General features: G+C 39.8%; 1 protein-coding gene across 1 annotated transcript; it reads left to right on the forward strand.

The window, feature by feature from the left end:
- The first annotated feature begins 32020 nt into the window (after positions 1-32020).
- Positions 32021-55316, forward strand: LOC118841150 (plasma serine protease inhibitor-like). Its single transcript, XM_036748546.1, has 5 exons — positions 32021-32273; positions 39280-39976; positions 41174-41444; positions 49324-49489; positions 54966-55316. Exons 2-5 carry the CDS (start codon positions 39328-39330, stop codon positions 55185-55187), a joined length of 1308 nt encoding a protein of 435 aa, XP_036604441.1. The 5' UTR covers positions 32021-32273; positions 39280-39327; the 3' UTR covers positions 55188-55316.
- Positions 55317-60948: the final 5632 nt, after the last annotated feature.

Consider the following 60948-nt stretch of genomic DNA (forward strand, 5'->3'; position numbering starts at 1 on the left):
AATTTCTGTTGCTTTTGGCATACTCAGAAGAATGATTGTCCCTTTAACTCTTCATCCCCACCAGGTTTCTCAGGACACATGTATTTTTAGTGGGCAGGAAGCCACATGGTAGAAGAGAAAAGGGTACAAAATGTATGTATTGCATGTTCTAGGAGGGGAAGGAAATAGACATTTATATAGTATCTACTATGTACAGACAATATGCTAAGGGCTTTTACAAATATTGTCTCATTTATTCTTTACAACAACCCTGCAAGCTAGGTGCTATCATGACCCCCATTTTACAGTTGAGGAAATTGAGGTATGGAAAGGTTAAGTGACTTGCTTAGGGTCATATAGGTAGTATGTTGGTTTGAAGCTGGATTTGAACTCAGATCTTCCTGACTCCAGTCCATTACACCACCAGCTGCATCTGGTAGGCTGCTTTTCCCTTCCTTTCACTGCTCTTGAAAGTCATAAGAATCATCTCATCTCTACAAGAGCTATCAGAATGAGCAGCCACTACCATTGGCTTGGAATCACTGGGCCTTCATGGGGTAGATTGGAGTGGCTGAGAAGAACGTCTATGGATACCACTAATGCAGCTGCCAGGGCTTGACTGGATGGGGATCAGGACTACCAGAGACAGTGACGCAGATCCTGGAGCCGATGGAGAGACTGGAGCTACGATCAGGGAAGGTCGCAAGGGCTGAGACATTTAGATATTACGAATTTCATGGGGCCGGTAGCTGGAGGAGAGGACTGTTTCTACTCATTCAGAGCCTATGATTGCAAGGCACAGTCCCAAACGTCCCTTTGTTTATTATTTTCTGTGACCTATCGGTACCTATGGTATGAGAATCCCCTCCAACCGTACCTAAAGTTCTGGAAGGGCAATTAGAAGGAGGATTAGGAGATGGCTGGAGACCGATAGCTCCATATAGGCATACTTGACCTATTTCTTTTCGTTTTTCATTGTCTTCAGAAAATTAAGTTTTTATTCGGCCCTCACTGTGCGGTAGGTACTGTGCTATGTGTTGGAGGTATTACAGTAGGGGCTACATGACTACATTATGAAATGGTTTGTATCTTTAAATGTTGAGCCTCATGAGAAAATCGAGACCTATAAGAGTGGAATAAACTTGTCCAGGGTCACGCAGATAATAAATATCAGAGCCAAGACTGAATACCAGGAGTTACTATGAGGCAAACAAATAACTCTAAGAGCGAGGACTGTGTCTTATCTGTTTCTTCCGCAGGCAGTAGGCCTTGAAAATAGTAGGCAGTTTTTCTTCTTAAAAAGTTTTACTGTTACCTTTCATTTTTGCACAATAGTCATTTCTTTCTCCTCTCCACTCCTCCCTGAGAGTCCTTTTGGTTACAAACAAACAAACCCAGGTCTCTGATATAGTACAGTAAGTGTTGTATTTCACAAGGATATCTCTCTATGAAATGACAGTAAATGGTGAAAAATATTACATTCAATTTGACAGATGTTAACTAATGCTTCCTATTATATGCAACATCCTGTGCTCAGGTACTAGCGATACAGGATTGAAAGATGGCACAGTCTTTCCTTTAAAGAGATTACAATCTAATTTCAAGGGTGAGACGTATATACAATAAGTGAATGGACCACGCTGTGGACCTCTGTATCACGATGCATTGGAAAAACCAAGTCAGGAGATCCAGGGTTTTAGAAGCAATTGAATACGGTAGTACGCTGTTCAAGAAACCTAGGGACACTATTGGCATAAGGACCTCTTACTTGGTGAAAAGCAATCTCATAGAAAATAGATTTAAACCAAGACTTTCTGCCGGATATCTCAATAAATTAAAAATACATATAGTCACAATATTTAAAAAGTAGGAGAACAAAGGAAGGAGGTAATTTGCAGATATGGTCAGAGGGAACATTCTTAACTTCAACCAGGGAAAGAGATAGATGATCAAAAAAGTTGAATAATTTTGATTCCATAAAATTGAAAAGCTTTTGTACAGGCAATATCAATGCAGTATGAATATAAAGGAAAACAATTTAGGGGGAAATGTCCTCACAGAAAATTTCCCTGATATAGGCTTACTATCCAAGATATAGAAAGAACTGATGCAGATTTATATGAATGAGAACCATTTTCCAATAGATAAGGGGTCAAAGAATATGACCAAGTGGTTCTCAGATGAAGAAATCAAGCTATCAACAACCTTATGGGGAAAATGCTCCAATTCCTGATAATAGAAATTAAAATCAAAATAATTTTGAGATTCTGTCTCTTGCTGGTCAGCCTGGCAAAGATAAGGAAAATGATAATTGTTGGAGGATTTGTGGGAGGGTATGTTAACTTGTGTGCTATTGGTGGAGCCCTGACAGCTAGAATGATCGGGAATTAGCCTCCTTTAGGAAGAGGAGACACACATGCACTGAAACTCAGAAGAGGTGAGCCATTCTTAGAAATGGAGTTGAGGAGGGAAGCATTCTGGGTGGGGGGAGTAACCCTGTGCAAAGGATTTATTAAGCATTCTTAAGCACCCACCAAGTCTCTATTCTGGTGGTATCACGTATCCAGGCTCTCTCCCTATCCCCATGTGCCAGGTACTAAAGAAGGTACTGGGGAAGACAAAGACAGATGAATGGGTTCCAGCAAAAGGAGTCTGTATTCCATAATGGGGCAGACCAGAGGCAGGCATTTAAGTGTACCTAAGAAACATAGAAGCAGACACAAGGTAATTTTAGAAGAGGAGGCATTAGCAACCGAAGAGATGAGGAAAGGCTTCTTGTAGAAGATGGCGTTTAAATAGTCTTGAAAGAAGGGAGAGACTTCCAAGAGGAAGAAGTGAGGAGGGAGAGAATTAGCCGCTTCTGCCAAGGTCTATGGCTGAGACATCAGAGGGTCAGCTTCTGGAAACCACAAGTGATTCTCACTTGGCCAGAATGTATAGTGCGTGAAGGGGAATAATATTCAGTTATCCTGGAGAAATGGGCTGGAACCACACTGTGAAGTACTGCTCAGGGGCAGACCACATGATGGGATTTGAGGGAGAGGTAACTGTCCTGGAAATCACAACTGTCCTTTCCAATAGGCCCTCTGGGAGTGGCAAGAGGAAGGCCCATCACCATGCTGGTGATAATACCTTCTCATGTAAGAGGCTTTGGTCATGGAGTTAACACATGGGCTCAATAAGGAGACAACTTATCATCTTTCTTTGTAAGTACTTATAAAACTATGTCAGCACATCCAGTATTGGGGAAATCTCAAAAGCCCTGGTAGCCAGGTTACTATCATACCAGGGGACCACCAATAAGTGCCCTGGAACCCACTCCAATTTCCACGGAGACTTCTAGGGAAGAGACTACGAAGGTAAGGGGCATCCTAAATGGCATCCACCAGAATTAGTAATTGATAACTACAGCCTTTAAAATCTTTTGCTGTAGTACATTTATTTTTATTGCATTTTATAGTTCACAAGCATTTCAGTGCATTCCAATATGTGACTTGACTTACTGAACTGACTTAAGCTAGGCCTGGCCAAGAACAGTCATGTAATATAAACTAACAAAGAAACACAAGTTTCTGAGGGGTGAGGTATTTACTGAACCACAAAAGAAACTTCTCTTTCAGTAGGCTTGCTACCTCACCCTCCAAGCGTATGCTCCCAAGATTCCTTTAAATCACATAATTCCCGAAGGCCTGTAAAATTTTTTTTTATTTTTTTTATTTTTTTATTTTTTTTATAAATTTCTTTATTTATTTTTAGTTTACCACACACGGTTCTACATAGTTTTGAGTTCCAGTTTTTCTCCCCTCCCTCCCCGCTCCCTCCCCAAGACGGCATGAAGTCTCATATAACTGTCATGTATAACTTCGCATTGAATTAATTTATGCACTAGTCAAGTCGTGGAGAAGAATTTTGACCAATGGAATGAATCAAGAGAAAGAAGAAACAGAACCAAAAAAAACCAAAAAACCCCAAAAACAAAAACAAAAGAGAAGCAGAAAAGGCGAGCATGTAGTGTGCCTCAGTCTGTATTCAAACTTCGCAGTTCTTTCTCTGAATGAAGATAGCATTCTCCATCGTGACTCCCCTGGAGTTGTCCTTGCCCTTTAGGTTGCTGAGAAAAGCGCAGTATGTCAGGGTTGGTCCTCACGGAATCCATATATCTGTGGCTGTGCACAACGTTCTCCTGGCTCTGCTCCGCTCACTCAGCATTATGTCGTGTAGGTTTTTCCAGGTTGTTATGAAGTCTGCATCATCCCCATTTCTTATGGCACAATAGTATTCCATCACCTTCATATACCACAGCTTGTTCAGCCATTCCCCAATTGATGGGCATCCCTTTGCTTTCCAATTCTTGGCTACCACAAAGAGAGCTGCTATAAATATTCTTGTACATATGGGTCCTTTTCCCGCTTGCGTGATTTCTTTGGGATACAACCCTAGAAGTGGTATTACTGGGTCAAAGGGTATGAACATTTCTATAGCCCTTTGGGCGTAGTTCCACACCGCCCTCCAAAATGGCTGGATCAGCTCACAACTCCACCAGCAATGCAACAATGTTCCAATTTCCCCACATCCTTTCCAGCATTTATCATTCTCCTGATTTGTTATTTTAGCCAATCTGACAGGAGAGATGTGGTATCTAAGAGTTGTTTTGATTTGCATTTCTCTAATCAGCAGCGATCCAGAGCATTTTTCCAAATGCCTGTAGATAGCTTTAATTTCTTCCTCTGAAAACTGCCTGTTCATATCCTTTGACCATTTCTCAATTGGGGAATGGCTTGTATTCCTATATATTTGGCTTAGCTCCCTGTATATTTTAGAAATGAGGCCTTTATCAGAGATACTAGTTGCAAAGATTTTCTCCCAATTTTCTGCTTCCCTCCTAATTCTTGTTGCATTGGCTTTTTTTGTACAAAAACATTTCAATTTGACATAATCAAAATTATCCATTTTGCATTTTGTAATGCTCTCTATCTCTTGTTGGGTCATGAATTCTTTACTTTTCCACAAATCTGATAAGTAAACTATTCCTTGCTTTCCCAAACTACTTAGAGTATCAACTTTTACTCCTAAATCATGAACCCATTTTGACTTTATTTTGGTATATGGTGTGAGATATTGGTCTATGCCCAGTTTTTGCCCTACCATTTTCCAATTTTCCCAACAGTTTTTGTGAAATAGTGAATTATTAGCCCAGAAACTGGCTTCTTTGGGTTTATCAAAGAGTAGATTGCTAAACTTGTTGATTTCACCTACTTGTGTACCTATCCTATTCCACTGATCCACACCCCTGTTTCTTAACCAGTACCAGGCAGTTTTGATGACTGCTGCTGTGTAGTACAGTTTAATATCTGGTGTGGCTAAACCACCATCTCTAGCATGTCTTTTCATTAATATCCTAGATACTCTAGACCTCTTGTTTTTCCAAATGAATTTTGTTATTATTTTGTCCAGCTCAGTAAAAAAATTTTTTTGGTAGTTCGATTGGTATGGCACTGAATAGATAGATTAATTTAGGTAAAATTGTCATTTTTATTATATTAGCACAGCCTTACCATGAGCAACTGATATTTTTCCATTTATTTAGATCTGATTTTATTCGCGTGAAAAGCGTTTCATAGTTATGTTCATATAGTCCCTGGGTTTGTCTTGGCAAATAGACTCCCAAATATTTTATAGTGCCTTCAGTAACTTTGAATGGAATTTCTCTTTCTAGCTCTTGCTGTTGGGCTTTGTCAGTAATGTATAGGAATGCTGAGGATTTATGTGGGTTTATTTTATATCCTGCAACTTTGCTAAAGTTGTTTATTATTTCAAGTAGTTTTTTACTTGATTCTCTAGGATTCTCTAGATAAATCATCATATCATCTGCAAAAAGTGATAATTTAGTTTCTTCTTTTCCTATTCTAATTCCTTCAATTTCTTTTTCTTCTCTTATTGCTACAGCTAATGTTTCTAGTACCAAATTGAATAATAGGGGTGATAATGGACATCCTTGTTTCACCCCTGATCTTATTGGGAATGCATCTAGTTTATCCCCATTACAAATAATGCTTGTTGATGGTTTTAGGTAGATGCTATTTATAATTTTGAGGAAGGTTCCACTGATTCCTATGCTTTCTAGTGTTTTTAATAGGAATGGGTGTTGTACTTTGTCAAAGGCTTTTTCTGCGTCTATTGAGATGATCATATGGTTTCTGCTAGTTTTGTTGTTGATATGGTCAATTATGCTAATAGTTTTCCTAATATTGAACCAGCCTTGCATTCCTGGAATAAATCCTACCTGGTCATAGTGTATTATTCTCGTAATGAGTTGCTGCAATCTTTTTGCTAATATTTTATTTAAAATTTTTGCATCAATATTCATTAGAGAAATTGGTCTATAATTTTCTTTCTCTGTTTTAACTCTACCTGGTTTGGGTATTAGTACCATATTTGTGTCATAAAAAGAATTTGGTAGGACTCCTTCTTCACCTATTTTCCCAAATAGTCTACAAAGTATTGGAATTAGTTGTTCTTTAAATGTTTGATAAAATTCACATGTAAAACCATCTGGCCCTGGACATTTTTTCCTAGGGAGTTCGTTGATGGCCTGCTCAATTTCTTTTTCTGATATGGGGTCATTAAGAAATTTCACTTCCTTCTCTGTTAGTCTGGGCAGTTTATGTTTTTGTAGATATTCATCCATAGCTCTAAGGTTGTCAAATTTATGGGCATACAGTTGGGCAAAATAATTCCTAATTATTGTTTTGATTTCCTCTTCATTAGAGGTGACCTCACCCTTTTCATTTTTTATACTGGTAATTTGATTTTCTTCTTTCTTTTTTTTAATCAAATTGGCCAAAGGTTTGTCAATTTTATTGGTTTTTTCATAAAACCAGCTCTTTGTTTTATTTATTAATTCAATAGTTTTCTTGGTTTCAATTTTATTAATCTCTCCTTTGATTTTCAGTATTTCTAATTTGGTATTTAATTGGGGGTTTTCAATTTGCTCTTTTTCTAGCTTTTTCAGGTGTATGCCCAGATCATTGATCTCCTCTTTCCCTATTTTTTTCATGTAGGCATTTAGAGATATAAAACTTCCCCTAAGAACTGCTTTTGCTGTATCCCATAAGTTTTGGTATGTTGTTTCATTATTGTCATTCTCTTGAATGAAATTATTAATTGTTTCTCTGATTTGTTCTTTGGCCCACTCACTCTTTAGAATTAAATTATTTAGTTTCCAATTAGTTTTTAGCTTATTTTTCCATGGTACTTTATTAAAAATGATTCTTATTGCATCATGATCTGAAAAGGATGCATTGACTACTTCTGCTTTTCTGCACTGGATTGTGAGGTTTTTATGCCCTAGTACATGGTCAATTTTTGAGTATGTGCCATGTACTTTTGAGAAGAAAGTATATTCCTTTTTATCCCCATTCAGTTTTCTCCAGAGGTCTATCATATGTGCCTTTTCTAAAATTCTGTTTACCTCCTTAACTTTTTTCTTATTTATTTTGAGGTTAGATTTATCAAGTTCAGAAAGGGGGAGGTTGAGGTCTCCCAATATTATAGTTTTGCTGTCTATTTCTTCCTGTAACTCCCTTAACCTCTCCTCTAAGAATTTGTATGCCTTACCACTTGGTGCATATATGTTAAGCAATGATATTGCTTCATTGTTTATGGTGCCTTTTAGCAGGATATAATGTCCTTCCTTATCTCTTTTAATTAGATCTATCTTTACTTTTGCTTTGTCTGAGATTAGGATTGCTACACCTGCTTTTTTTACTTTAGCTGAGGCACAATATATTTTACTCCAGCCTTTTACCTTAACCCTATGTGTATCCCCCTGTTTCAGATGCGTTTCTTGTAAACAGCATATTGTAGGATTATGGTTTTTAATCCATTCTGCTATCTGCTTCTGTTTTGCGAGAATGTTCATCCCCTGCACGTTCAGGGTTATGATTTCTATCTGTGTCTTTTTCTCCATCCTAATTCCCCCTGTTTATGCTTTTATTTCTCCCTTTCCCCTTCTCCTCCCCAATAAAGTTTTGCTTTTGACCGCCGCTTTCCTCAGTTAACCCTCCCTCTTTATTCCCCTCCCTTATCTTACCGTTACCCACTTGCTACTTCCCCTCTTCCTTCTGCCCTCCCCCCTCCCTTTTACCCCCCTTTCCCTCCCTCTTCCCGTAGGACAAGTTAGATTTCTAAACTTATCAGAGTATGTTATTCCCTTCTTGAACTAGATCAGATGACAGTAAAGCTCAAATACTGCTCTTCTCCCTCCCTTCTTTCCCTCTACTATAATATGTTTTTTTGCCACTTCCTTTGGTGTAATTTACCCTTTTCTACAACCTCCTTACCACTTCCCTCATAGCCCTCCCTTTATATCTCTTATTTATATTTTATATCTTTACATCAGTTAATTTATACAGGCATTCACAACCTATGTATATCCCTTTCATTTGTCATAATAGTTGTACCATTCACAAGAATGACTTATATATGTATATGTGTATATATATATATATATATATATATATATATATATATATATATATATACATAAAAAACATACATAAGATGATATCCCACATAAAGATGTAAACAACCTAAGCTTATTGGTTAATGAGGTTTGTGGGGTTTTTCCCCCTGGTTACCTTTTTATGTCTCTCTTGAGGTTTGTATTTGGAGATCAAATTTTCCATTGAGTTCTGGCCTTTTCATCAGGAAGGTCTGGAATTCCCTTATTTCATTGAATGTCTATCGCCTTGCCTGGAAAATTATGCTTAGTTTTGCTGGATAGTTGATCCTTGGTTGTAGTCCCAGCTCCTTTGCCCTTCGGAATATCATATTCCAATTTCTCCTGTCTTTTAATGTGGAAGCTGAGAGATCCTGCGTGATCCTGACTGTAGTTCCACGATATTTGAATTGCTTCTTTTTGGCTGCTTGCAGTATTTTCTCCTTGAGTTTATAGCTCTGAAATTTGGCTATAATATTTCTTGGTGTTTTCAGTTTGGGATCTCTTTCAGGGGGTGATCGGTGAATTCTTTCAATGACTATTTTGCCCTCTGGTTCTAGGACCTCTGGGCAGTTGTCTTTGATAATTTCTTTGAAGATACTGTCAAGGCTCCTTTTTTCATCGTGGATTTCCGGTAGACCAATAACTCTCAAATTGTCTCTCCTGGATCTATTTTCCAGGTCAGTTGTTTTGCCAATCAGATATTTCACATTTTTTTCTATTTTTTCATTCTTTACGTTTTGTTTTATTACTTCTTGATGCCTCATAGATTCATTAGCTTCCACTTGCTCAAGTCTAATTTTAAATGAGTTAGTGTTTACATTTTACTTTTGAGCCTCCATTTTCAATTGGTTGATTTCACCTCTCAGGGTGTCCTTTTCTCTCTCTAGATTCTGAATCTCCGTAGCCATTTCGCCAATCTTATTCTTTAGGGACTTGATTTCATCAGTGGATTTTTTCTCCCTTTTTTCCATTTTTTCCATATTTTCTTTTAGCTCCCTAATTTGGTTTTTAAAATCCTCCTTTAGCTCTTCTAGCAGTGCTTTTTGGGCTGGAGACCAGTTCATATTAGCTTTTGAGGTATCTGATGTATCTACCGTGTCATTGCTATCCTCTTCTATGTCGATATTTTGATCCTGCCTGTCTCCATAAAAAGAATCTATTGTCCTCGGTTTTTTTGTATTCTTCTTCATGTTTGTTGTTTTCCCTTTTCCTGGCGTTTCAACGAATTTCTATCTGTGGGTCTCAGGGCTTTCTGTCCCAGCTTTCTTATTCTGGGGGTTGTGAGTCTAGAATTATAACCTTCAGTTTCCTGAGGTGTGGGGGAGGGGTCTGGCTCCCTGGCGTCTCACTCCCTGTGCGTGCTCTCCAGCACTTGCTTTTCAGCAATGGTCTCAGCTGTTTGTTGTTTGAGCTGATGACTGGCGCTTCCCCTGGGGGAGCAAGATTACGTCTGGGCTCCTGGCGTGGCCCCCTGCCGACTCTTCCCCTCTGGGACTAATGAGCTTCTAGTATTTGTCCTGTGAGGCCCCGCTACTCTCTCCTCTGTTTCAGTTCTCTTTTTTTTTTTTTCCCGAGGAATTCTCTGGGTGAGGGGGGGAGGGATTAGAGCCTTTTACCTGGCCATTGAGTCTTCCGGAAGTTCAAGAAGCCGAGTTCCTGGGTTTTGCAAGCGTCAGGAGTGGGTGTTTTCACGGCTGGTGGGGTTGCGCTGCCTCTCGTCGCTCCCACAGACTGCCGTCCTGTGTTGGGAGTCCTGGGGATCTCTGCCGGTTTCGGGCGCCCAGCTTTCTCCCAGCCCGTCTCCCACGTGGATTTCTCGGCCAGCCGCTTCCGCCTTGGTCTGGAGCCGCTCCGCACGGAGCACTCTCCGAGCCTGCAGGTTCGTTCCTCTGGCCTTTCAGACTCTCCCGGCTCGGAAATTTGCCCCACGCAGACTGCTCGCGGTTTCTGACTCTCTCAAATCTGCTCAAATTCACTTTTTTATAGGAATCTGACAGACCTTGTGAGAGAGCTCCGGTAAGATGTTGCCTTCATGCGGCCATCTTGGCTCTACATCCGGCCTGTAAAATTTTATATATATCACACACCTACATACATACATACATATGTACATCTCTCTCTTTATTTACATATACATATAAATATACATATACACATATACTTATATAGCTCTATCTCTATCTCTATCTACCCCCCATAGGATTATTAAGATAATATTTGTGGATAGGTAGATAGCAGAAATATTATCAATCCATTTTATAGATAAGAAAATTAAAGCATAGAGAAGTTAAATGTCTTGCCTAAAGGCCAATGGGTTATAATAGTAACATACTCTTCTAGGATTATAAGGTTTATTCAGGCATTTTTAGTAGAAAGGAGCTCTGGAATCAGACAATTGGGGTTTTAATCTTGAGTCTAGCTGTGTGACTGGGCAAATCATTTCATCTTATACCTTTCTTCTAGGGTTGTTGTGAAGATCCAATGAGATAATATTTATAAATCACTGAGCAGTGTTTGGCACATAGTAGAGCTTAATGAATATTTGTTTCCTTCCTCTTTCTTCTCTTGGCCTCACTTTTCCCTCACTTGTCAAATGACGTGGTTAGACATGGGTTCCCAAAGAGGGTGATATCACCCTCTGGGGGGTGCTGGAACAATCCAGGGGGTGGTAGCAGCGTTGGGTGCAATTGGGAAGTATTGAATAAAAATAAGGGGGTGGTGGAAGAATAGAGAAGAAAGAGAAAATAAGAAAATTTTGAAAAACTGTTTGTACATGTTTTATCTGTTGTGTAACAGAGTTAAAGTCATAGTGATTGCATTATTTTCCAAATAAACACACAAAATGCAAGGTATAACTGATCAGTGGTCAAGTCTGCTGACAGGTCTTAACAAGCAAGTGTTGGGAGGCAAGCGTGCTGAGCATTGTCAGGGAGTTCAGCATGCATCAGCAGGAATATGTGCATGTAATGATTTGTTTACAATATGATACTATATGGTTACATGATGCAATATTGCTTCATCAACATTTAAATGCAGGAAAAAATTAAAAAAATTACAATAGATCATTAAATTTAAGATGTGTCATTTAAAAATATTATATATATAATAACATATAATTTATATATATAAAATAACACAAATTTCAAAAAGCCATTAAAGAGTTAAAGAAAGTAGATTTCCGGGGTGGGGAGGCCTTGAGTATTTTTTTTTTTGAAAAGGAGAGCAGTAGGCTGAATAAGTTTGGGAACTTCTGGAGATGATTTCTAAGATCCCTTTCAGCTCTAAGTGCTCAGATCCTAATAAAAACCACCTTCAGATCCAGAAAAGTTGAGTTTCATTTCCCAAAGTTCTCCATTTCTGGTAACTGGAAAGACCCCTCCCCAAACAAGGCTTTGTTGACATATTCTCTGACCGCACTAATTGCTCTGGCATAGAACAACAGCAAAATGTGAAAATTTCCAGTGTCAGTCAGCAATGACCAGGGATTCATTTTTTCCCACTGATGCAGCATTAAGGTATTTATGCCCTGTTTTAATTATCTTCTGATTTTTGTTCCTGTTGCCATAGAAAACCAAAGAATGGCAGAATTTGATTTAGGGGCCTTGTGTAGTCCAGGGTTCAGTTCCTTGAAGGAATCCCCTCCCCAGCATACATGTTGGGGATAAAAGGATGGGCACTCCCAGCCAGCCTGCTCCACCATGAGGTAACACTCATTAGAAAATCTAGTTGGCTCTAGTTAAAAATTGACTCTGTGTAACTTCTACCCATTCTTTCTAAGTTCTGTCCTCTAGACCAGAGTTAAACTCAATAGAAACAAGAGCTACTAAACCAGAAGAAAGAATCCTTACAGACTGGTGCCAATTGACTTCAAAATCCACATATTAACATTATCTACATTCTAGTGTAATATTATTCATTTTGTTAAATATTTCCTAATTACATTTTAATCTAGTTCAGCTGGAGTGTTTTAGTGAGCTCCTGGGTCACATGCTTGACATCTCTGCTCTGAATCTATGGAGAATTAGTCTGATTCCTCTTTTCAATGACAGTCCTAAACATATCTGAAGAAAGCTTTAGTGAGAGATCTACCACCAGCTTGGGGTGTAAACTTGGGCAAGTGATTTCCTGTCTCTGGAAAGTTTCTTCAATCACTTAATCTCAGTTTGACTCAGTTTCCTCAACTACAAAACATGGCAGGGTTGCTGGGAACTTCAAATGACAATATTTGTAAAGCACTTAGCGCAGTGTCTGGCACATGGTAGGCATTCCTATTTCTTCAGTCACCCTGCTTCACAACCTCGGCATCATCCTTGACTCTTCTCAGTTCCCTGCCTCTCCCCTCCAACACCCATATCTAGCCAGTTACTAAAGCTTGTTGATTTCCCCTCTACAATGCATTTGCATCCACCTCCTCTCCATTCACAGGGTCCTCATCCTACTTCAGTTCTTACTACCTCTCGCCTGGACGACAAAAATGACTTAGTCATTGTATTCCCAGGTTTCAGTCTGGCCCCTTTCAAATCTGTTTTCTGCCCAAGTAATCCATCAAGAACAAGCGTGACCATTAACAAGATTATTTATTATAAATGCCCAAATTAATTACAAAGGACGTATGAAAGAAGACACTGCCTGCATCCAGAGAAAGAACTGATAGAAGCATGCATAGAATGATTTTACATAGAGATACACATTCATACAAGTATACATATATATACATTTACATATACATACGTGTGTATATGTGTGTGTGTATATATATGTATATATATACATATATACATACACACACATATTTGTGTCTAATGGTAGCCTGGGTAGCTCACGGGTTATGGTGGGGAACAAAAAAATGGAAAAAATTTACATGATAACTTTATTATATATTTGACAAAATGGCAAGTTATACATAATAGATTTGCAATTTCATTTGCAAACATCTTTTCAAATTGTACTATGTTACGGAAATTCTTGTTTTATTCCATAAATTGAAAAAAAATTAAAAATAAGAACAAGTGTGATCATTCTTAGGAACCTTCAATGGCTCCTCTTGCCAAATTCCTCAGCTTGGCCCTTTTGGCCCTTCACGTCTGGCTCCAGCTTACTCTTTAAGACATTTCACATGACTGCCTTTCATACAATCGATATTCCAGCCACAATGTCCCTCTTGCTGTTTTCCCAACTTGCCTCAGCAACATCGAATTAGAATTCCTAGCTTTGTTCTAGGCTTAGTTCCTGTGCAGTCTCTCAGAGGAAGCCTTCCGTCATCTTCTGGTTGTTGGTTCTCTTCTCACTGATCGTGTGCACATGCTGGTTTTTTTGCCTTTCGTATCTACCTGTGATTTGTGAGCTCCTTGAAGAGAGGGACTGTCTCCATTTTTCTCTCTGTATAGTTAGCACCCAGCACAATGCTTTATACACAGTAGGTTTATAATAGATATTGATTTGTCTGGCTTAGCTTAATTAATTATTGCCAATTATTATTAGTTAGGCCATTTATGACCTATTCAGGATTGCTCTAGAAAAGAGAGGGAGGGAAGAGAAATATCCTTTTCCCTTCTACAATTTCTTGTCTCTGTCACTATCAATATCTTGTCTCCACACAAGAGTGACCCTCTTTATCCATTTTGCCCTCTTTGCTCAGATGTTGGGCTAGGAACTGTGGTCCTTAAGGAGGTAGGATATTGATGGACCCTTTTCATCAAGCAGCACCCTCCCAGTGGGCCTCAGGGCTTCCGTCTCCTCCACCACCTTCTAGGAGACCAGCTGAGGGAGAACAGGAGCAGGATTAGCTGTGACATTTTGCAGATGGAAGATGATGGAAGCTTGAGGCAGTTGAGTCTCGATGCTGATCAACTGCACACTTTCCTGCCCTGGTCTTCAGTGGTCTGGAGCCCGAATTGCTGTTCTGAGGCTGCTACAGTCCTTGTGCTCTCTGTTCTGTCCAAGCTTCCTTTATTAGGTAAGTTTAATTATTATGAACCATTCCACCCTTCTCCCATTAGAGCCTCAGGTCTCTTCAATCCACCCACACTATGCTTTCACTCCTTCCTTTTAGCTGAGGATCTTGCTTCATATTTTACTAAGAATATTGAATCCATTTGCCATGAACTCCTTTTTTTCTTTTCTTCATCTCAAATCCTCTTGAAATCATCCCCAATCTTTCTTCTGTTACCTTAGTGTCTGATGAAGAGATTGCACGTCTCCTTGTTAAGGCCAACATTTCTACATGCGCTCTTGATCCCAACCCCCTTTTTGTTCTCCAGCAGATTGTCTCCACTTCCCTCTCTTTTGTCTCCTTCCCTGAAAAACACCCTTCTAAAAAAAAACCCTTAGAAGGCCCTGCCATCTCCTGAAACTATGGTTCCTTATCTCATCTCTTTTTCATAGCTAACCCTGAGGAAAACCATTTATATGGATTACTTCCATTTCTTTTCTCATTCAGTTCTCAGCCTTATGCAATATGGCTTACCGTCTCATAATTCAACTGAAACTGCTCCCCTCAAAATTCTATTCATCTCTTAATCACCAATTCTGACAGACCTTTCTCAATCCTCATCCTTTTCAATCTGTCTACAGTATTTGACAATGTTGACTATCCTCCTGCATACTCTGTCCACTCTGGTTTTTCATTATACTGATTTTTGTGGTTCTCTTTCTACCTGAATCAAGATCTCACCTTTTCAGTCTTTTCTGTTGATTTCTCTCCCATGTCAACTTTAATTATGGGTACCACAAAGTTCTGTTCTGGGACTGTCATTTGGTGATCTTCTTAGCTTTCATGGATTTAATTACCATCTTTTTCATAGAACTCCCAAATCTATGTATCCAACCTTAGTCTTTTTTCTTGAATTTCAGTTATACATCTTCATTGGCTTATTGGACATTTTAACTAGGTGTTCTCTAAAGGTAGTAGGCAGTCAACATGTCCTGGGAGAGTAATTTTTGGTAGTTCTACCCTGCCTAAAATCATTATTTTGGGTTTGGACCTATAGTACCGGGGAGAGAGGTTTTGTGTTTTTTTTTACCCAAGCCTTCTAGATTCAGTACCAATTTGTTGTGGAAGCACATAGGTCAAAGCCCTTTTTTACTTTTCCTAGTTAGGACTTTGACCTATAAGATAAATACATTGAAAAGATTGTGGACGCATCAAAGTGTGGATGTGCATAACATTAGGGCTCCATTCACTTCCTCACTCAGCCCAGGGAGACAGTGTGGTAAGAATAACCAAAAAGGACAAAAAGAATGGAGATTCTGTCTCAGTGTAAACAGATTCTGGCAACAATGCATGTTGTAGATAGGCTCTTTTCTGCCTATAGTGATGACTCAGAACTTGTAGAAGGAGCTCCATCTGCCTTCCCTTCGGAGCCTGTAGCTGGGCAGGTTTCAGATTTGGTTTATAAACACTTCAAGTCATTCTGGCAAAAACATCTTCATCAAGCTGAGCTCTGTAAGGTTTTTATAAACACATGTGAGTCAGCAGAAAGAAAAGACAAGAACTGGCCTTGTCTTTTCTAGAGTCCTATGCTGTGGTTTCCGGGTAGTCACACAAGGGAGAGGACACAGGCTCTTGATGGTAATTGAAACAAAGACACTAATCAGGAGGGAGAAATTCAAGGAGGGGTAGATGAGAGAATGAGAGGTGGGAGATGGGGGAATTGTGTTCCACTTCCATAATCCCCACCCCAACTCCCCTCAGAGAAAAGTTCTTCTCCATGGTGAGGGTCAGCTTTTGCCCTAGGCTTTGACCCCACTTACCATGAAGCATGGAATACAGTGGGAAAAACCCCGAACTTGGAGTAAAGCTAGGATCAGGTCCCAGTTCTACCTCTTATTTGCTATGTAACCTTAAGAAAAATGACTTCTTTATTCGGAGCCTTATTTTCCTCATTTGTAAAATGACGCAGTTGTTTATTTCTCTTCTTTGGGCTTCAGTTTACTCAACTTCAAAATGAGGGGGTTGGATCTGGTGATTTCTAAGATGCCTTTCAGCTCTGTAAATTTCCAGAATGCCCCACCTTTAGCCTTCATGTTCCAGAAAGTCAGAAGGAGAAAGTAGAAAGGCGGTCAGGAAGGTAGAAAGAAAAAATGAAGAGGAATTTTCTCTTCCTCTTGGAATTGGGTGAACCATTGAGCCCAATTCCTTCATTCTGCAAAGAAAAAACTGAGTCCAAGGGAGGTGAAATAGCTTATCCAGTATCATGTAGGTGATAAAGAGCAGCTCTAGGATGCAAATCCAGCTCCTTTGACTCCAGATTCAGTGCCCGTTCTACCACCTAGTGCTACACTACAGTACAATGACATCCTCAGGAGAATCTTGTTTTAAGAAAGTTCTCACTATCTTACCTCCAGAAAACAAATTTCTCACCATCAAAAGTTCTTGGCACTCTCAAATAGTTAAATATCTGAAATCGAAATGGTTTTGTCAATGGGAATGACAAAGGAAAGTCATTGCCATCTGTCTTGCCACTGCATCCTGAGGACCATTAAAATGTAAGCTCTTTGATGTCAGGGACTGTCTTGGTTTTACATATACATACATACACACATATGCATGTATGTATATATATATATACATATATATATATATAATATATATATGTATATCTTCTCAGTACTTTGCTCACGATAAATACTTAATATGTGAGTTTTCATCCATCCATCCATCATATATACATTAGTTCTTTTACAAGAGAGCATAAAAGCTCCCTGGCACTCAGAATCCCATAATCCTTGGCTATGTCAGAGGAATGTATGATACTGTCTCCCCACCTACTGCCTCCTCTTTACTCTTGTTTCTTCTGTTCTTCCTCTTCTCTTTTTTCTTCTCCTCCTTTTCCTCCTCCTCCACATCCTTTGAAAAGGGATCATTTAGCCATGCTAATTGCCCTAACATTGGCCATTTCTTGCTATGTTTACTGAGAAAATGGATTCTGTTTCAAACTAGAAGTGCGAGGAATAAAGTCAGGCCCTTTATTATTGACTCATTCTGCTTCCTGGAGAGAAGGACAAGATCACATAAGCTCATAGATTTAAAGTTAGAAAGGACCCTAGATATTGTCTAGTCCAACCTCCACCCTATTTTACAGATGAGGAACTGGAGGTCTATGGAGGTTAAAGTAATTAGCTCAAGGTCACACCAGTAATAAGTGACAGAACCGATTATCAAGTACAGGCTTGCTGACTCCAGTTACAGTGTTTTTTCTAGTGCACAAAACTGGTTCCTAGGACCAGGGCTGGTTCACATATGTCTGTGGATTAATATGGAAGTCTATGGAGTAGCACAGAGTGGAAGGTAGATGTTACTATTATCCATGTATGTGGGAGACAGACAAATAGGAACTGTAAATTGACTCAGGTCAGACATAGTTCCCAGACAAACTGGGCCTGCCTGATCCCCTGATCTCTTTCTCTTGGCAATCATGAAATGTTGACCCCAATGGGTCAATGATATGGGCATCTTCTAGTCTTTGGTCTGCAGATGAGAGAGGATCTATGAAAAACTACATTGGGAAGTAGACACCATTTGCCTGGCTCCCTCTTCCTCCTCAGTTTCCTCTTTTTTCATTTTTCCCTCACCCCAACCAACATGTCCCTCTCTCAATTCCCCAACCCAGGCCAATATTCTGTAGTAGAATAGCTTTATTTATGTAACTCTTTTAGGGTTCATAAAACATTTTTATCACAGAAGACTTAGGAAGGAAGTAGTCCAAATATTATTGTCTTGGTTTTACAGACAGGCAGAAATCTTGGGAGAGGCCTTTGAATGAGCACATTCTAATGGCTAGAAAGAGTGAGCCTGGGGCTGGATTCAAACCCATATTTCCCAAATCAAAGTGCAATGCTTTTATCGTGTATAAACATAAATATACCATATGTAATATAAACTCACATGTAATATGTGATATATTTATACATACACACATTTGTTTACACACATATTGCGTATAATTGAATGTGATATATTTATATGTGTACAAAGATGTATAAATATATGTGTCTTTATATAGGTATAAGTATAAATAAATAGCATATTGTATAGGATGTAAATGAATATCACATATATTTATATCTATATGTGTATATAAATACAGGCATATATATTTATACACACATATAAAATATCACATATCATGTTGTTTATCCTTTGTTTTCTAAGGGGACCAATGGCATCACTGCGTATATGTGTGTGTGTGTGTGTGTGTGTGTGTGTACATACATATACATAAATATATATGCCTCACAGTGAATGTAAGTTACTTTGCTTTTTCTTTCCCCCGAGGGAACTACAACTCTCTCATTTTAGGAAGAAGATCTGTGTGAATTGGTAAAGGGATTTCAAGGCATCAATCAGTCAAGAAACTTTATGGGACAAAAACATGGCAACAGATCTTAAATTTGGGAAGCATAAAGTGCATTTTTAACAAAACATTTGTGAAAGGAATGTCTTTCACCAGGGTCCTGATCTTTGGTTTGGAAATACGGCAGCACTAATAGCTAGCATTTATAGAGAGCTCTCGAGTTTGCAAAGCTCTTGGAAATATTTTCTCATTCAAGACTGAAAGTAACTTGCCATGGACCACACAGTTTATAAATGTCTGAGGCTGGATGTGAATTAAGGTTTTCCTGAGTCCAGGACCAGCAGTCTACTTACCGTGGCACCTTGCTGTCTATGCATAGGGTCTTCTCAGAGTCCCTAAAGAATGCAGAAATCAACCAATGAATTTTGATTAAATACTTATATGTTACATTCATGATAATATGTTATATGTATTAATATCACATAGTAGCATATCATAACATTATATCATATCATATATCATAATAATATATGTTATATATTTTAATATATTATAGTAGGTGTTGTGGCAGATGCAAAGAAGAGTCAGGCATCTTCAAGGAGCTCATTGTCTAACAATAAACACACAAAACTGACATTTCTCCGGTGTTTTCTAGTTTACAAAATGCTACATACACAGAATCTCACTTGATTCTTAAAACCATTTCCCAAAAGTGGCACAACTATTGCTGCGCTGTCCCCCCCCCCCATTCTATAGATGAGCAAACCAGTATTACAGTGATCTGAAAAAGACTATGCCTAGAAAGAGCTCTGAGCCAAGATGGCGGCTGGAAAGCAGAGACTAGCATGAGCTTCCCACCAAGTCCCTCCAAAAACCTATAAAAATGGCTCTGAACCAATTCTAGAACTGCAGAACCCACAAAATAGCAGAGGGAAGCAGGGCTCCAGCGCAGGATAGCCTGCAGGGTCTCTGGGTAAGGTCTATCCCACACGGAGCTGGGAGCTGGGAGTGGAGCAGAGCCCAGCATGGGCTGCCCGGACCAACCAGACCAGGAGCCGGGCGGAGTGGGCCCTAGCACCCTGAATCAGTGAGCTGTGGCAGTTGCCAGACTTCTCAACCCACAAACACCAAAGACAACAGAGAAGGTTAGTGGGAAAAGCTCCTGGGGACAGAGTGAAAGAAGGAGTTCGAGGTTCGGCCACCACCCCAGGGGCAGCAGAGGTGGGGCAGCTACAGAACTGCAGCTGCAGTTGCTTCCAGCCCCAGGCCCACCTGGTGGGAGGAATTAAGTGGCGGATCAGAACAGGAGTGCACAGCCTGCTGAAGATCTAAGTCCAGTCTGGGTTGAGGGTTCTTGGGGAAGGAGGAGTGCTGGTGTGGCAGTGCATCCACACAAGATTGGAACACCCCTTTAGTCTACAAGCAGTCATACCCTGCTGAAAAACTCAAGGGTCAAGTAAGTTGGCTGGGAACATGGCCAGGCAGCGAAAACTCACCCATATTCAGTCTCAGACTTTGGAATCTTTCTTTGGTGACAAAGAAGACCAAAACATACAGCCAGAAGAAGTCAACAAAGTCAAAGAGCCTACATCAAAAGCCTCCAAGAAAAACATGAACTGGTCTCAGGCCATGGAAGAGCTCAAAAAGGATTTGGAAAAGCAAGTTAGAAAAGTAGAGGAAAAATTGGGAAGAGAAATGAGAAGGATGTGAGAAAACCATGAAAAACAAGTCAATGACTTGCTAAAGGAGACCCCAAAAAATACTGAAAAATATACTGAAGAAAACAACACCTTAAAAAATAGACTAACTCAAATGGCAAAAGAGCTCCAAAAAGCCAATGAGGAGAAGAATGCCATCAAAGGCAGAATTAGCCAAATGGAAAAGGAGGTCCAAAAGACCACTGAAGAAAATACTACCTCAGAAATTAGATTGGAGCAAGTGGAAGCTAGTGACTTTATGAGAAATCAAGATATTATAAAACAAAACCAAAGGAATGAAAAAGTGGAATACAATGTGAAATATCTCATTGGAAAAACCACTGACCTGGAAAATAGATCCAAGAGAGATAATTTAAAAATTATTGGACTACCTGAAAGTCATGATCAAAAAAAGAGCCTAGATATTATCTTTCAAGAAATTATCAAGGAGAACTGCTCTGATATATTAGAGCCACAGGGCAAAATAGAAATTGAAAGAATTCACTGATTGCCTCCTCAAATAGATCCCAAAAAGAAATCTCCTAGGAATATTGTCACCAAATTCCAGAGCTTCCAGATCAAGGAGAAAATACTGCAAGCAGCCAGAAAGAAACAATTTGAGTATTGTGGAAGCACAATCAGAATAACCCAAGATCTGGCAGCTTCTACATTAAGAGATCGAAGGGCTTGGAATACGATATTCCGGAGGTCAATGGAGCTAGGATTAAAACCAAGAATCACCTACCCAGCAAAACTGAGTATCATGCTCCAAGGCAAAATATGGAGTTTCAATACAATAGAGGACTTTCAAGCTTTCTCAATGAAAAGACCAGAGCTGAATAGAAAATTTGACTTTCAGACACAGGAATCAAGAGAAGCATGAAAAGGTAATCAAGCAAAAGGAATCTCAAGGGACTTACTAAAGTTGAACTGTTTTGTTTACATTCCTCCATGGAAAGATGATGTGTATGATTCATGAGACCTCAGTATTAGGGTAGCTGAAGGGAATATGCATATATATACACACATATATATATATATATGTGTGTGTGTATGTATATGTATGTATATATGTGGGTGTATGTGTGTATGTATGTATTTGCGTGTATATATATATATATATATATATATATATATATATATATATATACAGAGAGAGAGAGAGAGAGAGAGAGAGAGAGAGAGAGAGAGAGAGAGAGAGAGAGAAGAGAGGGCATAGGGTGAGACGAAGATGAAGGGATGATGTCTAAAAGAAGTAAAATCAAATTAAGGGATGAGAGAGGAATATATTGAGAGAGGGAGAAAGGGAAAGATAGAATGGGGTAAATTATCTTGCCTAAAAGTGGCAAGAAAAAGCAGTTCTGTAGGAAGAGAAGAGAAGGCAGGTGAGGGGGAATGAGCGAATCTTGCTCTCATCAGATTTGATCTGAGGAGGGAATACCATACACATTCAATTGGGTATCTTACCCCACAGGAAAGAAGCAGGAAGAAGATTAAAAAAGGGGGGTGATAGAAGGGAGGGCAGATGGGGGAGGAGGTAATCAAAAACAAACTCTTTTGAAAAGGGACAGGGTCAAGGGAGATAACTGGATAAAGGGGGATAGGTTAGGAAGGAGCAAAATATAGTTAGTCTTTCACAACATGAGTATTGTGGAAGGGTTATACTTTTTTTTTAAAAATTTATTTATTTATTTTTAGTTTACCACACACGGTTCTACATAGTTTTGAGTTCCAGATTTTCTCCCCTCCCTCCCCCCTCCCTCCCCAAGATGGCATGGAATCTCATATAACTGTCATGTATAACTTTGCATTGAATTAATTTATGCACTAGTCAAGTTGTGGAGAAGAATTTTGACCAATGGAATGAATCATGAGAAAGAAGAAACAGAACCAAAAAAAAAAAACAAAACCAACCCAAAAAACAAAAGAGAAGCAAAAAAAAGGCGAGCATGTAGTGCGCTGCGCCTCGATCTGTATTCAAACTTCGCAGTTCTTTCTCTGGATGAAGATAGCATTCTCCATCGTGAGTCCCCTGGAGTTGTCCTTGCACCTTAGGTTGCTGAGAAGAGCACAGTATGTCAGGGTTGGTCCTCACGGAATCCATATATCTGTGGCTGTGCACAACGTTCTCCTGGCTCTGCTCCGCTCACTCAGCATTATGTCGTGTAGGTTTTTCCAGGTTGTTATGAAGTCTGCATCATCCCCATTTCTTATGGCACAATAGTATTCCATCACCTTCATATACCACAGCTTGTTCAGCCATTCCCCAATTGATGGGCATCCCTTTGCTTTCCAATTCTTGGCTACCACAAAGAGAGCTGCTATAAATATTCTTGTACATATGGGTCCTTTTCCCGCTTGCGTGATTTCTTTGGGATACAACCCTAGAAGTGGTATTACTGGGTCAAAGGGTATGAACATTTCTATAGCCCTTTGGGCATAGTTCCACACCGCCCTCCAAAATGGCTGGATCAGCTCACAACTCCACCAGCAATGCAACAATGTTCCAATTTCCCCACATCCTTTCCAGCATTTATCATTCTCCTGATTTGTTATTTTAGCCAATCTGACAGGAGAGATGTGGTATCTAAGAGTTGTTTTGATTTGCATTTCTCTAATCAGCAGCGATCCAGAGCATTTTTCCAAATGCCTGTAGATAGCTTTAATTTCTTCCTCTGAAAACTGCCTGTTCATATCCTTTGACCATTTCTCAATTGGGGAATGGCTTGTATTCCTATATATTTGGCTCAGCTCCCTGTATATTTTAGAAATGAGGCCTTTATCAGAGATACTAGTTGCAAAGATTTTCTCCCAATTTTCTGCTTCCCTCCTAATTCTTGTTGCATTGGCTTTTTTTGTACAAAAACATTTCAATTTGACATAATCAAAATTATCCATTTTGCATTTTGTAATGCTCTCTATCTCTTGTTGGGTCATGAATTCTTTACTTTTCCACAAATCTGATAAGTAAACTATTCCTTGCTTTCCCAAATTACTTATAGTATCAGCTTTTACTCCTAAATCATGAACCCATTTTGACTTTATTTTGGTATATGGTGTAAGATATTGGTCTATGCCCAGTTTTTGCCCTACCATTTTCCAATTTTCCCAACAGTTTTTGTGAAATAGTGAATTATTAGCCCAGAAGCTGGCCTCTTTGGGTTTATCAAAGAGTAGGTTGCTAAACTTGTTGATTTCACCTACTTGTGTACCTATCCTATTCCACTGATCCCCACCCCTGTTTCTTAACCAGTACCAGGCAGTTTTGATGACTGCTGCTGTGTAGTACAGTTTAATATCTGGTGTGGCTAAGCCACCTTCTCTCGCATGTCTTTTCATTAATATCCTAGATACTCTAGACCTCTTGTTTTTCCAAATGAATTTAGTTATTATTTTGTCCAGCTCAGTAAAAAAATTTTTTGGTAGTTCGATTGGTATGGCACTGAATAGATAGATTAATTTAGGTAAAATTGTCATTTTTATTATATTAGCACAGCCTTACCATGAGCAACTGATATTTTTCCATTTATTTAGATCTGATTTTATTCACGTGAAAAGTGTTTCATAGTTATGTTCATATAGTCCCTGGGTTTGTCTTGGCAAATAGACTCCCAAATATTTTATAGTGCCTTCAGTAACTTTGAATGGAATTTCTCTTTCTAGCTCTTGCTGTTGGGCTTTGTCAGTAATGTATAGGAATGCTGAGGATTTATGTGGGTTTATTTTATATCCTGCAACTTTGCTAAAGTTGTTTATTATTTCAAGTAGTTTTTTACTTGATTCTCTAGGATTCTCTAGATAAATCATCATATCATCTGCAAAAAGTGATAATTTAGTTTCTTCTTTTCCTATTCTAATTCCTTCAATTTCTTTTTCTTCTCTTATTGCTACAGCTAATGTTTCTAGTACCAAATTGAATAATAGGGGTGATAATGGACATCCTTGTTTCACCCCTGATCTTATTGGGAATGCATCTAGTTTATCCCCATTACAAATAATGCTTGTCGATGGTTTTAGGTAGATACTATTTATAATTTTGAAGAAGGTTCCACTGATTCCTATGCTTTCTAGTGTTTTTAATAGGAATGGGTGTTGTACTTTGTCAAAGGCTTTTTCTGCGTCTATTGAGATGGTCATATGGTTTCTGCTAGTTTTGTTGTTGATATGGTCAATTATGCTAATAGTTTTCCTAATATTGAACCAGCCTTGCATTCCTGGAATAAATCCTACCTGGTCATAGTGTATTATTCTTGTAATGAGTTGCTGCAATCTTTTTGCTAATATTTTATTTAAAATTTTTGCATCAATATTCATTAGAGAAATTGGTCTATAATTTTCTTTCTCTGTTTTAACTCTACCTGGTTTGGGTATTAGTACCATATTTGTGTCATAAAAAGAATTTGGTAGGACTCCTGTGGAAGCGTTATACTTAATGATACACATGTGGCCTATGTTGAATTGCTTGACTTCTTAGGGAGGGTGGGTGGGAAGGGAAGAGGGGAGAGAATTTGGAACTCAAAGTTTTAAAAACAGATGTTCAAAAACAAAAACAAAAAAAAAGTTTTTGCATGCAACTAGAAAATAAGATACACAGGCAATGGGGCGTAAAAATTTATTTTGTCCTACGAGAAAGGAAGGGAAAAGAAGATGGGAGAAGAGTGGGGTGAGAGAAGGGAGGGCTGACTGGGGAACAGGGCAACCAAAATATATGCCATCTTGGAGTGGGGGGGAGGGTAAACATGGGGAGAAAATTTGTAATTCAAACTCTTGTGAAAATCAATGCTGAAAACTAAATATCTTAAATAAATTTTTTAAAAAAAGAATTCCAAAAAAAAAAAAAAAGATCTCTGAGCCTGCAGGCAGAGGACCTGAATCCCAGCTGGGCCACTATTTGCATGATTTTGGATCAGTCCCTTTTTTTGTCTGGGTCTTAGTTCCTTTCTCAGTTAAATGGAGAGGTTAGACTAAGTAATCCCAAAGGTCCTGTCCATCTTTAAATCCAATGACCATAAGTACTGGAACTCAGATTCTAATGTGAGACCTCTGACTCCTCCCAGAGGAATGAGCCACTCATAAACACATATATGGAAGGCAAAATAACAAAAAAGACAAGAGTATAATATATACCCCAAGTGTAGCCATCTTGCTGAGAAAGAAGGGGCTATCAGAGTAATCAGTACCCCCACTCCTCCACCAACAGCAGGGCTTAAGAGAAGTGAGGGAAGCTGGTACAAATTCCTGGGGCCTTTTGCGGAGGTGGGGAACTTATGGCCTTGAGGCCTCGTGTGGTCCTCTTGGGTGGTTGTTGTCTTTCATTCTCAAAGAGGACCAAAATGACATCAATTCTAGATCCTCGAGTGTGTCCCTTTCAAGGGCCACACTCGAGGATCTAGAGGGTCACATGTGGTCTTGAGGCCTCAGATTCCCCACCCCTGGGCCAGTGGTTCCCAAGCCCAACAACGTTGCACATGTTTTTGTCTTTCTTTGTACTATCATTATTTGTTGGTTATCAAATCAGCAAATTTCAAAATTAATCAAATAAAACAAAGTTGATAGACAAAATCCTGTCATTTATGAGAGTTGCCTGGAGCACCGAAAAGCTAAGTATGTTGATCACACAACCACTATGTGTTGGAGGTAGGACAGGAACCCAGGTCTTTCTAGCCTCAGGTCAAGGTCTCTACCACCTATGCTACATGCCTCTTTTTGATTAAAACCATGACCAATAGTGAGATCTCCCAATGAGGAAACTCTGCCCAAAGCTGATTGGAACCCGCTTTGCCTGGGGATTACTGAGAAATGAAGTAATTTGCCCAGGCTCACAAAGTCAATATGTATCAGTGGAAGGATGTGAACCCCGGTCTAGACTCCAAGACCAGCTATCTTCAAGAACATGCTGCTTCTCCAGGAACACCAGTGGCTTAATGTTTGTATACCCAGCACCCCAAAACTGTGTTTGGCACATAGGAATCACCTAACAATTGCTTGTTGAATCGAATTTTCCAAAAGTCAACAGAGGTAATTATTATTAGGGTTAGTATTGCTGCCATTATTAGATAGAAATAATACTTTACATTCATATAGTTCTTTAAGATTTACACTTCTTTGTATGTGTAGGGAAAAGAGAAGTCAGGACCTGATTCCCAGCCTCGGTTTGTCTTTTTAGTCATGTGACTTCAGACAAGCCAGTTTTCCCATCTAACTAATGGATAGAGGGATACTTACATGACTGACCTCACGGGGTGATTGTAAGGAAAGGATTTTGTAAAATGTAAAGGACAATATCAATTTAGACCCTAATAAGTGTTATTAAAGCATTATTATGCCTCTCATTATCAATCATCTGCTTTGCATGTAAAACTACTTCCTTTTTATTGAGTTCTGTCAGGCAGTAGTATCAAAGTCAAACACAAATGGATCCTGACAGGTCACATATTGATTTTAGAAAACCACAAATTAACATTATCTGTGTTTTATTGTATTTTTATTTATTTTGCTAACATTTGTCAATTGCATTTTAATCTAGTTAGGGTGGGAACTGTTGCTGCTTAATGCCTCTGCTGTTGGAAACTACAAAAGATGGTTAACACAATCCTAAAATCCAATAGCTACCTTAAAGATTATCTAGTCAAGCTTTTTCATTTGATAGATGAAGACACAGAGTCCTGGAGGATAAAGTGACTGTTCAAAGTCACACAGCATCTTAGCAGCAGAACTGGGCCTTCAGAATTCTAATCTATTGTTTCTTCCCTTTATCGCATTACATACCATCTGGTCCCTTGCCTTCAAGGACAGAAAGTAGATCTGGGGAAGGAAAACAGTGCCTTTGCTCTTTCTCTCTCATTCCTGTTATGCATTGAAAATGAATCCTTACAAAGCCACAGATCTACTTAGACAAAGTCAGGGAAGCAAAGGGAGCCGAGGAGGTTCCAGGAGGGGACTTGGGACCCTGGAAACAGGCCCAAATCATCAGTCTAGGAAACTGATTTCTACATTATTTGAACTGCCTCCCTCCCACACATCTAGGAGTCAAGTAAATATTTACTCTTGTTCTTCCAATTTCAAAATTCCCTGGGTTATTTTTTCCCAGTGTTCTAGAATCTCAAGATCTCTGCATAGAAAAGTCAGTCATTTTGTCCAACTACTGTGGAGAAGCCCTAATGCTTTCATGTTTGGCTTGGAATCTGGAGGCATTGGTTTGGGTTATGCTTATGTCATTTACTAGGTGGATCAAGTGACTATACCTCTCTGAGCTTTTGTTTCCCCATCTGTAAAATGAAAATGATGCTTAGACTCCCTAGAGAACAAGACTCCTATAAGCCAATCACTTATAAATTCTTCAAGGTACCATAGAAGTGTGATCAGTTGCCATGCTTTAGAAGATCTTTCCCTTCCTTGGCTTTGGGCTGTACTCAGATAATTTGGGAACTTCACAATCTGGCACCACCTGGTGTCATCACTAACTTAGAAGTATATGGTTCACAAATTCAACCCCTTTTATTCAAAGGTTATTTTATTTTTACAGGTCAACGAAAACAAACAGAGCTTACAGTAAAGCTCATGGAAAATACTGACACTCACCTATTAACAGCCCTTCCCCAGAAATCTGTGCAGCCTCATTAACTGGCTAACTTCATTAATCCAGGATCTCTGGATTGCATTCTCAGAGAGTGTTGTCTATAGTTTGGGTCCTGGGAATGTGTTTCCTGCTGAAGATCTCTGCATTCCCAGAATCAGCTTTCAAAAATCCCCTTTATTGGGAAAAGGACCTATTTGTACAAAAATATTTATATCAGCTCTTTCTGTGGTGGCAATGAATTGGACGTTGAGGGGGTGCCCATCCATTGGGAATGGCCGAACAAGTTGTGGTATACAATTGTGATGGAATACTACCGTGCTGTAAGAAATGAAGAGGAGGGGAGTTCAGAAAACCCTTGTAAGTCTTACGCAGACTGATGCAAAGCGAAGCGAGCAGAACCAGTAGTACGTTGTAAACAGTAACTGCAACATTGTAGGGATGATCACCTGACACAGCTACTTTGATCAAGACAATTCCAGAGGACCCAGGATGAAAAATGCCACCCACCTCCAGAGAGAGAGCTGACGAACCCTGGCTGCAGACTGAAGCATGCTTTTAAACTTTCTTTCCTTTTCATTTTTTGCATGTGTTCTCTTTTGCAACACGATATGGAAATATATTTTGTGTGACCTCACCTGTATAACTGATGTTATATTGCCTGCCTTCCTAAGGGGTGAGGGACAAGCAGGTGGGAGGGAAAGAATTTGGAACTCAAAATTTAAAAAAAATGTTAAAAAATTTTAAAATGTAATTGGGAAATATTTAACAAAATAAATACAAATATTTTGAAATAAATAAATATAAATAAATTAAACATCTATTTTAAAAAGGAGAAAATCCCCTTTATTGTACTTTTGGCTGTCCTGTATGGATTGATGCTGACCTTCACTTGCTGTTCTCCATAGTTTGTTTTGGTTATCTCTCATTGCAGTTCCTTATCATCATGCAATGATGGCCCACCAATGAATCAATCAATTGGCAAGCAACCTCTTAACTGCCAAATCTGCTGGTATTTTTTTCAGCCTTCCTCCCTCTCAACCTCTCTGCTGCATGTGACTCTGTTTACCACCCTCTCCTCCTGGATATTTTCTCTTCTCTGAGTTTTCATGCTACTCCTCTCTCCTGGGTCTCCCTGCTGCCAGTCTTGGCTGGTTGCTCCTTTTCAGTCTTCTTTACTAGATCATTATCCATATCATGCTACTTACTGTAGAGTTTCTCCAAGACTCTCTCCTGGGTTCTCTGCCTCTAGCCCTCTATAGTTTCTCTCTTGGTATCCTCAAAAGCCCCTATGGGTTTAATCATCTCTGCAGGTGACTCATGGATTTATTCAGCTTTGATGTCTCCCCTGAGCTTCAATCCTTCATCACTGATTTCCTATTGGACATTTCAAGGTAGATGTCCCAAGGACATTTGAAATTCAGCATGTCCAAAATTGAACTCAATATGTTTTCCTCAAATCTATCCCATTCCTCATTCTCACTCACCCCACCTATCCAGTCAGTTACCAAACCTTGTTGTTTCTACTTCTATAAAATTTCTCACGTCTCCTCTGCACTCACAAAGTCACCAACCTAGTTCAGACCTTATCGCTTCTCACCTAGATTGTTGCAATAGCTCCCCTGCCTCGAGTCTCTCATCACTCCAGTCCATTCCACACGGTGTTGCCAAAGTGATTTTTCTTAAGCACAGATCTGATTATATCATTCTTCTATTCAATTAATTCTAGAAGTTCCCTACTGAACTGGACTGGAAGAAATCACACAAGTGTGCTGGGTCCACTAGAAATCAGATGAAATAATATATGTATGGGAATTTACAAACCTTACTTTAAAGTGCTTAAAAATGCTAGCTATTACTAGCATCTAATTCAGGGCTGTCCAACCTTAGGTTTTTATTGAAACAATAGACAATATATTTTGATTTGCCATTCTAGTGAGAGCTCTGAGGTAGCTCTGCTTCATTTGCTAAAGCATTTATGTAAATTTCTATGCTTGTGGGTGGGCTGCATAAATTGCACTGAGGGGAGGGGTGGGGGTGCGTATTTTGGATAGCCCTGATCTAATTTCAACTGGGCCCTCACTGGAGCAAGGCAATCATTTAGCTCCTCCCTACTCCATTTGCTATCTTCCTCACCATAGCAGCCCTTCTAAAACTTTTCTTATCTCCTCAAACCTCCCCTAAAACCCCTCTTCTACCCTCTCAAGCAAAGACTCTGCTATTTTACTCAGAAAGTCCATGCCATTTGTAATGAGTTTCCTCTTTTCCTCTCTTCTTCCTCCCACAACCCTTAAACAACAGTTCTCACAATTTCCTTCTTTACTACAGTTTTTGATGGTGCGGTATCCCTTCTCTTTACTAAGGCCAATTCTTCTACAGGCAGCAAGACCCCATCACTTCCTATCTCCTCTAGCAGATTGCCCCCACTATTATCCCTCTTCTAATCTTTGATATCTTCTTCCCTTATCTTATTGGTTCCTGCCTATAAATATGTCCAAGTCTCTGCTATCCTTAAAAAAATCTACCACTCAACTAGATTCTAAGATCTCTGCTATCATTCTTTACCTCTCATCCTTTTTTCAGCCATACTCTTTGAAAAAGCCATCTAGACTTGGTGACTTCACTTTCTCTCCTCCTCTTACTCTTAATCCTCTGTAATCTGGTTCATGACCTCATCTCTTAATGGAAACTTCCTTCTCCAAAGTTACCAATGATCTCCTTACTGCTGGGTCCACTGGCCTCTTTTTAATCATCCTTCTGATCTCCCTTCATACTTTGACACTAGGATCACTTTTTGCTCCTGGATGCTTTCCTTTCTGGGATTTTCTGTCACTGCTCTCTCTTGAATCTCCTTTTACCTCTCTGATCATTCTATCCCAGTCTCATTTGCTGATTCATGACATTTATGTCATGCCCACTAACTGTGGGTGTCCCCAGTGCTCTGCCTTTTATTTCCTCTGAAATGGAGTGGTCAGTTCTCAATCCTTTCCACCTCAACAACCAGTTTCCTCTTACTGATCAGAACAAAGTCCAAAATATAAGTGCCTCTCATTGGTTCTTGCACTCTGAAGGATAAAGTTATTATTAAAGCAAACTGAAAAATTATTAGGTGCCTTGTTTTCAGTAGGAAGAGCTATAGCAGCTATCTACATAACTGAAGTCCTTTGTCACTGTTATATTCTGTCTCTTTGCTAGACTTCGGGTATGTTTCCCAAACTCCACATTTCCTCTGTCTGTCAAATAATCTATTATGTTATAGATTATTTGTGCCAATATCGTGCCAATAAAGTGCCAATATCGCTAGTAGTCTTGTGTCCTTTGTTATTTACGTAAATCTTCACTGCCATATTTACCGCTTCTGCTTCTTTGATTTCTTTATTTGAGTATTATGGGTACAAATCCACCCCTGCTCTCTTACATATCTTCTTTCTTTTGAATAAGGTGTGACTAGGGAATTCAGCCAATCTGTTTCCTAAAGATCCCTTCCAACCCTGACATTCCATTATCTTTGATTTCCAGCTAAGTCCTGGGAAGTGTAGATCTGTAAGGCTAATGCCTGGGTGTAGAGACATGGATAAAGAATCTTGCCTTGCCTTTAGGAATCTTTAGACATTTAGGTCTGCATAGCCTTTATCAGTAAGTTTCAATCTGAATTTTGGGACCCCAAAATCAAGGTTAAAAGGGAGGCACAGATGTTAGAAGCCATCTTGGAAACAAGCATCTACTCCTCCCTCCGTGGGAGCTCCTGGTCCCAGTAACACTAAACAAAGGGCTACAGAAAAGGAAGAGTGAGAATTTTGCCTGGGTAACCAACTCCCTATCTCTGGCCTTAGATACTTTGCTGGCTAAAGCCATTCTTATCTCATTCACTTACACAGTATGTTCCCTAGTGGTTAAAATGTAGCTGCAGAGATTTTATACCTAAGGCATTTCTTACAGTATATAAAGGAGATATTAATCAGATTCTTGTGGGTTGGGGTTGTGACTGGAGTTTGCTTTGGTTGGGTCTGTTATCGTGCCTTTGAATAGGACCGGCTGTGGCCACAAACCAAAGACGAAAATCAGTACTCTGGTGGGAGGTGGGGACAAGCTCCTCCTGGACATCCTGGTTAGCCCAGGGCCCAGAGGGAGCTGGTACTGTGGGATATCTGGATTCGGTGTGCACCCCCACAATACCTCAACACCATCAACCATCATCCAACTCCATCCGCTACAAGGACTGTGTAAGTACAGACTGTGGGTATTCAAGGGACTGAAGTGGGTTTATGGAATTGAAAGGGAGGGGCTGTGAGGTTTAGGGTTTCCTGAAAATGTATTAGAAATTGATTTTGAATAGGTGGGAAGTGAATACATTTAATCTGGGCCTATAATTTATGTCTTGTTCATGTCTTAGTACCTGCCCCCGTGCCTAACAAACACAATATATGGGGGAAAAAAAGATCCCTGGGATAAGTATGTATTTGTATGTGTGTGAGTGTGTGCTCCCAAGAGATATCTGTCACCATCTATGCTATAAGATACTAGCTTTTATTAGCCTTACCTTAAACAACTATTCCTATCAGATAATTGATCTATAAGTCTATGCCACTGGCACTTTGCGTCTTGAGAACTAGAATGAAAGACAGGCTATTTTCTTCTTTAGTTACATTTTCAAGGCATTGTATCTGAGGGTGAACAGTAGGAAAACTAACCTTTTGTCTTGACCTTGGTGTTTCTTTTTAGTATGAGATACTTTATATTTTCTTCTATTTTTCAATCTTTTGACTTGGTTTCGATGTTTCTTGTCTCATGGAGTCATTAACTTCTGCTTGTCACATTCTAATTTTCAGGGAGTCTATTATGTGGGTAATGTTTTGTACCTCTTTTGACAAACCATTACTTCTCTCTCCCAGTCTCTTCTCCATAGTTTTCATCTTTTCTAATCCTTTCCTTTCTAATTTCATTCATAATACCATTTCAACTTTTTAAAAAAGCTTTTGCATCATTTCTTCTGGGAATTATAATTTATCTTGTGGACAAGCTGTGTTTTTCTTTGACATACACAAAGCACTTTCTAAGTCTTACAGAGATAATGCAAGTATAAAATGTTGTGAATTGCAATCTCTTACCCTTCTCTATATATGTGTGAGGTTAGTTACTATGCTGGTAACAATGTGCAAACCTTAACACAGAAATGAAATGGCCAAATTAGACACTTAGTCCAAGAAAATCACTGACTTCTTGAACACTGTTCTAAACTTTGGCAATCCCAAGGACATAGTAATTTCTATGTTGCATATGCTATGTGTGTCCAGTTTTATTCCATGAATATAGGCAGATGCTATTTATAGAGATCATATTTTCCCATCCAAAACTCATGACACATGGTCTTGAAAAAGGTTATCCTTTAACAAAGCCATTTTCTTAAAATCAAGACTGTTCCCGAAACTGATACAAAGGTTGCTCTGCTTCTAAAATAGTAGACAAAGTGAAGGGCAAGGAAGGGACTAGAGGCTGGATCTTGAAGAAGATGACGTCACTGAGAAGGAATGGGCATGTTAATCTGGGACAAGGATGCAGAGTCAGAAGAGGTCTTTGGTACCTCTTCCAGAATAGATTGATGACTCTAGAGCCTTGCTAAGGAATAGTGCAGCATATTGGAATGAGCTCTAGGCTTGGAGTCAGAAGCCCTGGGTTTGTGTCTTAGCTGTGATACTTCCTAGATTTGTGACATGTTCCTTGAAAGAATGGAAGTTATTCAGAGAGGAGACAAAGGGATATGAAAAGATAGCAGAGTATTTTCCTAGATATGTAGAAGTTAGAACAATGGAAGAATGTGGCACAGAGAAGTAAGGCGGAAAGAAGGACCTTTGAGCTAAGTAATAAGGCTTTCCTATAGAAGGATGGACCGGGCTACTTCTGAACTTCAAGTGCTCCAAGGAATGGTGTTGTGGAACCATCATCAAGTGAGAGGTCCACCATTAAAAGCCAAATGAAGAAGAACTAAGTAGAGATGACTGGTACTTCTTTCCCCATAAGGAATAGTAGCTCTTTATCAACCTGATATAAACAGTAGAAAGTTTTGTTGTCAGTCTGGGGTGTGGCTCTGGGATGTGACAGGGGACCTCTTTTGATCTGTCGAACCTAATAACAACTACCCTCTCTTGGTGATTCATGTGAAAACAAATGAGACTGCACAAAGGGATGGAGAGAATTGCTAAGGATTTTTAAGTTCTTGGGAAAAAGTAATTCTAGAGACAGAGGTTTAGTCAAGAGGAATCAATGAGCATTTGCTATGTTCTTACATTGTGCCAGGCACTGGGCTAAGGGCTGAGAATACACAGAAAGGCAAAAAAAGTCCTGCTCTCAAGATTAAGGAGGACTGAGAAAGGCTTCTTACAGATGTTGGAATTTTAGCTGAGATTTAAAGGAGGTCAGGGAAGCTAGGAAGCAGAGATGAGGAGGAAGAGTTCCAGGTGCGGGAGACAGCCAGTGAAAGGCATCCATTCAGGAGATGGGCCGTGATGGAGAAGGAAGAGAAAGAAGGGCCTTGTCACTGCACTATAGAATAAAATAATAATATAAATATGGTATAAATAAATAAAAGAAAAGAAATAAAATAATAATATAAATAAATAAGATAAATAACAGTATTTATATATCATTTTAACATTTGTAAAACGTGTGGAATAAAGTGTAAGAAAAATGGAAAAGTAAGAAGGGCCCATTTTGTAAGGAGCTTTAAAAGTCAAACATGATATTTAGACCTGGAGATAACAGGGAGACGCTGGAGTTAATTGAATAGGGGAGTGATGTGGCCTCTGTCCTTTAGGAAGACCACTTTCATATCGGAGTTAAGGAAAGGCTGGAGTGGGGAGAGACGAGGTAGGGAGGCCAGTTTTCGAAGGCTAATCTAATAGCCCACGCGTGAAGTGCTGAGGACCTTCACTAGGGTGGGGACACCGTCAGAGGACAGAAGGGTCTGTTTGTATGAGAAATGTAAAGGATTTGAGCTTGACTAGGGGACAAAGAGAAATTCAGGGTGCCAGGACATTGTGATACATTGTGAACAGAGAAAGGAAAGCCCAGAGCCTGCTGGCACCCATCAGACAGTAAGCCACGGATGTCTGTGGGGAGATTAGCATGCCCCCCACCCCTCTCTCCAGAAAGAAAAAGATCCATTTTCTTTTTATCCACCTGCACCTACCTCTTACTTTTTTACCCTTCCCCCAGTGGAGAGTGGAATGAAAGGGAAGCAAGCCATAATACTTCTTCCTTCTCTGACATTGAGGATCAGGACCCCTTTAGAACTATTGCCTCTTTAAGTGGTCTTTTTAGGTTTTCTTGTTATAGGTAAGACACTGTATTGAAACCAGATATTTGTTTAGATCTGTGCTAATTCTGCTTGTTTGTATTTATGCAGCGAGATTGGGAAGAAAAGGAGAAAATGGGAGGTCTAAGTTATTGAAGATGGGTATATCCAACTTGGAGCTGCCCCGAAGAGCTAGTTGGGGACATGGTTTGAGAGCCACACATTTAATAGGGAGGAGAATGTGTGTGTGTGTGTGTGTGTGTGTGTGTGTGTGTGTGTGTGTGTGAGAGAGAGAGAGAGAGAGAGAGAGAGAGAGAGAGACAGACAGACAGACAGACAGACAGACAGACAGAGACAGACGGGAAAACAGAGATTCAGAGAGACAGAGACACACACATTCAAATACAGCCAGAGCCAGAGGCAGGTAGACAGACAGTCAGACGGAGATAAAGTCAGAGAGACTGAAACAGAACATAATATTTGGGATCACATACTTTTGCCACATGTTTACCAGTAACTTTGATGGTTAAACAAGGAGGTGGAGGGATGGCAATTTCCCATTTCCCAATAAGGACACAGTCTGAACTGGGTTGGAAAAAGTCAAACCCTAGAAGGAAATGAGTTGCTAGGGATGCTCTGGCCATGCAGAGGGAAGAGGAATGAGTTCCTTGGACATACTTAGGGCTCAGATGAAGGCATGATTAACAGCTCATACTGCTCTGCTACCAGCACCACCTAGTTGTTATATACAAATGCACAAAATGTGAGGAATAAACAGGAAGACTTTAAAATTCTAATACAAGGAGGCAAATTTGCCATCATAGTTACCTCTTAGACTTGGTGGGATGGGATTTCTGACTGTAATATGAAAGTGAAATAATAAATTAAAAATGATGGTGGGTTAGCATTACATATTAAAGTGGCATAATCACATAAGAAAAAGGAATAACCAGAGAGAACCTGGTAAAGGACACTTGGATAGGGATCAATGAAGGGGGAAGGAGAGGTGATGTGTATACATCCGAACAAAATTAGAAGAGAAATTTGGGAAACCAAACAGAATTACAAATCTGGCAATGGAGTAAAATACCATCAGGAAAGGGAAGTTCTGCTGCCTCTCTCTCTTCTGCTAAAAACAGAGAAATTGAAAAGTGTGGCTTGCCTTGATGCTAACTTCATCCTTCCAAGGCACAAGAGGCAACAAGGAAATTGATTCTGACCAACAAGGAAGAGTTTGTTGGAGCAGAAATGACAGGAGTCTTAGGGGATGAGCTCACTGTCAGAACGGACAGTAGAAAAGAACAGGAAATGTGGACATTGTGGGTCATGCACCGTAGATTCTGAAAGGTTAGATTTCCAAGGGCTCATCCAAAAGGGGAAATTAGCTCAATTCTGAAGATAAAAACAGAAGTGGTGTCCATATGGAGGAAAAGGAGAATTGTTTAAAGACTGATGCCACTTTATAGGCAAGAGAAAGCTAGTTGATGCCATGGAAAGAGGGCTGGGCCTGGATGGGAAGACTTGAGTTCCAATCTTGCCTCAGATCCTAACTCTGTGACCTTGGACAAGTCACCTAATCTTTCTTTGGTTCAATTTCCTCAACTGTAAAAGAGGGATACTGATAGGACTTCCCTCCCAGGGTTAGTGCGAGGAGGAAATGAGAAAATATTTGTCAAGGGCTCAGCACAGTTTGTGGCATGTTGTAAGTGCTGTGCAAATGTTGCTACATTGAGCAAGTTGAATTTTTAAATGGTATGTGTAGAAGATGGAAGCAAAGACCAGTAAATAAGGCTGAATACAACATTTTATAGGAATATAGTCGGAAATATTGAAGTTCAGAACGAACTTAAGCTGCCGATAAATACTAAGGACAATAAAAAGAGGGGTTTGTTGTTGCTGTCATATTGGGAACAGCAGGAAGATCAAAGAAGGGATAGGACTGCTACTCAGTGTAGACAGGATCATAATGGTGGCTGACCTTGGAAAGACAGAAAGGGCAACTCTTACTTTGCTTCTGTTTTCTCTTTGTTCTCTTCTTTGTGTTCCCAGCACTTAGCACAGGGCTTGGCACACAGTAAGTATTTAATAAATGTTTATTGGCCGACCGATTTACTAGCTGTGTAATTATCAGCACTCACTTCAAACTTTTGAACCTCAGTTTCCTCATCTATAAAGTGAGGGTATTGGACAAGATGATCTATAAAATCCTTCCCAACTCTAAAATTCTGTGTTCTAACATTCCGGGTTAATAGATCCTGCTAATAGTCAACGTTCTAAAGTCCCTAAAATGGTTTTATGGTACCTTACGGCTATTATTCTGTTTAATGCTTATTTTGATCTTTAAAAAAGAAAGATTCAAAGCACACATGCTCTCCCACCCAACCCCAGACTTGCTTTGGCTCAGGATTCTGCACAGTCATTTTGCTCTCTGTCACACTTTCAATCCATTTACTGGGGGTTAGGGACCCCAAAGCAAAGTAAGAAGGGAAGCCTGGAGGATGAAGGCTAAATTGGAATCAAACTACTTCTGCCTGTCCTCTTTTCCTGGCCTAGAGAAGAACAAAGATTTTGATGCAGAGATCAAAGAGTCCTTCCTAAGAGAAAGAGAATCATTTCCTTATCACTAGTGGAAGTTCATTTTGGATGCTGCCCTAAGACTGTCCTGACCTCCCACACCCCAACAAATCATCTCCGCCATTGCAAAAAAAAAAGCTTTCCATTGATCCTGCTGCTTCCTCTTTCCACTCTCAATCAATAAAAATTTTATTAAGCACCTACTGTGTGCTAATACTGTGCTAAGTGCTGAGGGCACAAAAAGAGGCAAAAGATAGGCCCTGTCCTCATGGAACTTACAATCTAATGGCTTCTTCTCTCCTATTTTTCTACTTTACTTTGCTGCCAAACTTTAAAATAAGTAGTTTAAAATAAGTACCTACTGTTTCTGCATCCTCATTACTCATTGGCTTCTCAAGACTATCTGTCCTGGATTACCGGGGACCTCCTCACTGCCAAATCCATCAGACATTTCGGTCTTCATCTTCTCTAGAATCAGAGGTCCACAAAATTTTTAGCCTGGAAGAGACCTTAGAATCAAAAAGCATAGAATGTTAGTAGTAGAAAGGACTTAATCTGACACCATCTTTTTCTTTATTTTTTTTCAGTGAAGGAAATGAGGATTAGAAACGAAAAGTGACTTGCCTAAGTTACATAGTAAGGCGTTGATCTAGGACTAAATTCCCGGTCTTCTGATATCAAGGACAAGGCCATGGTGGTTGATGCTTTTACACACTGACTCCTTCCTGAAGCTATTTTCTTCCTTGGCTTCTGTGCTACTGCAGACCATCCATTGTCTGTTTCCTTCCTTGCCTCCTCCTCCTCAATCCATGCCCTCTGTGTGGGCCTCCCCAAGAACTTGGTCATTGGCCACATGCTTTTAGACATTTCATCTCCTCTCATGGCTTTGATTATAACTACTTCAAGAAGGAGTCTCACATTCCTCTTTCCAGCCCTGACTTTTCCCAGAGTTTCAGGTTCATTCATTTTTTTTATAAGGCTGGTTTTTATGAGATGTCACACTGAAATTCATATTCAGTTCAATTCACTGAACATATGATATATCTACATTGTAGAGGAAATTATGGAGAGAGAAATGTGAATTTTATTTATTTTATGTGATATAAAATTTAAATAAGACACACTCTGCCTCCATAGGGCTCATAGTCTAGTAGGATAATATATGACAAATGCATTAGAGAAATGCGAAATAAAGTGTTAGGTGAGATCTGAGAAAGAAAGATCATTAGTAATGGGTGAGATTAGGGAAGGCTTTTTGGAGGAAGTGTCAGCTGGACTTTAAAGGGTGGGAAGAAGCTCAGCATCTAAAGGTGGGGTAGGGAAAGGTATTCCAAGAATGACCTCTCATGTACTTTCTCTCTCAGGTTATTCCACTCTTCTGGTCCCTGTTCTTTACAGAAGAAGGAGAAGCAATGAAATTCAGGTTTTTCCTCTCTCTGTTACTTATCAGCCTCCAGGCTGCTGGGGGCTGTCATGTTTCTCCCCACCGAATAGGGAAAAGTGGCTCTGATTTTGCTTTTCGAGGCAGTCACAATGCCAAAGATGCCATGCTCAACTGCAAGATAATAGAAAAAAACACTGACTTTGCATTCACTCTATATAAGCAGTTGGTCTCTCAAGCCCCTGACTTGAATGTTTTCTTTTCCCCATTGAGTGTCTCCATGATCCTGTCCCTGCTGACCCTTGGGGTCCACTCTACCACCCGCACTCAGATCCTTGTGGGTCTGGGTTTCAATCTCAAGGAAATTCAGGAGGATGCAATCCACAAGTTTTTCCAGAATCTGATTCTGAACCTCAACGTGCCCAATCCTGAGCTCCAGCTAAGCATGGGGAGTGCACTGTTTGTTGAGGAGAGGCTGAGGCTGCTGGAAGAGTTCTCCCAAAATGTGAAGACCATGTACATGTCGGAAGCTCTCTCCATCGACTTCCAATATCCTGTCAGGGCTCAGAAGCGTATTAATGACTACATATCAGAGCAAACCCAAAAGAAGATGGAGGGTTTGGTCAAAGATGTTGACTCCAGCACTATGATGATTCTGGTGAATTATATCTTCTTTAAAGGTAAGACCCTTGGGTCTGGGTGGGTGAGCGGATAGCCTGGGGGAAAGGATAGAGTATTAATAATGTTAAAATTGCTGAAGAAATTTTTAAAAGAATTCTCGATTCCTTCAAATCCATATGCATAAGAATATATTTTTCATAGCTTCAGATCTGCATTAAAAAAGAAATTTGCCAATCTTCCACAATCTCCTTCCATATGTTTTAGCATCCTATCATAGAAAGAACACTGGAGTTTATTTCAAAAGACGAAAGTTAGAATCCATGTTCTGCCATCTATTAGCTCCATAGCTGTGTGACCATGGGCAACTTACTTTGCTTCTATAAACCCCAATCTCTTCATCTATTAAAGGAGAATGGATGACAGGTTGTGGGGAAGGTGCTTCGTAAAACGTACCTCAGGAAAACAGTTGAGTTCTTTCATGATATGTTTATGGAGAAGCAGAGAGAAGTGGGTTAGATAGTGATACAACTGGTAGATTCGGAAGCAGAGCCAAGAAATGCATCATTAATGGGTCACATTGGAGGGAGGTCCCTAATGGGATGCCTCAGGGATAGCCTCTTGGACCTGCCCTTGGCAATCATTTATCATTCATGTCAAAATTGCAGGTAACACAAAGCATGGCAGAATAGCTAGCACATTGAATGGCAGACTTTGGATCCAAAAGGACCTCAGAAGGCTAGAACGATGGACTGAAATGAATAAGATTTCATTTAATATGGATTAGCATAAAGTTCTATACTCAAAGCATAATGCCTATAATAGGCTCAAAACACCCACTTTACTGATACAGAGCAGGGTTGATATGTTTAGACAAGAGTTTCTATAGAAAAAAATGTGGCTGTGTGGATTGTAGACTCCAGATGAGTCAAAAGTGTGACACAACAGTAAAAAAGAATTAATGCTATCCTGGGCCACTTTAGGAGAGTGATTATGTCCAGAAAAGGGGGAGGAAGCAGGCCTGCAAAGCTTGGTACTCTGGTCAGGTCACATTTGAAGTACTGTGTTCAGGGCTGTGGGGTGCATTTTGGGAAAGACTCCGTATGACACAATGTATTAAGCTCTTTGGGAAAATGCTGCTCAGAAAAATGAAATTAATGTAAAACTGCTCTGACTCAGGCTTTCTTCTTCACAGAAGAAAAATTTTTTGACTGTTGGCCAAAGTTCTCCCTTTTACCTTTTTATTGTTTGATCTTTAGCTTCGTGGGAGAGAAACTTTGATCCTAAAAGGACCAGAGAGGACAACTTCATTGTGTCAGAAAAAACAATGGTGAAGGTCCCCATGATGATCCATGAAGACATACACTATTACTTCCGGGACAGGAGCCTCTCCTGTAGCGTGCTGCAGATAGCTTATGCATCAAATGAGACAGCCTTGTTTGTTCTTCCTGACCAAGGGCAGATGAAACGTGTGGAAGCCGCCCTAACTCAAAAAGTCATGAAACGGTGGCTCAAGGGACTCAAGAAGAGGTACTGTTCAGATCATTCTCAGATCAGCAATTGCAAAATTCTACTTCAATTCATACCTGCTCATTGAGTCTTTATTCCTATGCTGAGATCTGTTACCTAGAGGTTCAGCCATAAAGTCATGACTGGGTTGGGAGGAACCTTAGGACATAGAATGTTACACTTAGCAAAGAACTTAGAATATGAAGTTCTAGGCCACAAATCATAAAATATTAAATCTGTTGGAAACATTAGACCATAGAATATTACAAGTGGAAGGGGTCCTAGAGATCATTTAATCTCAAATTTATCCCTTGAAGGGAGAGAAAAAGGATTTGCCAAAGCTTCTGCTTTTTACCAATGAACCAGACTTTGATGAAATAATCATGTTAATTTTTACATTTTTTGACAAAAATATTAGGACTTCCAAATGCCCTCATTAAGATGAACTTAGACTTGAGAATCTCAAAACTCGGAGAGATACGATGGGATAGTAGCAAGAGCAAAGGATGAGTATAGACCAAAACTTAAATAATATATGTGATATATTGCTGGTATTACCATCCATGTAGTTTTTATTAATAATGTATCAGTAAACCTGGTCCAACACCATTTTTGCCACCATGAATGGGCAAGTCACTCTACTTCTCTCAGTCTCAGTTTCCTTATCTGCAAAATGAGAAGAAAAATACTCATCTTAGTTATCTCAAATAATAATAATAATTGACATTTATATAGCACTTTAAAGTTTGTAAAGCATTTTACATATGTTATCTTATGTGAATCTCACAATAATCTCTCAGGGAGTTAATATAGATTTTATGCTGACATTCAATGGACGAAGAAACAGGCCCAGAGGATTTAAATGAGTTGTCCCTCACCACACAGGTAGTGTCAGAGACAGAATCTGAAACCAGGATTTTCAATCATGGACATTATCTATTACTACAGGCTGTTTTACCAAGAGCAGTCGTGTTGAGTAAAGAAGATACTGATACAATTTCCCAGTAAAACTGCACTTTCATCACCAATGATCTCCTTATAACCAAACACAATGGCCTTTCTTCCAGTCTTTGTGTTCCTTGTCTTCTCCGTAGCTTTTGACAGTTTTGAGCATCCTCTTCTAATGGCTAATTTTTCCTCCTTTGGGCTCAGGGTGACCACATCATTCTGTTTCTCTTCTCACCTCCCTATATGGTCTTCATTCTCGTTCTCTGTCTCTCTTTCCCTCCTTCCCTCCCTCCCTTCTTCTTCTTCTTCTTCTTCTTCTTCTTCTTCTTCTTCTTCTTCTTCTTCTTCTTCTCCTTCTCTCTCTCTCTCTCTCTCTCTCTCTCTCTCTCTCTCTCTCTCTCTCTCCCCCCCCCCCATCTCTCTAATGTGGAAACTACCCAACTATTTATTCTTAGTTCTCTCTTCTTCTCTTGATATACATTACCTTGATGATTTTGTTGAAAAACTCATAGGTTTCACTCCTTAAAGTACCACCATAGTTTCAGTGTTACTTGGCTTTCTGTATAGTGTGTCTGCATTCATATTCACCTTCTTTAGCAAGTATTATAAGCTGAATTTGCAGTTAGCTAGTCTTACCACCCATCTCTTGAAAACACCATCCAACTTGGCATTGGCGAGAATGTAAATCAGTGGACCATTGTTAGCAAATGCTTACAAATTTCTCCAAAAACAGTCTAGATTTCTCAGTGACCTCTCACTTCAAAGCTAGGAATTTCAGCTTGTGAGCAGGGTAATGTACCTTACTGTCACTAAGGCCTCTGCTGGAAAATATGACTAATCTCATGTGTCCATCACCTACCTGGCTCAAGACTGCTCCCAACAACACTAAGATTAAATCTATATGTAAGATAAAAGGCTTTTTGGGTCAGTATTGGCCAATATTGATACATGTGTCTATAAAAAGGTATTTGGTTTGCATCCTGCCTCAGAAGGGGGCTTCTCAGTACTTTACCGGTGACTTAGTCTCCATTTTACTGGTAGAGTACCTCTGTTTACCATAATGGAGTAATATTTGGGCTTTCTACCTAAAGTCATACTGCTATCTGAGTTGGTCAAACATGCTTTCTATGTATGCGCATGGATAGAAGAAACATCTTTGACCTATAGAGTGTGAACTTAGCATCCCTTATGCAGCATTTTGTGAGGAAAAGTCTTTCCTTGACATTATATATAGTTAAAACCCCAAATGTATTTTCAGACTGAAATCTCATTTTTTTCTGTTGAATCATCCTTTCCATTCATTAATGCCACAGATTTCTTGCATAATTCCTCCCTTTCAGATGGAGGATTGTGAGCCAATTTCCAGGTAGTTCTCATTACCTAGATTTTGTTCAGGTATTTTTGCAAGCTTTAATGAGTCTGGTAATTGACAGAGTATATCCTGAATGGGATTCTCTTGGCTTTGTTCCTGTATATAATTTTCTAGTCTCCTAACTCTCACTCTGGTCTTCAAGAATGCTCTGTACGTGTAGGACCTATTGCATATACCAGTAGTACCTTATGAATATAAATTTGCATGAATTGACAATATTTTGTAAGTACCATGCTCATATGTTCATTCGTGATATTAACCCAATAACCAGAGAGCAATAATCTCGTTGCCAAGTAAATGGATCAATTCTCAACCACGCAAATTAGAAACTTTATTAAACTAGAATTATTAAATTAAATTAGAAATTAGAATGACTGCCCCGCTCCAGTTACCATCAAATTATCAGCTGGACAGCATGAAGACAACAGTTATGTAGATGATAATTAAAAAGTACTTGCTGTCTCTTAGGCCTAAGTCAAAGTGGAGATTCTTATTATGCTTTACAATAAATACATAAGCAATAGTTCAAGAAATTCTACTTGAATAAAATTGAGCAGAAGAACAGGAAAAAATAAAACAGTATGCTCTGAATCAGAGAAAAGGCAAAAAAACAGGCCCAGATAGGATTACCAAAGGATGTCTCTGCAGAGGGGGGAGTTAGCCTACCAGTGCTGAATCCCTTTTACTCCCTCTTCCCTTCAGGAAAGAATTGGAGCTAAATTATCCCTAGGTTCTACCTATCTCCTCCTTAGGGGTGGGTTCCCACATGATCTTTTATTGGGTTAGGACCCTCTCCTTCATGGTACTCTCATCACTGGAGACTTAACCAGTCACACCATTTTGAAAATTACCTTATTTTAGCTGAAGGGCAATGTAATGGGCTCTGGGTCAATATGGTCCCTCTCTCTGCTATTTTATGTATTTTGTAAGAGACAGAAAGTTATTAATCCAACCACAATGACTCACAGCCCCTAGTTGTGAAAATCTCTGACTTTTAGACAGATATTTTGCTCTCTGTCCTAATTTAAATTTCATGTTCTTTCAGCTAACCCTGGTTTCTATATTTTTGAATCAAAATAAAAAAATAGGAAATAGATAAGCAAAAAAAGTTAACAAGATATATTGTTGTGCCTATAACTAGACAGACTTGAGAGGAGGATGCTGGAGAAGAAGTAGAACTTTTGTTCCTTTCAGGGACCTTCAGTCCTTGAAGAAGGTAAAGACAACCAGTAGCTTCACAGTGTGAGCTCTCTGTTCTAAGAAAGAACTCCAAACCCCTGCTTGCTGTTGGTTTATTGTGATCACTTCCTTCTAAGTCACAGCTCAATTCTCTTTTCCATTTCTTCTTTCACTTGTCCCACCTTTGCGGTGTGTTCTTGCATAGGGCTGGCAGCACTATCTCCCCTGATGGGGCTGCTGCTGGGCTTATGCAGTCCCTGTCCCTCCCCCTTTTTCCACCCCACTGTGTGTGTCCCTTTCAAACCTCTTGAGCACAACTGAAATCCACCTTCCCATTTGGAGATGTCAGTAGTTCACATTGCTCTCAGGGCTTGTGCCTCTAAACTACATAAAGCCCAGGATTCCAGTTACTTTTCAAGCCCCTGCTATGTCCTTTATCTCCGTGGCTACCAGCTATCACCAAAATTTTATTTCCATTCATTACTTCTCTTCTGAGCTCCAGACCTCAAGCTTCAACTGCCTTTGGAACATTTCTGTCTAGATGTCCCCTAGACGTCTTCAACTCAACATGATCAGGACTGAACTCTTATTGCCCCCTCCCCCTCCTGGTTCCGTTTTTACCACTTCCATCTGTATCACCATGTCACTCAGTTTTTCATATTTGTAACCTTGTATCTTTGATATCCCTTTTCCTCATCAATTCATTGCAATGAGATCCATTTCCTCCTTTCTATTCTTATTTCAATAGCTCTGGTATAGGCCCTCATCACAGTCTATTTAGATTATTATAGCAGCTGTTTTCCAGATTTTTTCACTTCTATTCTCTCCCCTCTCTAATTTATCCTTCATAGTAGTCTCCGAATAATCTTTCTCAAGATCTGATCATGTCACTTTAAAAATCTTCATTGGTTCTCTGTTGCCTACAAAGTAAAGCAAACTTCTTTGACAAACACCACTAGCCTCATATAAAATGGTACCACCCAACCTTCCCATATCACTCCACTCTACACACCCTATATTACATCCAAACTAGATAACTCTATACCTCGCTCCACTCCCAAAGAAACATTATACGCTCATGCTTTATGAGTTTACTCAGGTTAATCCTTACACCCAGAATATCCTCCCTCCTTATTCAACTATTGAGTACTTACTGATCCTGTAAGCCCAATTCTATTACAATCTTTTACAGAAAGTCTTCTCAGACATCACTGGCTTGTATTGACCTTCCAGATCTATCCTCACAAAATACTTCATTGTGTGGCTTCCAAATATGCATAATAGGAATTATCACACATTATAGCTATCTTTGGTGGTTTGCTGCATTATCTCCCCACAAGATTATAAATTCCTTGAGGGCAGGGACTCTATCCCAATGGTCCAGCATAATACTTTGCTACATGAGCTATTTAGTAAATTTTTTTTGTGAGGGGGTGGGGAGGAGAGGGTTGCTTTTCTATTCTACCAACCAATTTATTTTTTATCTTGTTTTTTTTGAATAATATGCCCTTTCTTAACTGTTCTAATCATGAATCACATCCTATCAAGTGTCTGGGATACCTGTAAGGTTTAATTGTTCTCCTTAAATTAGGACCAGTAGTTTCCTTGTGCTTTGAATGCACTTGGTGATTTTTAAAAATAGATATGTGGAGCTGGGGCTTTTATTGCCAACTCCATTCGTGGACATTGTTTCCTGTGACTTACTCATCTTCTCCACTGATGAATGATCTTCCCTCTGTGTAGACCCTGGTATCTGCTGTCTGCCCCTGAAGGTTTATCCTCCCCTCTTTGTTTTCAATTTAAATCCATCTTGGTCAGACTTATACATTTCCAGGGAAATATAGTTTGCTGACCCTTAGTAGATAGACTTCATTGCTGGCCAAACGCCTATCATTTCCATATCTTAAGCCACAGCTCCCTTGTAAACATCATCTTCTTAACTAGCTGCTCAATTCCAACCTTCCTTTCTTTCTCAATGAAAACACTATCTGTTTTCAAAAAGTCTTCTGTTTCTTGCCCAGAATATTATAATCCTTACCAGTAATTCCTACGTTACTCCTGGCAATACCATCAGAGCCCAAGTGAATCAACTGAATTTTTATAAGCCCCAAGAGGCCGAGTCATATGACAAAAAGATTGTATTTCTTTCCATCGTTCATGTGAGGTTCACATATAATCAACCTGCTGCTGTATACAGGGAGCCTCTTTTTCTACTTCCTGGATGGTCTTTTCTTCATGGCATCTACATATCTTCATCATTCCTTGTTCTATGATATTCTCCTGAGAGATTCCAGCTCTAACTCCCCTACAAAAACCTTATAATCATCACATAGCTCCATGGGTTCAGTGGTCCTCCTTAACCTTCCTCTCTATGCCATATTGTTTCATTCTTGAACCACCTGAGAAATGTTAACTCTCCCATTTCTCCCTTCAGGTTCTTTTTCTGAGATCCTGTTTACTTTGCTTTTTTCTGATTGCTCTTAAGGCAAAATGTTGTAGAAGTTTGTGTTCTCCCTGTTTTCTGTGCCTGGGGCTCAGTTGCTGGGGACTTCTGCATGAGGCTTTATACCAATTTAGTAAGAAGCACTTCCCAGAGGTCCAAGGGACTGTGCCCACTTCCTTTCTCCCAAGAAACCTCTTCTCACCATATCAGGTGTTTCGTTTCTTTGCTATCTATCTAAAATCAGGAGATTCTTGCATGAAGGAAAGGAAAGCAGAAGCTCCCTTAAGTTGCTGCGTGCAAGGAGATCTCATGCAGAAATCTGTTTCCAACCACTTCTTTCCTCATCTCACAGCTTGTCACACTTCACACACTTTCAGCTCCTGTCATGTCTCTCTCCTGTCTCAGAACCTTCATTTCTCTGAGCCTCAATTTCCCCACTGAAATTGGGAAATTACTATTTCTGATTATGAATTGTGTAAACTGAACTCATTATCTTTCTTCCCTAGATCTTACCTCTTCTTAATTCTCCCATTATGTGGAAAGTGCCACCATCCTCCAAGGCACCCGGGCTTTCAATTTAAGTGTCTTTTTTTTTAGCTCCTTACTCCCTCTTACTCCCTTTCCTCCATATACCTGGGCAATGACAATAGGGTGATGGTTGTTCTGCTTCCCTTAAATCTCTCCCCACTCCAGCTCATCCTCTAATCAGCTGTCAAGTTTATCTTTCTAAAGTGCAAAGTCTGACCATGTCTCTCTCCCATGCCCTCCCCCCCCATTCAATCAACTCCAATCACTCCCTATTGCCTCCAGGATTAAATATAAAATCCTTGATTTGGCTCTTAAAGCCTTTCATAATTTGGCTCCTTTAGTCATAGTCCTATACTCCCAACCCCAATTACTCTGCAGTCCAGTGACACTGGCCTCCTTGTTCCTTAAACATGGCATCCCATCTCCCAACTCTGACCATTTTCACTGGCTGTCCCCTTTGTTTTGACATCTCTCCCTCCTCATCACGGCATTCTGGCTTCCTTGGTTTTCTTCAAGTCTCAGCTAACATCTCACTTCCTAAAAGAGGGCTTTCCCAGTGCCTTCCTTCTGAAAGGATCTCCAATTTACTACATATATATGTATATATGTATTATATCTATCTATTATAATTATATTAATATTAAATAAATTAAAATCAATACTTAATTGTATTAGGTAGTCTATGTCTATATAAAATTTTTACATAGTTATTTGGGTGTTGTCTCTTTCCTTAGACTGTGAGCTACTTGAGAGCAGGGACTGTCTTTTGCCTTTCTTCATGTTACCAGTGCTTAGCACAATGCCTGGCACACAGTAAGCACTTAAAAAATGCTTCTTGACTAGATTTACTACCAGTTCTAACATTCTATGTCCCAAAGACCCCTCTAGTTCTCATGTTCTGTGTGCGTCTTGAAGACCACAAAGTAGAGCATTTGGAACATTTAGAAGAGACTGCCCTCTTTAGGGAAAATTACTTTAAAAATAATAAATGTGTCAAATTGTGAGGCAATGAAAAGTAGAGTTTAGAGGTAGAGTTGACTGAATCAAAATAGATCAACCTTGGAAAACATAAATGGTGGAATATAGTTTAAAGGGGAGATTTTTGGAGAGAAGATAGCTGTTAAGGCCCTGCTTAGAGGAATTTATAAATGCTTTCTGAATGGAATAAGGCAGACAGAACCATGAACTCATCCACAAAGAAGAGGTTACCTTATGTCAAGAACACTGACCTAGAAGCTTAAAAACTTAGGTGGCTAATCTTTAATATGCCATTAACTGGTGGCACTAGCCTTGAGCAAATTATTTAATCCCTCTGGCCCTCAGTATTTCTACCTGAGAAATGAAAGGGTTGAATAAGAAGAGTGCTAAGGTTCTTGCTGGTTTTCAATTTTATGCATGAATATATATATATATGATTTCTCTCTTTCCAGAGCTATGGAATTACATCTTCCAAAGTTGTCCCTTTCTGGCAAGTATGAGCTGCACAAGATACTTCCAGCCCTGAAGATTACGAATGTCTTCTCTAAAGAGTCTGATCTGTCTGGCATCATTGATCTAAGCAACAAACCTAGTCATCTGACCCCTCTGATTAATCAAGTATGTTTGTAATTGATAGGATTTCCTTCTTCACACTGGTGACTAGGTGTAGTTTTAAGCAATCACTTCGGGCATAATGTCCAGAAGGTAATGATGAGGAAAAATTTGTGATCTACAAAAAATAACAAAAAACTCTAAAGTGATCATAGGCTTCATTGAAAGAGAAGCTGGATGCCTTGGCTCGAGGCAAAGATTCTGAATATTATTACATAAAGCTGGGAGGGGTAACTAACATGTTGGATGACAGTCATAATACAAAAGTTTCTTAGAAGACCAGAGCAATGGACCTATATAACACAATGACATTTAATAGGAATAAATATAAAGTTAAACGTAGGGCAAGTATGGCAGATGTGGAGAAGACTTAAGAGTTTCAGTGGAGTTTAATCTTAATGTGAGTCAATAGTGTAACATGATGGCCAAAGAAAGCTAAAATCACCCAAGGCACATACGTGGCATGTAGAAAGTAAGACGTGACCATCCTGTAGTGTTCTATCCTGGGCACACCAAAAGGGAAGAGTTTTGTTTCATTTGTACATTTCTGGGTCATGTAATTTACCCATTGGACAATGAGAAACTGGAAAAAATCCGGGAGACAGCAATCAGAATGATGAGGGGATCAAAGACCATTATCATGTAAATTGAAAGAAAATATTTGCCTTGAAGAAGAGAAGGCATAAGGAGATATGGAAATTGTACTCGAGTATTTGAATGGCTATTAAGTAGAATAAATATCAAATTGACCCTTCTTGGCTCTGAAGGGAAGGATTGGAAACAATACAGGGAACTACAAGGAGGGCGAATAATAACAATATAGTAAACAGCAACTAGCATTTATACTTTAAGATTTGCAAAGCATCCTATGTGTAATCTCATTGAGTCCTGACAACAACCTTGAGGTAGGAGTTACTATTATCCCCATTTTACTGATGAGATAACTGAGACAGAGAGAGATTAAGTGACTTGCCCAGGTCACATAGTTAGTAAGTATCTGAGGCCAGATTAGAACTCAAGTCTTTCTGATGCCAAGTCCAACTCTCTTACAGTACCATTCAGATAAAAATTAGAACTATTCAAAAGCTAAATGAATATTAAGTGCCCCATCACTAGAAGTCTTTGAACAGTGGCTACATAGCTATTTGTTTGTATTTTCTAGAGGTGATTACTGTCAAGGTGTGTGTTGAATTAAGTGACTTTTGAAGATTCTTCCAGCTGAGTCTGAATTTGTATGGAATGCATGTGTTTGATGGCCAGAATGCCAGAAAATTCTACTTTCTATCACATGTTTCTGTTGTGATGTAAAGTTGCCTCTCTCATAGTGAAGGCTCAAAGCCTCTGGTGGATGGTGAGGGTGCGATTTTTAAACATTGGCCTGTTCTAGCTTTGCTTAGATCGTTCCCTGATCACTTGAGCCAGCCAAACATTTCCTAGACTTTGGTTCTGTCGTTGCAAGGGCTGCATGGTCACTTTTATTTTGTTGCAAAGGCACATGCAGGTGTCACAATGAAAGTTATGTCCACCTATGTATTTTCTGTAGGTGAAATGCCAACTGCTCCTCAATCTCTAAGTGTTGATAATAATGCCAAGCCATCCTCCAGGTGCTTGAGTAAGGCAATACAGTGCAATCAAAAGGGCACTAAATCCCAAGTCAGAAGACCTAGTTTTAAATCCTGCTTTTGTCCCTTACTGTGTGAACTTAAGCAAGAAATTTTCCCTCTCTGGGCTCCAATTTCCTCTACTGATTAGATTAAATGAAACTGAGACCCAGAGAAGGGAAAATAACTTTTATTTTTTTTAATGAACAAAAATGTATTTTCTCTCCCACTCCCTATCTCATTTAAAAAAAGAAAAGGAAAAAGAAAGTCTGTATAAGGAATGTGCATGGTCAAGCAAAACAAATTCCCTCATTGGCTACATGTGAATACACATACATACGTATATGTGAATATATACGTGTGTATATATCTATATGTGTATACATGATATATACAGTGAATCTCAGTGGCTATCAGAGTGCATTTTTCAGTGGGTATAAGACAATTAGGAAGTGAGGATGACTTCAGGGGAAAGAGAAACTCTGATTTGGACATTCATTTCATTGATTCACATACACACACACACACACACGTGTGTGTACATACACATATGCACATACTGTAGACATACACATACATAGACATGTATACATACATATGAATATGCACATGTACATATATACAGATGTGCACGTATTTCTGCACCTCCATTGCCTCTCTGTCAGGAGGTGGATAGGATGTTCCATCAGGGGTCTTCTGGAATTATGGATGGTCATTGCATTCTCAGAGTTCTTACAGCTCTCACACTTGTTTGTTTTTACATTTTTCTTATTATATAAATTGTTTTTCTGGTTTAGTCCATTTCATTCTCTATAGTTTATGCAACCCTTCAAAATGGTTCCTTTTTATAGTATTGATATCATCATATAATTTTCTTCTGTTTCTTCTCATTTCACTCTACATCAGTTTGTATAAGTCTTGACATGTTTCTTTGAAATCATCTATTTCCTCATTTCCAATACATTATACGAGTAGTAGGACATTCATATACCATAATTCACAGTGTCACACATTGAATTGGTAGCAAAACTGGAGCTAGGATCCAGGTCTCTTTCGTACTGACTTGTTTTTCTATTACAACATACTAGAAAGATTAAACTTCTTCCCTGATCCCCGTAGTCAAAGACCTTGATTTAAGGCCCATTATTTTGTATAAAGAAACAGAGAACCTCAGAGTTGAAATGGTCCTAAGAGGTTGTCTAACCTAACCCAGACTTCCACTAAAATAAAGGTATGAAGGTGAGCCTTAGTTCTCACAGAAGATTATGCCCTGAAAGCATAAGCTCTGTCTGACTCTCCAGAATATAAACCCAGCAAAGACTGGGTCTATTGTCCAAGGACTAGTCTGGTTAAGCACTGAAAGAGTGATCTCCAGAACACCAGCCACCGGGTGAGACTTTTTTTCATTCCCAGAAATTCATGAAACCATCTCTTAAGGTCGGTAGAGATTTTCATTCCTTTATTTATTCAGCATTGACGAAGCACTTCGTACGCTAGGTTCTGGGTACAAAGACAAATAATGAAATCCCGTCTGCTGTTTAGACATTCTATTGGTGTGATAGGGAAGTCATATAACATGGATAAGTAAATACAAGATCATATAATTTCCTAGGGCAGAAGCAGGACATTAACAACAAGAGGGTGGAGGAGGGGCCTCCTGTGAGAGGTGACACTTGAAAAAGACTTCAAGGAAGCTAGCAAATCTACCAGGTGGAAATAAGGAGGGTGTGAATTGTAGGAATTGGGAACAGTCTAGGTAAAGACACAGACATAAGAGATAGAATGTCACGTGGGGTAGCAAGTAGAACAGTTGGACTGGAACTTTAAGTAAATGAAGGAGGACACAGAGTGAGCTTGTAAAGCTTCCTGGTTGGAACCATATAGGGAAGAGGTTTGAATGCCAAACTGAAGAGACTTTATTTTATCCTAGAAGGAATTTGGAACCCTTGTAGATTACTGAGCAGGGAAATGGCACAGAATCAAAAAGTGTCCTCTGAATCATTAAGTTCCAACACGCTCACTTTATAGCTGAGGAAATTGAGCCCCCAGAGAGTCCCAGATTTGCACAGGGTCAGAGAGCCAACAAATGATTGATTTATTATTCAAACTAGAGTCTCCTTTAACTTGAAGATCTGGACTGTCCCCACCATCCCATGCTTCCCTTTGTATTTTAGAAATATTGATCGGGCAGCTGTGGAGAGAATGAATCAGAAAGAGTAGAGACAGGAGTGAGAGAGACAAATTAGGAGAACATTACACTAGACCAGGGGAGAGGTGACGAGGCCCTGAACTCCATGTGAGTGGAGAAAAGGGAGTCGATACTGTGAAGGTAGAATTGACAGGGCTTGACAACTCAATAGCTACGGGGGGAGAAGGAAAGGGAGCAGTTCGAGTATTACCCTATGATTGTGAATGTCAGTGGATACAGGATGATCGCTATAACACAGTTAGAAAGAGGGCAGACACTCTGTTTTAGATATGTTGACTTTGAGATCATCAGATCATAGATTTAGAGGCAGAAGGGCTTTAAGAGGCCATCCAGTCCGTCCTTTTTATTTTTCAGAGAGAACCTAATCCAAGGAGCTTGCCTAAAATCACACAGGTAGTAAGAGTAAGGACTGAGATTTGAACTCAGGTTCTCTAATTCCAGACTCCAATGCTTTTCTCCACTATCTCACACTGTTGAGAAAGATCCAATAGGTTGTTGATGATGTGGGATTGGAACTTAGGAGATATAATAAATATAGATATATAGATACAGGAAGGGGACAGCTAGAGTGCTGGCCTAGAGTCAAGAAGACTCAGCTTCCTGAGTTCAAATCTTACCTCAGACACTTACTAGCTGTGTGACCCTGGGCAAGTCACTTAATCCTGCTTGCCTCAGTTCCCTCATCTGTAAAATGAGCTAGAGAAGAAAATGGCAAACCACTCCAGTATCTTTGCCAAGCAAATGCCAGTGAGGTCATGAAGAGTCAGATGCAACTGAAAAAATGGCTGAAGAATAGATATGGGAATCATTTGCAGAGAGAAAATAGTTGAACTCATGGATTTTGGTGTTATTGAGAATTAGAAAGGGTAGAGAAGAGGGCCAAGATATGCATGGGGTAAATCTACACAGAGAGGGCAGAACATGGATGATGCTCCCAGAAAGGAGACTTGGAAGCAGCCAGATAGGTAGGAAAGAAAGAACCCAAGTAAAATAGTGTCATGAGAGCCCAGAGAATAGAAAGTTTCTAAAAGGAGATCAATTGTGTTAAATGCTACAGAGAGGACAAAGAAGAAAACTGAGAAGAGCACTGGTGAACTTGGAGAAAGTAGTTTCAGTTGAGTAATGAGAGTGGAAGCCAGAATGAGAGAATGAAAGGATTAAAATGCATAGCTGAGTGGCCATTAGTTCCATGAACAAGTGTAACTAGCAAAACTGGGTTGAAATGCAGTATAACAGCAAAAGAGTAAGGCTTTTCTTTCTTTTCAAAACTGCTTATAAGAACTCACTATTTCATCATGATTTATCATCTCCATCAGTCTTCTCAGTAACCCTCCTAGTGAGACAAGGTGGCTACTATTATCTCCACTGTACAGATATGGAAACTGAGGTTTGTCCAAAGTCACGTAGCTGGTAAAGGACAGACCTGGATTTCAGCAATAGGTTCCTTGGCTTCTCAATGTCTAATGAAATCTCCTATACCATGCTCTCCTTCCTTTTGATTTTTTTTTCTAAAAAAAGAGAAAAGAGAAATTTATCCTTGATTCTAGCTATCCCTCGATGACAGAGTTCTGCCATCTCCTGACATTTTCTCTTTGAAGGGATGTGATTTCCTTTGCAGGCTGTGTTGTTCCCTCTTCTATAGTGCCATTATATGTGTGTTCCTTTTTTGCAGATTATCCAGCAGATTGGATTTGAGATGGATGAGTCAGGCCCGCAAACTGTGAATACCAAGAGCCACGTCAAGTTCAGGATCTCAACAGCTCGACACCACATGATGGAATTCAACAGGCCTTTTCTGATGATGATCCTTGCTCAGCCTAACCAAAGCATCCTTTTGCTTGGCAAAGTGGTCAACCCCAGGGAAGCAGAAGGGCTATCTGCTTCTCCCTCTTAAGCCTTTCTTCTAGAATGCAAGGGCACCCCGCCCCGCCCCACACCTACCCCCAGGAGGAAGGAGCAGTGAGAGAGCACAAGGGTGGACCATTGTGCAGCTTGCTATGAATAAAGAGAAATGTGCAAATGCAAAATAATGGTGAAAGACTGCTTTTCTATGAATCGATCAATTTCTTTTAAGCCTTGGTGCACCCTTTCTCAGCAACACAGTCAAATCATGTGGGAAATTGTTGAGCAGCAGAGTTCATTTCTACATGGTTTTTAAGACCCCCAAAGCACTTCCTTATGACAACCCATGAGGTAGGTGTTGCACAAGTTATTATTCTCATCATCCAGGTGAATGAAGGAGCTCTAGATCAGACAGGTGCAGGGGACTTGCCCGAGGTGGCAGATTGAACTCTGATGCTCCTTCCAGTACACGCTATTACCTCTCTGAAGGTTACGGTTCATAGTTTCACAGATATCAAACCTGGAAGGGATCTTAGGGAAGTTCTATTGAAATCTACTCATTTGGCAGGCTTTAATTAATTTAATTTAATTAATTTAATTTAATCACTAAAGGCTCCTTAAAGATAGAAACTCACATGGAGATGGAGATGGTGAGTTTTAGAATGTGTGTGGAAGATGGTCTAATAGCTTACTTTACACTTTGCAAAGCATTTTGCAAAAATGGTCTAGCTTGATTTCCATAACAACCACGAGATTAGGTAGATTAAACAGGCATCATGTTATCCATTTTACAGGTGAGACAACTGAGGTTGTGACTAACTGAAGAAGACAAATCTAGTAAGTGGCAGTGTAAGAATTTGAACCCCAGGCCTTTAACTCCAAAATATTCCCTTATACCACAGTTGTCACTAATTCTACTGAGTTAAGAAGCTACTAATAAAAAAGCTATTTTTGAGGTAAAGACCACATCTTCCTTTCGTTGTCATGCACACAAGGTCTTGTATGCAGTAGGTACATTTTTTTTAAAAGTTGAATAATCCATGACACCTGGAATCACCTCTGAAACCTGGAGAGGTGGAGTGGGATATTGGGAACAGTGAAAAAGGGTAAGTTTGAGGAAAAATTAAATTACTTTTATTTAATATAAAAAATAATAAATCCTATTGCAAGCACTGAGCAAAGGTGTTTTGTGGGGTTAGTTCCTTCTAAGCAGGCAGTCTTTGCAGGGACCTGATTCTTTCATTCACCCTCTGAGTGTTAATCTGGCCATTGGCCCAGAAGTCAGTTTCCAAAGAGGTTAGCTAGTACTGACGCCTCACAGACAGGTGCTTCTGTCTATGGACTCTAGGGGTCTGGAAGGGAGTTGTGCATCTCTAAAGTAGATGCTAAGCATTTATTAGCAGCTTATTAAAAAATTCCCTCTCTTCCTCAAGGCCAGTTTTCAGGGAAACCATGGGGTTGTTTGCCAAGCAATTTTGAGAAATGAGACCCAGTTTCCTCAGTGTTAAGACTGACTAGGAACTCTAAACAATGGAAGAAATGCATTGGCTCCAAAAAGACATAGTGTGTGTGTGAGTGTGTGTATGTGTATGTGTGTGTGTATATGTGTGATGTGTGTATGTGTGTGTGTCGAGGGATATGTATGTGTGTGTGTGTGGGGGGGTATATGTGTATGTATGGGTGTGTGTGTGTATGTGTGAGTGTGTGTGTATGTGTGTATGTGTGTGTATGTGTGTGAGTATGTATGTGTGTGTGGTGTGTGTGTACATATGTGTGTGTGAGGGATGTGTGTGTGGGAGGTGTATGTGTGTGTGTGTGGGGGTGTGTGTATATGGGGGGTGTATGTGTATGTATGGGGGGGTGTGTATCTGTGAGTGTGTGTGTGTGTGTGTGTATGTAGTGATGGTGGTGGAGTGATGATGGTGGTAGAGGGAAAGCTGAGAGAACAACATGTATAGTACTTTTGATAATGGATGGTAATCTAAAAGGTATCAGTCAAGTCATCTCCTCTAAGAAGTTTCTCAGCAAAGGCTTTAAAAAGGCACCAGATGAAGCAATGAGCAATCAAACCAAAGGGAATCACTAGTCATCCATTCAGTCCAGGGCTGAACAGTATGTCTTGAAGCCTAGGCCAGGGGCCAGAGGGACGCTGAAGTAGAGGCCAGGCAATTGTTAGTAGGTCACAGCACAAGGAGATGGAGACAAGGCCTACATTCGAAACATCCTGATATTCCCCAAGAGCCCTGCAATTAATATAGTCTCTACCAGGGTGGGGAACCTGTAGCCTCAAGGCCACATGTGGCCCTCCAGGTCCTCAAGTGTGGACTAAATCCAAACTTTACAGAACAAATCCTTTTGTTAAGGGGATTTAGAGTCTCTCTACTATCCCTTGGGTATTATAGGAGATGACACAGCCAGCTCTGAAGGGGGACAGAGATGTGGCAGAGACACCCAGGCAGCCAGTGTTAGGAACTCCAGTGTTCGCCAGAGGAAGAAGGAAATAATAACAGAAACCAAGATGGTGGTCTTTGAGATCCCTCTGATTTCTAATAATCACCTGTATCTTATAAAGACTGTAGCACAGAAGAAAGCCCAATTGGTGACTAAAGGGAGGGGAGACAAGACCAAGACCAGCGCCTATATTGGGCTACTGGGAGGTTGAGGCAGAATCCGGGGGTGTATGTAGAAGGTAGGACCTGGTCCAAGGCTTGAGACTATTTCAGGTCAGTGATCAGGAAGAGATCAGAAACTGAGATCAGAAACTTGCCACCCCATTTGGAGCTGAGACAAGGCAAGAGAAAGATTGCAGAGGGAACAAGATCACCTCATTGAAGAATCTGAGAGGGAGTAGAATCTGTCCTTGGCATCAAATACTAACACAGAAACCAAGTCTGGAGATATAAAGAAGCATGCTCAATTTACTCATTTCCCATTACCTCCTCCCTCACCTTCCATGAGTTACACTCAAAGATGGTCAGACTCTTTGTCTTGTCATCATCCAGAAATGGACCCCTTCACATTCGAAACTTTTCTGTGTCTCTCTTTGCCCCTAAATCATGTCACTCACTCTCACTGCGATGTTCCCTTCTTTGACCCCTTAGTTCCCTCTCAGATAATCACCCTTGCACTAGTTACACACTCTTCCTTGCTCCATCTTGGCCCCTTGGTGAACTACTTCAACACGATACAGTCCTCCTCTCTTAAGTCCCTTGCCCCTTTATCATACTATCAACCTTGCCCTGCTAAGCCGCAATCTTGGTTTACTCCCACCATGCATTCGCTTTTGTCCTACTCAAGTGATCCTGAACAAAGCCGGAGAAAATTGTGCTGACTAGGTCCACTATGAATTTATGTTACACACTCTCAACTGGGCCCTTGTTGCTGGAAGGAACTCCTTTACAACTCCGTAATCAACTCACTGTCAGATTTACCACAGTAGTTCTTCCAAATCTTTCCATCCCTGCTCAACCCCCACTCCCCATCCCCACCATGGATCCCATTCCTAATCCCTCCATTGAGAACTTTGCTTCCTATTTTACTGAAATAATTGAGACCATTCACTGAGAGCTCCCTCTTCATCTCAGCTCATGCCACCCAAATGTCTTCTGCCACGATCTCATCAGACTCCATCTCACATAATGCAGTAGCCTTTCTTCTTGCCAAGGCAAGGCCCTCTACATGAACAAGTGATTCCCTTCCATCCCATCTTCTCCAGCAGCATGCCCCCCCCCTTTCGTCCCTACTCTCTCCCCTATCTTCATTCAGTCTCCCACTGTCTGGGCTGCTCTGCTATTGCCTATGAACGCACCCATGCCTCCTTCATTCTCAAAAAATCCTCACTGATCCGTCTATCCCTGCTAGCTTTTGCCCTGTGACTCTCTTACCTTTTGTGGCTAAATTCCTTAAGAAGACCATCTACAATAGGTACTTTTAATTCTTTTCCTCTCACTCTTTTCTTAACATTCTACACTACACTATTCCAACATCATCATTCAATGGAAACTATTCTTTCTAAAGTTAATAATGATCTCTTAATTGCCAAATCTAATGGTATTTTCTCAGTCTTTAAGCTTCTTGACGTCTCTGCAGCCATTTATATTGTTGATCTTCCTCTCCTTGGTACTCTCATTTCTCTAGGTTTTCAAGATGCTACTCTCTCCTGGTGATCTTCCTACTGTCTTTCCATGCCTTCTCAGCCTCCTTTGCTGAAGCTTCATCCATATCCACTGACCATGAGTGTCCTCTCTCTAGGAACCCTCTTCCCTTCTCTCTTTCTACCTTTTCTAGGTATGCCTTACTAGGGGGAGAGATCAGGAGACGGAGCTCATAAATAATGAAATAATTTCAAAATCACAAAGTTAAAAAGCTTTCATATGAAAAAAGTCAAGGAACAGAATAATAGACTTTAGTGGGAAAACATTTGCAACAAGTATCACTGATAAAACTATGATATCCAAAATATGTTGGAAATTTCAACAAATATGAAGCACCAAGAACTGTTAAAGGTTTAAAAGAAATGAACCATCGGCTTCTTTTTTTTAAAAGCGTTGCTACTTTCTTGTTTTTGTATCACCTTCCCTCACAGCAGAAAGGTGATCACTTACTGGTTGTTTTAAAATTGTTTTTATTTATTACATAAGAGGGTTCAGTCTTGAGAGTGGTTGGGGGGGCGGTAAGTGAAGACAGTGAGTATCTTTAGAAACTATTGTGATGTAAAAACAAAAAAGTACAATTTAACTTATTTTTAATTGTTACTGAATCTTTTAAATGTAGAGCATTGATCAAATGAATTGTTTGATGTGATGAACTTAGAGAGAGGTAAGCCTTTGTTTGGAGCTTTGTATGCTCTCATGAAGGGTATAGATATAGATAGTTGTAGATATGGATGAAATATAACTATAGATGTAGGCGTGGATGTAGACATGCTCCTTAGGACTGGATGAGACCCATAGTAGGATCATAGATGTAGGGCTAGAAGGGACTTTAGAGACGATCTAGTCTATCCTCCTCATATTACTGAGGAGAGTCCCAAAGAAGTTAAGTGGCTTATCTCTGGGTAGGAAATAACGGATTTTAATCCAGTTCCTCTGGTTCCAGATTCACACTCTTTCCACTGCCCCATATTGCCTCACTAATATGACTAAGTCAGGGGTGGGGAACCTGTAGTCTTCTAGGTCTTGGGTGCAGCCTTTTGACTAAGTCCAAGTTTTACAGAACACATCCTTTTATGAAGGGGATTTCTTCTGTGAAGTTTGAATTTAGCCAAGAGGTCGCACTAGAGGACCACATGTGGCCTCGAGGCCACAGGTTCCCCACCCCTGCTAACTCAGATGAAATTGGTCTAGCCAGTGGAGAGTCCCTCTTTCTCTGTCTCTGCCTCTCTGTCTCATTTGAGCCAAGTAATGGGTTAGCAGGGAATCCTCACTAGCAGTTCAAATTGGCTGTTTTATTGGGCAAAGTAAATTTATAAGAACCAAGGGCCTTTCCTTTCCAATTCAGTCACACCTCAAGGACCAGCAGTCATCACATTTGGGAAACAGCAGCGGGGATATGATTCAGTGTTTACCAACTGGGAAGTGCTTTCACCACCAAAGGAAGTTATTGCTGGTATAAGCTTTTTACTCAGTAACCATACTGAGGCAGAACAAACACAATTGATGCCCAAATCAGGGACTAATTATCAAATCCCTAATAGATTTGAAGGAGCAAGGTTTAACTAATCATAGAAAAGGAATTAGTTACTAGCTTGCTGACATCATGTAAACAAAGGAACTACAATGTAAGTTGCAATAATCCAAAATCTTGAAAATAGG

The sequence above is a fragment of the Trichosurus vulpecula genome, chromosome 3 (genome assembly GCF_011100635.1).
Source record: "Trichosurus vulpecula isolate mTriVul1 chromosome 3, mTriVul1.pri, whole genome shotgun sequence".
Classification (NCBI taxonomy): Eukaryota; Metazoa; Chordata; class Mammalia; order Diprotodontia; family Phalangeridae; genus Trichosurus; species Trichosurus vulpecula.

Bases quoted from the DNA above. Each gene is read 5' to 3' on its own strand.
- LOC118841150 (XM_036748546.1), top strand. From the start codon at position 39,328: ATGAAATTCAGGTTTTTCCTCTCTCTGTTACTTATCAGCCTCCAGGCT. The intron at 39,977-41,173 runs GTAAGACCCTTG...TTTGATCTTTAG, and splicing joins GAATTATATCTTCTTTAAAG to CTTCGTGGGAGAGAAACTTT. The intron at 49,490-54,965 runs GTATGTTTGTAA...CCTTTTTTGCAG, and splicing joins TGACCCCTCTGATTAATCAA to ATTATCCAGCAGATTGGATT.